The sequence below is a fragment of the Nicotiana tabacum genome, chromosome 5 (genome assembly GCF_000715075.1).
Source record: "Nicotiana tabacum cultivar K326 chromosome 5, ASM71507v2, whole genome shotgun sequence".
NCBI classification, from domain to species: Eukaryota; Viridiplantae; Streptophyta; class Magnoliopsida; order Solanales; family Solanaceae; genus Nicotiana; species Nicotiana tabacum.
The window spans coordinates 17,608,633-17,680,387 of record NC_134084.1 but is presented as its reverse complement, the minus strand read 5'-3'; the positions used below and the strand labels follow the sequence as shown (position 1 = coordinate 17,680,387).

At 37.1% G+C, this 71,755-nt stretch overlaps 1 protein-coding gene, 1 long non-coding RNA gene and 1 pseudogene across 2 annotated transcripts; 2 read left to right on the top strand and 1 right to left on the bottom strand.

Moving 5' to 3' along the window:
* The first annotated feature begins 38,809 nt into the window (after nucleotides 1–38,809).
* On the top strand, nucleotides 38,810–49,012 carry LOC107821551 (TMV resistance protein N-like; annotated as a pseudogene).
* A 504-nt stretch (nucleotides 49,013–49,516) lies between these two features.
* On the bottom strand, nucleotides 49,517–52,108 carry LOC142180705 (B3 domain-containing protein REM10-like). The gene is made up of 6 exons (XM_075252761.1): nucleotides 51,778–52,108; nucleotides 51,283–51,419; nucleotides 50,718–50,994; nucleotides 50,342–50,469; nucleotides 49,997–50,228; nucleotides 49,517–49,754 (listed from the first exon to the last, which is right to left on the bottom strand). The coding sequence occupies exons 1-6, from the start codon at nucleotides 52,106–52,108 to the stop codon at nucleotides 49,714–49,716; spliced, it is 1,146 nt and encodes a 381-aa protein (XP_075108862.1). The 3' UTR covers nucleotides 49,517–49,713.
* An 11,080-nt stretch (nucleotides 52,109–63,188) lies between these two features.
* On the top strand, nucleotides 63,189–64,828 carry LOC107819906 (uncharacterized). The gene is made up of 2 exons (XR_001655811.2): nucleotides 63,189–63,875; nucleotides 64,627–64,828. It is a non-coding gene; the product is annotated as an uncharacterized LOC107819906 (long non-coding RNA).
* Nucleotides 64,829–71,755: the final 6,927 nt, after the last annotated feature.

Sequence of the window (71,755 nt, the reverse complement as noted above, 5' to 3'; positions counted from 1 at the left end):
ACGTTAAATTAATTTCATAAAAACCCGAGATGTGCGGTTCACTATTTAAGAAAAACAAATATTCTTGATTCGACACAATTTCGAAAAAATGATTGTTTAATATATATATTATCAAAAGTTATCGTGTACACGTACGCGTGACACAATTCCGCATTTTTAAATTTATAACACGAATATACGTACGCGTAATTCGATTCAAAGAAGGATCCTTAATCACAATAAGTAAAAGCGGTAGTAAAATCACGTAACAAAAATATATTTAATAAAATCAAGATAATTAAGCCAATAATAAAAACAGTTAAGCGACCGTGCTAGAACCACGGAATTCGGAAATGCCTAACACCTTCTTCCGGATTAACAGAATTCCTTACTCAGGATTTCTGGTTCGTAGAATAATAAACAGAGTCATATTCTCCTCGATTCAGGGATTAAAATTGGTGACTTGGGACGCCTTAAAATTCCCAGGTGGCGACTCTGAAACAAACAAACAAATCCCGTTTCGACTGTCCTTTAATTGGAGAAAACTCCCCACGCGCCCCGCGGGCACGGTAAATAGGAGGTGCGACAGCTCTGGCGACTCTGTTGGGGACTTTGAGTGTTATAACCCAGAACCACTGGTTCAGGGTCTAAAGAATTCGAGCTTAAAATAACTGCGATAATTGGCTTTATTTACTATATGATTTTTCAACTGTTTATATGATTAACATGCTAAATGTTTTTTTTTACCGCTTTAATATTATTTGAATTGTGAATATATACAACTGCTACGAAACCCCCCTCTTTCTGAGTCTTCTAAATTTATGGTGCACATGTGCGCGTGGCCCACCTTTTTGTTAAAGGTCATACCAAATAAGACGAAGTTGGGACAAGTAACTAGGCCGGATAGACTTTCGTTCTCCCGGTACGTTGCCACCGCTTCGGCTCAAACTGTCCGTTTGGGTAAGTCAGGTTTAGAACAATCAACCTCAGGTTTTTACCTAGAATAACTCAGCCATGAACCGGATCCCTAGTAGGAACGTCTATTTGCATCATGTACATTTGGCCTTGGAGACTCAATACAGGGGTTGGGTCTGTCTAGGACAGGTGAACCCGAAACAAAAAGACCATCCTGATGCATCCTACTTGCTACCTGTGCATTCATTTGCCTCGAACATGCTTGTTGACCAGTTTAAATGAAATCATGGTGAGAACCGAGGAATAAAATGGGTTGTTTTTTTTTTAAATAAAGATATTTAATAAATAAAATGATTTTTTAGTGTAAATTTTCAAAAAAAATATAAAATTCTGAAAATAGTTTTTTTTTTTATTTTCAAAATGAGTCTTAACTCTATTAAATTAAACTTCAGATACAAAATGAGCACCACACAAAGCCTCTCATCCACGAGTACAAAAGAATTTCTCTTTCAGCTTCAAATGTGGTGGTATGATTTAGGCGAAGACGGTCAAAAATGGGTCGTCAAGCATTTGGGAAATCTCACGGACATTATGAAAGTTAAACCCCGTGATGATCTGATTGCGGCGTTAATAACTTTTTGGGACCCTGTTCACAATGTCTTTCATTTCTCTGACTTCGAGTTAACTCCTACATTAGAGGAGATAGCTGGATATGCTGGTTTTGACGGAAGTCTAAAAAATCAAAGCCTGATATTCACAAAGGCTCCTTCGGTACTTCGATTCTTCGGTCTTCTGAACATCAGCAGTCAAATCAGGAAAAGCAATGTCATCAATGGATGTTGTTCCTTCAACTTTTTGTATTCAAGGTTCGGAAAGTCAGATGGGTTCGAAATTCATGAGAAAGGCCTTACTAACAAGCAAAACAAAGACACTTGGCAGATTCACCGTCGCTTTGCCTTCATGGTGGCTTTTCTAGGAATCGTGATCTTCCCAAACAAAGAGCGAACAATTGATATTCGCACCGCAAAAATTGTGCAAATCCTCACCACCAAAGAAAATCACACCTTTGTCCCCATCATTCTATCAGACATTTATTGGGCTTTGACTTTATGTAAATCAGGAGCAAAGGTCTTCGAAGGATGCAAAATTTTGTTGCAAATGTGGGTAATGGAACATCTCCAACAACAGCCCAAGATCATACAGTATGGGTCAAACAATGATAATTGCATCGAGAGCTATGAGGAAAGAACAAAAAATTATCAGGCTCCAGAAGGAATAGAAGCATGGGTATCTCATCTAAAGGCTTTAACGGCAAATCAGATTGAATGGACTTTGGGATGGCTCCCGATGAGGGAAGTAATACACATGTCAACCTCAAATAGTTATCTACTACTATTGGGATTGAGAAGCATTCAGCTGTATGCGCCACTAAGAGTCTTAAGGCAACTAGGGAGATATCAAGTAGTTCCTGATGATGAAGATTTGAGTATGCAAGTAATCGAATTACACCCAGAAGCCACTATTCCCGAGGCTCTACTTCAGCAGATGTGGAATGGATGTCGATACTTAAAAAGTTATACTCAAGTCCCAGACACTACAAAGGATGAGATAAATCCTGGATATGCAAGGTGGTTTGAAAAACGGTCTCGCGTGGATGATGTACCAGAGCCTGAGCTAAGAAGGTCAACAAAAAGACCCCATGTTCAAAACTTCAATGATAAAATCCAAGAGCGGTTGATCTGGGGAGAAAAGGAAAAAGGGTACAAAGCAACTATCCATGCCCTAAAAGAAAATCTGAGAAGCCTCAGTTTGGAGAAAGATTTGCAAGCACAAGAAGCCGAAGGCGACAAGAAGAGTCTAGCTTGTGAGAATGAAAATCTTCATGCTCGATTCCAAAAAATGAAAAGAGTTTCTGAAACACCAAAGAGGAGCTGAAAGGATCAAAAAACCATCGCCAATCTTTTTGAAAGAATGCAAGATTATGATTCTATTCTTGCAGAAAACGAAAGGACGTTGAGCAAAGCAAAAGAAAGGATCCAACGATTAAACGAAGAAGCCATGTCTAATAAGGAACGCCAAGATAGGCAATCCGAAAAAGACAGGGCACAATTCAAGAAGGAAAAAGACCATTGGATACGATCAGAAAACCAGCTTCGTGCACAACTAGAAGAGGCAAGAAGATGCAACAGAGAATATCAACAAGCAGACCTCGACAGAGAAAGAGCGCAAGCAAGATTAGAGCAGGCCAGACTCCGAGCTCTGTTAGAATCAGCTCTAGATCGTGAAAACCGTGTCAGAGATATAGCCACCACTCGTCAGCAGCAATTGCAAGACCAAGACCAACGTCTTCAAGGTTTCAGGGCACAAATCCACGACCTGGCAGTCTTCACATCTCAAAGTTATGTAAATTGCCAAGGAATGGATTATGAAAGGTTTACAGAGCATGCGCCCACTTTTGCTCGTCATCTAGCAATGGAGTTGGAAAGGATGTATCGTACGCTGGGAGGCCATCCAGGTCAAGCCCCGCATTGAGCAGATAATCCAATATTTGACAACAAAAATGGAAAGTGGGGCATGTTGTGAGATGTTAAGAATTGTATCTTTTATTTTGATTTAAGTGTGTGTGTTTCAAACCATTTTCTTAAAAGTTTTCAAATGTAATTCCATCTTTGTATAATGAATAAAAGTGATTGCCTTTAGTCCGAACTACGCAAGGTCTGATTCATGTAAGGGCATGATACGTAGGCAATCTCTATAAGATTCGACCACCACGATAAAAGACATATATAATAAATAAAAGTGAATAACAATAAAAATTTCAAGAAAGCTGGGACCACACAAGCAACCGAGAAAATGCATAATAGAAAGGGATTATTTGTCTAGGAGCATTGCATCTTAACGTGTGATTATATATGTGTTAAACTCTCAAAACTAACAAGTTTGTTCATTTTCAGAATTCAAGCAGTTAGTTTCTCTAAAGAGTATACTGGCATATTATCACTATCACACAAGATCAAAAGGACCAATACCCGAAAGTATGTCTATCCCAGATGTTGACACAGGTATGGAGCTAGAGGAGATGGATGTCGGGAAAATGAAAGAAGAGATGTTTAAACTCAAGCAGCAAATGGCTGAGATGTACCAAGCCTGGTCTACAGGACAGTTACCCCCATCTTACCCAAATAACCCTGCTCCATCAATGACCCAAACTCAGGATAATATTACCACTGAATTATCCCCAAACTTCCCCATTTACCAGCACTACCGAGGCACCACCTCTCAGACACCACAGTCTCCACCTCCGAAACTAGTTCCATACTTTCCTCCACCTATGACTCCTGTTTTCGTAGCACCTCCCCCTGCTACATTTCACAAATCTCCTAGTGAGCCTACATTCCAGGCCCAGGACAACCAAAATTACCCCCCGGAGCCCACCCTCAAAGCCTCTGAAATTAATTCAACTGCTCCTCATTTTGATCTCCCAACAGAAATTGACAAGCCAGCCAAAAATGTTGAACAAGAAGAGATGTTCAGGAAGGTCAAAAGTCTAGAACAATCATTCAGAGACATGCGAGGATTAGGTGGACAAGTCAGTGTAGCATACAAAGATTTGTGCTTATTCCCCAATGTATAATTACCAGTTGGCTTCAAGATGCCCAAATTTGACCTATACAATGGGAACGGCGACCCAGTAGCCCACTTAAGGGGTTTCTGTAGCAAGATGCGAGGAGCTGGGGGAAAGGATGAATTATTGATGGCTTACTTCAGTCAAAGTTTAAGCAGATCAGCTTTGGAGTGATATAAACGCCAGGACCATGGGAGATGGTACACTTGGGATGACCTGGCACAGGCATTCGCATACCATTTCCAATACAATCTGGAAATCATCCCAGATCGATTATCTTTGACAAAATTTGAGAAGAAACGCAATGAAAGTTTCAGAGAGTATGGCTTCCGATGGAGAGAACAGGCAGCACGAGTGGATCCTCCTATGAAGGAGAGTGAAATGGTAGACTACTTCCTCCAAGCCTTGGAACCAACTTACTATGCCCATCTAGTTTCAGCGGTTGGGAAATAATTCAACGAAGTGGTGAAGATGGGAGGTATGGTGGAAGAAGGCCTCAAAACAAATAAAATTATGAGCTATTCAGCAATTAAGGCAACTACTCAAGCTATTCAAGGCGGGGTAGGAGGAATTGGAAGAAAGAAGAGGGAGGAAGCAGCGGTAGTTGATTCAGGAATTTGGCCGGGACCCAGAGGTTCACCGCTTTACTATAATCAACAACGACCTCGCCAATCAGCTTACCACCATGATTCATCCCAACACTACTATCACCCTTTAGAGCCTCATTTTTCCATTAACCATGCTCAAGCATACAATCAGCCACCTGTTCACACCAATGGCGTGCTCCTGCCACACCAAATACTTACCCACGAGCCTATCCCGGACCAGGTTTCAGGCCTAGGCCAACATTCAGGGGAGAAAGAGAACAGAAAAAGAAAACTTACACTCCATTGGGAGAGTCTTACACCAGTCTGTTCCACAGGCTGAGACAGCTAGACATGCTAAGACCAATACAATTCAAGCTACCCAATCCTCCGCCAAAGAATCTTGATTACACCATTAGCTGTGAATATTGCTCCGGTGCACCAGGCCATGATACGGAGAAATGCTGGCATTTGAAAAATGCAATACAAGAGTTGATTGATACTAATAAAATCGAGGTTCAAACCCCCGAAGCCCCAAATATCAATAGAAATCCAATGCCAGCCCATCAAGAGGCCAATATGATAGAAATCATACAAGCTGATGGGGAGACAAAGAAGCCGTCACAAACTGTCATGATGATCAAGTCTCATGAAGCCAAGCCAGATAAGCAGTTAACAGAGGAGAAGCCGGTATCTAAGCAGAACAGAAATGGTGATGGACCATCTATGATAATCGAGGAGGGATCATCGAGCAAAGTTGCCGCAAAACAAGAAAGGCCGAAAGTGATAGTACCAGGGGTTGCTAACAAACCCATTGTATTCGTGGAAGGAGCCCGTACAGATCGGGTTATTATCACACCTGTAACCCAGCTGCCAGTCATCAACAACAAAGCCATCCCATGGAACTATGAACGGGTGACCGTAATGTACAAGGGAAAAGAAGTCAAGGAAGAAGTGTGTGAGGTGCAAGGCTTGACTCGTTCGGGAAGATGTTTTACGCCCGAAGAGTTAAGAAAAACTAAAAATAATCCAACACCAATAAAGAGAGCTGTGACGGAAGAAGAGGCGGAAGAGTTTTTAAGAAAAATGAAACTCCATGATTATTCTGTTGTGGATCAATTGAAGAAGACGCCCGCTCAAATTTCATTGTTGTCATTACTGATCCATTCAGAGGAACACCGTCTGGCTTTGATGAAAATCCTAAATGAGGCTCATGTTCCCGAAAAAATCTCTGTAAATCATTTGGGAAGAATAGCCAACAGAATCTTCGAGACAAACAGAATTACATTTGCTGATGATGAATTGCCTGTGGAAGGTACCGAACACAACAGAGCTCTTTACCTCACCGTTAAATGTGAAAACTCTGTAGTAACCCGGGTATTGGTTGACAATGGGTCAAGTGCAAACATTTGTCCTCTCTCCACCTTAAGCAAATTAAAAATTAAAGAGGAAAGGATCCAGAAGAATAGTATCTGCGTACGGGGGTTTGACGGTGGAAGCAGAGATTCATTTGGCGACATAGTGTTGGAACTAACAATAGGGCCAGTTGAATTCACAATGGAATTTCAAGTGTTGGACATAACTGTCTCTTACAACTTGTTGTTGGGCCGACCATGGATCCATGCTGCTAAAGCAGTCCCGTCAACACTACATCAGGCTGTCAAGTTTGAATGGGATCATCAAGAAATAGTTGTACATGGGGAATAAAGTTTAAATGCTCGCAGCAGTGCCATTGTACCGGTCGAGGGAATAGAAAATGACCAGGGACCATGGGTATACCAAGTGTCCGACACAGTGTCGGTGGAGAAAATTCCAGAGGGGAAATACCTTCCGAATCCAAAGATATCCTCTGCATCAGTCATGGTAGCTTATGAAATGTTAAAGAATGGTTTTATACCCGGCAAAGGTCTGGGCTTATCTTTGCAAGGAATTATACAACCAGTATCTCTCCCCGAGAACTGGGGAACATTCGGTTTGGGGTTCATACCCACCGTAAATGACGTGATAAAGGCCAGAAAGTTGAAACACAAGGCATGGGTTCTTCCAAAACCAGTCCCACATCTGTCAAAGTCTTTTGTCAAGACCGGTGCTAAAAATCGCCCGATAACAACAATTCCTAAATCCCGGGTCAATCCTGAGGAAGAATTAATTGAAAGATTCGAGAAATTGTTTGATGATGTGAATATGTTGGAAAACGGAGAAGGGTGTAGCGACGCAGAAGTTCAATTCATTGGGCCAGAAACAAAGCTTAATAATTGGAAAGCCACTCCTCTCCCCATTCGAAAGGAGTCTTGGTAGTTTATTTTGATTTTCTTTCAAGTTTGTTTGGGTTACTTCAGGGTTGTAATCCCAAAGCTTATCTTACAGTTTGTTTGAAGTGTGCAAACCTTGTTATCTTTCATCATCCAATAAAAAGCAGTTTCCTTTTTATTATCATTCCTGATAATTTTCTTTTCTTTTTCTTTTTTCTGTACAGTTCTTTTTACGATGGCTCTAGTGATATGGCATGCATGAGGAATCCTCAGCCCAGTCTTAAAAATCAATCTAGTTCCGAAGTAATAATTCAAGAAATATATTGTGATTATGAATCAGAATATGATGAAGATGAGGTTTTTGAAGAGATTAGTAAAGAGTTAATTCACTTTGAGGAAAAAATCAAACCTAACTTGAGTGATACCGAGGACATCAATATAGGGGACACGAGTAATATTCAGGAAACTAAAATAAGTGTCCATCTCGAACCAAAGATCCGAGAAGAGTTAATTAAAGCACTCATAGAATTCAAAGATGTTTTTGCATGGTCGTATGACGACATGCCGGGCCTGAGCACAGATTTAGTGGTTCACAAATTGCCCACCGATCCAACGGTGCCTCCTGTCAAGCAAAGGCTGAGAAAATTCAAGCCCGATATGAGTGTGAGAATTAAGGAAGAAATCACCAAACAATTGGAAGCAAAGGTCATTCGAGTCACTCGATATCCTGTTTGGTTGGCTAATGTCGTTCCTGTGCCAAAGAAAGACGGCAAAATTAGAGTATGCGTCGACTATCGCAATCTCAATAAAGCAAGTCCAAAGTATAATTTCCCATTACCCAATATCCATATTTTGATCGACAATTGTGCCAAGCATGATATAGGGTCTTTTGTGGATTGTTATACCGGGTATCATCAAATTTTAATGGATGAAGAAGATGCAGAAAAGATGACATTCATCACACCATGGGGAACTTATTGCTACCGGGTAATGCCATTCGGTTTAAAGAATGCCGGAGCAACCTATATGAGAGCAATGACCACAGTGTTTCATGATATGATACACAAGGAGATTGAGGTATATGTGGACGATGTGATTATAAAATCAAAGCATCAGGCCGACCACATTGGGGATTTGAGGAAGTTCTTCTTAAGACTTCGCAGGTACAACCTCAAGCTTAACCCTGCCAAGTGCGCATTTGGAGTTCTGTCTGGAAAGTTGTTGGGATTCATAGTCAGTCGACGAGGCATCGAGCTAGACCCATCAAAGATCAAAGCCATCCAAGAACTGCCACCTCCAAGAAACAAAACTGAAGTAATGAGTTTGTTGGGAAGGTTAAATTACATCAGCAGGTTTATTGCTCAGCTCACAACAACCTGTGAGCCAATTTTCAAATTGTTAAAAAAGGATGTTACAGTCAAATGGACCGATGAGTGTCAAGAAGCGTTCGATAAAATAAAAGGGTACTTGTCAAACCCACCCGTGTTGGTCCCGCCAGAGCCAGGAAGACCTTTGATTCTTTACTTGACGGTTTTGGAAAATTCATTTGGTTGTGTATTGGGGCAACATGACCTCACTGGCAGAAAAGAACAGGCCATCTACTACCTTAGCAAGAAGTTCACAGCTTATGAGGTTAAGTATATTCATCTGGAGAAGACATGTTGCGCCCTAACATGGGTAGCTCAAAAATTGAAATACTATTTGTCATCCTACACTACTTACCTCATTTCTCGGTTGGATCCATTGAAATACATTTTTCAAAAGCCTATGCCAACGGGAAGACTTGCAAAGTGGCAGATATTGCTCACAGAATTTGACATCATCTATGTGACTCGAACTGCAATGAAGGCTCAAGCACTGGCCGATCATTTAGCTGAAAACCCGGTCGATGAGGAATATGAGCCGTTGAAAACTTATTTTCCTGATGAAGAAACAATGCATATCGATGAGATGGAGCGAATTGAAAAACGTGGCTGGAAACTTTTCTTTGATGGAGCCGCTAACATGAAAGGAGTCGGTGTCACACCTACTTCTTCCGCGCCCGGGGGGCGCAGGGGGAGTTTTTTCCAATTAAAGGACAATCGAAACGGGATTTGTTTAATTGTTTCAGAGTCGCCACTTGGGAGATTTAGGGTGTCCCAAGTCACCAATTTTAATCCCGAATCGAGGAAAAGAATGACTCTATATTACAGTCTGCGTACCAGAAATCCGGATAAGGAATTCTGTTAACCCGGGAGAAGGTGTTAGGCATTCCCGAGTTCCGTGGTTCTAGCACGGTCGCTCAATTATTATATTCGGCTTATTTATCTGATTTTTAATACAATTATGAACCATGTGCAAAATTTTAACTTTTAACCGCTTTCATCATTTACTGTTTTTATCAAGAATTGCAACGTTGTGAAAATGTATCTCGAACTACGTTACAATCAATGTACCCGTGGTTGTCGACACACTTTGACTCCGTTGAGATTTGGATTTGGGTCACATCAATGTGCACCCGAGTTTAAGAAAATTAAATTATTAAAGGCGTGCCTAACGCAACTAGCGTATTGTCATTTTTGGGGAAGGCCGTAAAATTCGCTAAACGGCCTGTCCCGAATTCTAAGTGTTTTCATATATATACATTCAGAGGGCCCCGCGACTTGTACATTTGTTTGTCGAGGCTCGTCTCATTCTTATTTTTTAAAAGGAATTTGCAACGTCATGGACATGCATCTCGGGCCACGTCACAATCAATGTGCCCGTGACTAGAGACATATTTCGACTCCGTTGAGATTTGGATTTGGGTCACATAAATGCGCACCCGAGTTTAGGGAGATAACATTATTAAAGGCGCGCCTAAAGCAACTAGCGCATTATTATTTTGGGTAGGGCCGTGAAATTTGCTAAACGACCCATCCCGGAATCTAAGTATTTAATACATATATTTTGTGAGGGCCCCGCAATTTGTCCCTTTTATTTGGCGAGGCTCGTCTCATTTTTTTTTATTATTATTATTCTTTTTTTTCTATTAAGTTTTTTATTTTTATTTTTAAAGGGATGCCATTTTTACGCCTTTAACCATACTAAACCCTACAGCCTCTTTACAAATACAATCTCATAACTTGTCAAGCTTTAATAAAAGGAGTTGAGCGAATGAGTATTTCGGGCGTAGTAACAACAAGTACTAATACTAATCTTGTCCAAATAAACTGAGACAATGAAGGGACGAGCGAATCAACGTCAAACTGTGTCTTAGGACTACTAATACAACTAAATCAAATGACATCAAGTAAACAATAATAACATAACACAAAAATGAACTAAAATGCATACGGTAAAACATAAGCAGAAAATTATCATATCAATTGATATATTGCAACTTCAAACATTGAACGTAAAATTTCTTTAAACCAATACATCGAGGCTTACTAACCTGCATAAACAGAAACGCGTAGAGCCATGGACCGAACCCCTACAGCGACTTCAACGAACAAACTCGACGCGCCGGACCTCGACGAACAAAACAACCTCACCGGACTGAAGCAACGGCTGAGCTACTCAGCAACGCAGCGACGCAGCAACAGCTGCTGTATTTTTTCGACGCAGCAACTGTTGCGTGAAGCTGCGACAAAGGGGTCGTTGGAGGTGATGAAAGGAGCAGCTATGGAGGGTCGTTCGTGTAGTGACGACGCAGCAGCAACTGGGCGTCGTCAGTGGTGGCGTTCGGACGTAAGGTCGAAGAGCTGGGGTCCGACGTGAGAGAGGGTGGTATTTGGACTGTGTCGCTGGTGGTTTTGGGTTAGGTTTGAGGGTGGTTTTCGGATATGGTGTTTGGACAGTGACGACGTTGTTGCTGCTCGTCGGGCTGGGTTATGGATGGAGGTTTGACGGACTGGTTTTTGAGACGACGAGGGAGATGGTGTCGTCGGAGCCGGTGGTCGTTTGGACGTAAGGTCGAAGAGCTGGGGTCCGACGTGAGAGAGGGTGGTATTTGGACTGTGTCGCTGGTGGTTTTGGGTTAGGTTTGAGGGTGGTTTTCGTTGCTGGGGGAGTAGGGAAAATGGAGGGGAAGGTGACGGGGTCTCCTCTCTCTTTGTAGGGTTTTTCTTCTTCTTCTTTATGAAGAAGAAGATGATGAACAGTACCCTTTCAAAATTCCAAAAGTCCCCCTTAAAAATGTGTTTGTCCGTGTTTTTGTAATACAATGCCCATGAAAATGAGCCCCACGCGTGGTGGGGTTCGAGGCATATGTCCCCCACGCGTGGTGGGGTTCCCCACGTGTCCTGGACACGGTTTATTATGGGCTAGGTCCGAAAATTAGGCCTAAAACCGGGTAGTTTAAACCCGAATATTATTCTTTTGCCCGGACCCGAGAAATAGGAACACGTTGCTTAACTAGTCCTATGTAAGCAAAATAACTACCAAAAATAAGACTAGTATTTAAACAAAACTATATCTTTTTTAAATATTTTTCAAGGTTTAAAATAGCTACAAAATATTAATGAAACTATTTTTTTTGTAATTTTCGTTTTAAATATTAAGATAAAATATGAGGTAATATTTTTTGTATTTTTCAAAGTTAAAATGACTATAGGATATTAATAAAACTGCTTTTTTTTTTTGTAAATTTCGTTCTTTAATAAAGGTAAAAATATGAAGTAATATATTTGTATTTTTTCAAAATTATAATGACTGCAAACATTAATAGAACTATATTTTTTTTTTGTAATTTTCGAATTTATATAAAGTACCAAAATAAAGTACAAATTTTGTATTTTTCAAGTTTATGAGAGATACATAAACTAAAATTTATATATATATTTTTGAAATTTTCTCTTGCAACGAAATAAAGTAAAAATAGTTAAAATAGCTATATTGGACCCAATTTCACATATTCATGCTAAAAATGTGAAAATTCTCGGGGAGGGTCAAAAATCATGTGCTTACAGCTGCCCCTCTTTGACTGGAAACACGAAGAGTTTTCCGACAAAGAACGACTAGACGTATTTTTGACCCGACCATTACTTGGACGGACTACACTTAAGGAAAGGGAAGGAATGTGACCGAGCCCTGGTATCTGAGCTGCCTACATATCCTTGGTTATACAGGAATCAGGCCACGTGTAGTTCGGGAATGAGAGAGATAGTGAAATGTACCGAGGTGGAGAGCCGATCGAGGTGCCGTTCCGTCGAGGTTCCGGTCCGCGGTCCTGTCATTACAACAAAAATGAAAACTGAAAAAGACTAACTAAGCCTATCAGCTACTAGTTACAAGGATTCCTATCTCTTAAGTCTCCTGAAACTTGGTCTTGAGTCTTGAATGGTGCTTCATGCAGACTTTGGATCTGAACCTTGATACTTGCTAGTTGTAGGTGCTAGTTCTTGAGCAGACCACATTTGTTCTCCACTTCCGTAATTTGGGTTCTTTTTTTTTCTCTTTTTCTTCTTGTTTTTTTTTTGTTTTTTGGTGACCAGCTTTTGTTGATCATCCCAGACTGTTGACTTGCATTCTTGGGGCGAGCTTCTTGTTGCTTCTGTCTTGGATTGAGTGCTGGGGATTTTTGTTGTAACCTTCTGTTTTCCAGTGGGTCACTGCTTGATCTTGAAAAATGTTTTCCCGTTCTACAAGCGGACTCCTGACTTCTTCTATCTTTGACACGCAACAACCTCCGTTCTACAGGCGGGTTCCTGACAATCAAAACAAACAAAACAAACAAAATTTCCTAACCCAGTTTGTACTGGGAAGATTTGTGAGTCGTTAGCAAAATCGTAACTCACTTGCACTACTGATGCAATGATGAGAGTAAACTAAAGACTAGGCTAGGATGTGCATCTCCTATGAGTAAAACCAAAACTCTTGCTAGCAAATGTGTCTGCTAAAATAAAAACCTCAATGACTCAAACTAGAAAGTGTGTCTTCTATGGTTGAATCGGAATGAGCTAAACTAGGAAGTGCGTCTCCTAAGGGTGAAAACTTCAGTGACTAGAACTAGGAAGTGTGTCTCCTATGAATAAAATCTCGATTAGGAAGTGCGTCTCCTACGGGTAAACTTCAAAAAACTGGACTAGGAATTGTGTCTCCTATGGTCGAACTTAAAATGAATCAAACTAGGAAGTGCATCTCCTAGGGGTGAAATATTTCTAGGAAGTGCGTCTCCTATTGGTGAAACTGAACTTAGGAAGTGCGTCTCCTATGGTAAAACTGGACTTAGGAAGTGCGTCTCCTATCGGTGAAATATTTTTAGGAAGTGCGTCTCCTATTGGTGAAACTGAACTTAGGAAGTGCGTCTCCTACTGGTGAAACTTATCTTAGGAAGTGCGTTTCCTATCGGTGAAATATTTTTAGGAAGTGCGTCTCCTATTGGTGAAATCAACTTAGGAAGTGCGTCTCCTACTGGTAAAACTTGTCTTAGGAAGTGCGTCTCCTACTGGTGAACTATTCTTCGGAAGTGCGTCTCCTACTGGTAAAACTTGCCTGGGAAGTGCGTCTCCTATTGGGTGCAATAAACTTAGGAAGTGCGTCTCCTACTGGTGAAACTTTTTAGGAAGTGCGTCTCCTACTGGTACAATGGATTTAGGAAGTGCGTCTCCTACTGGTGAAACTTGCTTAGGAAGTGCGTCTCCTACTGGTGAAATATTTTTAGGAAATGCGTCTCCTATTGGTGAAACTGAACTTAGGAAGTGCGTCTCCTATGGTAAAACTGAACTTAGGAAGTGCGTCTCCTATGGTGAAACTGACTTAGGAAGTGCGTCTCCTATTGATGAAACTTGCTTAGGAAGTGCGTCTCCTATTGGTGAAACTTGCTTTAGGAAGTGCGTCTCCTATGGTGAAACTGAACTTTAGGAAGTGCGTCTCCTATGGTGAAACATATCTTAGGAAGTGCGTCTCCTATGGGTGAAATGAACTTAGGAAGTGCGTCTCCTATGGTGAAACTGAACTTTAGGAAGTGCGTCTCCTATGGTGAAACTGACTTAGGAAGTGCGTCTCCTATGGGTGAAATGAACTTAGGAAGTGCGTCTCCTATGGTGAAACTGAACTTTAGGAAGTGCGTCTCCTATGGTGAAACTGACTTAGGAAGTGCGTCTCCTATTGATGAAACTTGCTTAGGAAGTGCGTCTCCTATTGGTGAAACTTGCTTTAGGAAGTGCGTCTCCTATGGTGAAACTGACTTAGGAAGTGCGCCTCCTATTGATGAAACTTGCTTAGGAAGTGCGTCTCCTATTGGTGAAACTTGCTTTAGGAAGTGCGTCTCCTATGGTGAAACTTGAACTTTAGGAAGTGCGTCTCCTATGGTGAAACTGACTTAGGAAGTGCGTCTCCTATTGATGAAACTTGCTTAGGAAGTGCGTCTCCTATTGGGTGAAATAAACTTAGGAAGTGCGTCTCCTACTGGTGAAACTTTTTAGGAAGTGCGTCTCCTACTGGTACAATGGATTTAGGAAGTGCGTCTCCTACTGGCGAAACTTGCTTAGGAAGTGCGTCTCCTACTGGTGAAACTTGCTTAGGAAGTGCGTCTCCTACTGGTGAAATATTTTTAGGAAGTGCGTCTCCTATTGGTGAAACTTATCTTAGGAAGTGCGTCTCCTACTGATAAAACTTGCTTAGGAAGTGCGTCTCCTATTGGGTGCAATAAACTTAGGAAATGTGTCTCCTATGGGTACAATAAACTTAGGAAGTGCGTCTCCCATGGTAAAACTGAACTTAGGAGGAAATGCATCTCCTATGGGTGAAACTGAAACAAACCTAGGAGGAAATGCGTCTCCTATGGGTGAAACTAAACAAACCTAGGAGGAAATGCATCTCCTATGGGTAAAACTAAAACTTAGGAGGAAATGCATCTCCTATGGGTAAAGACGTGGAATGTATGCCTCTATTATCTGGGCGGGCTCCCAACTTCAACACTTAAAATAAAAAGACTGAATGTATGCCTCTATTACCTGGGCGGGCTCCCGATTTCAACACTTGAAATAAAAGACTGAAATGTATTCCTCTCGTTATTCAGGTGGGCGCCTGGTTGTAAAGATATGAAAAATGATATGCCCGCGTTATACTGGTGGGTGACCTAGAACAAAAAAAATAAAAAGACAGAAAAGTATTCCCGCATTATACTGGTGGGTGACCTAGAACAAAAAATAAAAAGACAGAAATGTATTCCTCTCGTTATTCAGGTGGGCGCCTGTTGGTAAAGATATGAAAAATGATATGCCCGCGTTATACTGGTGGGTGACCTAGAACAAAAATGAAAAGACAGAAAAGTATTCCCGCATTATACTGGTGGGTGACCTAGAACAAAAAATAAAAAGACAGAAATGTATTCCTCTCGTTATTCAGGTGGGCGCCTGTCTTCAAAACTTAAAATAGACAGAAATGTATTCATCTCGTTATTCAGGTGGGCGCCTGTCTTTAACAATAACTTTGAAAATAAGATCCTATTTGAGGGCGGATGAACCCGACATGTCCTATTTGAGGGCGGACGAACCCAACATATCCTATTTGAGGGCGGATGAACCCAACATATCCTATTTGAGGGCGGATGAACCCGACATATCCTATTTGAGGGCGGATGAACCCAACATATCCTATTTGAGGGCGGATGAACCCATCATATCCTATTTGAGGGCGGATGAACCCAACAGATCCTATTTGAGGGCGGATGAACCCGAAATATCCTATTCGAGGGCGGATGAACCCAACAGATTCCTATTTGAGGGCGGATTAACCCAACATATCCTATTTGAGGGCGGATGAACCCAACATATCCTATTTGAGGGCGGATGAACCCAACAGATCCTATTTGAGGGCGGATGAACCCGACATATCCTATTTGAGGGCGGATGAACCCAACAGATCCTATTTGAGGGCGGATGAACCCGACATATCCTATTTGAGGGCGGATGAACCCAACAGATCCTATTTGAGGGCGGATGAACCCAACATATCCTATTTGAGGGCGGATGGACCCAAAATATCCTTAAGACTTGAAAATGTCTTGCCTCGAATACTTGATGGGGATTGGGATGAATTTTCCTTTTCTACCTTCCCCATTTTTATTATTATTCTTTTTTTTATTACCTTTTTTGTTTTTGTTTTGTTTTTGCATAGCTTCTTCCTTCAAAGACTACCTCCCTTGATTTACTTACCCGTTGAGGGGTAAAATGTTATCAGCTGGGGGTACCTGACTTCCAGAAAATTTTCTAAATGGAAGGAAAATTTTCTGCCCCAGTTTGATAATATCCCTTGTGGCACGCAGTTCTGGCATCAATGCCATTTCCTTTACCTGTTTCAAATCAAACAAAATTGTTAGCTTAAAACATGGTGGTTGGTTGTGATACTCCTACTGGGATGACTTTCCCTTTCTCCTTCCTTGCTCTGCGTTCAACAACTTGTTGGGGATGATCTTATGTGCTGGGGATAATCCCTTCCTGCTGGGGGATATCCCTCTTCTTTTGTGGCATAGCTCGGAAACTGGCATTTCCCCGACCTTTTAGTCTAGTATGGATTTCGCCAAATCATGCTCATTGCTTTCCTTGCTTTGTCCATGGGCCTTGGCCTTGAGGTTTATAACTTTTGATAAAGGCAACGGTATCCCTCTTCACTGCTTTACTAGTCAGATCTCATTTTGGAAAGCTGATAGCCTATTTGAAGTCATTTCGTACTTGTTCTGACCAGACAGACTCTATTGGGGATTTTTCTATGAAAAGAGAAAGATAACAGAAACAAAATAGAAGACAAAGGAAACGATGACTCTTTTACAAAAGAAACTATAAATAAAAACCTATCAAACGCAGATACCGACTCTAATGGCCATGACATGCGAATGTGGCCTATCCTCTGCCGTCAATCATCTTTTAAGATCTTCCATTGGCGATTCCCCCTATTATTCTCAATCTTATTCGACTTGTAGTGCCCGAAGGGTTTTCACTATCAAGTCTCTCTCATTTTGGTTTTCTCTCAGCTTTCATCGCCTTATGGTGCCTGTGAAGGTTTTCACCGATAAGACTCTCTCATTTGTATCACTTTCCAGCTGGGGATTTGGAGTGTCGCCGGTATGACTCTTTCTGCTGGAGATTAGAGTCCTTTCTGCTGTGGAACAGAATGTTATGTTCGCCAGTAAGACTCTTCATTTGTCTGACTTGGCATCTTTTGAAGACTGGTCAGAAGGTCTTTCTTTGGACCGTAATGTGGGTTTTGGATAGGGCTAGAAAGAAAGGGTATAACAGGCTCAAAAATGCATTAATTTTGGGTTATTAATTACAACCTTCGGAATTAGATTTATTTACATCAAACGCAACATTTGCCCCAGTTTCTTGCTTGGGGATATTTTAATTGTTTTTTTTTTTCATTTTTCAAAACTATGACCGAGCCGTGAAGCGCCTACGTATCCTCTTTGAGGAATCAGGTCAAACGTAGTTCCCAATTCCTCTTTTCATTTGATTTTCTTTTTTTTTCTTTGTTATCAATTTTCTTTTCTTTTCTTTTTTTTCTCTTTTTTTTCGTTGTTGTTTTCTTTCTTTCTCTCTTTTTTTCTTCGTTGCTACTGATTCCGAACGAGGGGTATGAAAGAAAAATAAATAAGGCTCAAAAGGGGTAACGAAGGATAGAGTGTTTGGGTAGCAGAACAAAATGCCTTCGTCATTCCAGTCTTCAAGACATGCCAAGTGCAAACAACACAATTAAACAATAGATTTATAGCCTCTTCCGATGGTGCTGGACTTGACAATTATATTCAACATTTGCTTTTTCATTGGTCCTTTCTAAAGCACCGTTGGGCGACACTCTCATTATCATGAACGACCCTCATGCCAATTTGGCGAATCTTGCTTTTAACGGTTTTTCTTCATATTTTACTTGCCCCAGTTCCATATGACTCGAGCTCCGAATAATTTCAACCGTCCTTATTTCCTTTAAATGGTTTGATCACCTTCCCAGGGTTTTATGATTAACTTTTAAGATTAGGCCCAAACTGGGTGCATGTCATGTCCCTAGAATCGGCATTGAACGAAATGATAAAAGGACTAAACAAAAAGATGACTGAAAATAATAAAAGACCGGATTTTGTATTAGACTACCGGTGAAATGGTTTAAATAACAAAACAAACAAAACAATCCAGAACAAAATCCTAAAACAAACTGGACAAAATTTAAAACAAACTGCTATGACAAAATGGAAAGATAAGAAGGTTTGACACAGGACAAAAATCAAATTACAACCTTAATAATCCGGACAACAGAAATGACAACAAAATAAGCCACCAGTTGCTTCTTTCTTGTTAACCAAGGAAGGGAGCGTCCTCCCATTTTATCAAACTTGGCATCGTAGCCACTGAGCTTTGCATTAGTACTGCAATGACCATTGCCAACTTCAATATCATTACCCCTAGTCAACAAGCTCCCAATAGGACTCGAATGCTTCTGTCATCAGGCCTGATCCTCGCAGAGTGTGCATCATGAGGTACAAGTAAAGGATTCCGGGTGTCATTGTCCGGCTTACCACAAACCAACTACCTTAACTTATTTGCAAAACAAACAGGTTAGAATGGACTCAGTCGGTCCTCGTTATTAACAACATCTTTTTTTCTTTTTCTTTTTCCGATGTTTTTCTTTTTTTTTCTTTTTTTCGCTTTTTCTTTTTCATTCTTTTTTTCATTTCTTTTTTTTCATTTCTTTTTTTTTTCATCTCTTTTTTGTTGTGGTCGAATCTTATGGAGATTGCATACGTATCATGACCCCGCATGAATCAGACCTTGCGTAGTTCGGCCAATAAAAGATAAACAATACTCAACATTTTTCATTTTTCATATTAAAACAAACTGGGTTTCAAAGGTTTAAAGATGACCTACAAACTTGAAAATCAAACAACTCGCCTATTTTAATCAAAAGGTTTACAAACTTCAAAACAAATGGCCAACTTCCTTCTTCCATTTGCTAATTTTAACCAAATGGTTGTTTTTTTGCAAACGTGGCCCTTTCCAACTCTCACATGAATTTTGAGGCCGGGGAGGATTATTTTGACACTTTACAAACTTGTCCATTCTTTTACGAAAATAACCTTTCGACAACTGAAAGATACTCTAAGGCTATTTCGGCAAGAGCGGTTTAAGACGCGGCCGAAGCTGGCTCGGCTTATTATGACAAAATTCAAACGGTATTCACCTGACCGTCGACTCTTTTTTCAAATTATAATAAAAACTTGGTGTTGCAAAACACGGCCCTTCAGCGTCTCGGGGACGAAGCTTTCTTAAGGCTGTGCGGGTCCATATCTCAAAAATGACCCAAAGGTGGATGTTTATGCCAAGTCAGCCTTCTGGCGTCCCTTTCGGGAACATTCGGCTATTTATGACAAAACAACATCACCTGACTTATTTATGACAAAAAATTAAAATTTGACATAATTTTTTATTTTATTATTATTATTTGTTTTTGGCTTTTTAGCAAAAGGTGGGGTTGGACCCGATGAGGGTTGCCTACGTATCTCACATCCGGTGAGAATCAAACCCGCGTAGTTCGGGCATCGTGAATAAGTAAATGAACAACATTTTTTTTTAATTGGAATTTGTGAAAGAACTGCTTCAAAAGAAGAAAGGAAGTATATATATATTTTTTGATTGCTTTCTTTTTGAAAGAAAGACTTGTAAAAATTCCTTTTCTATTGATTTTCACTTTGAGAATTTCAAAAGTAAAAGGAGGATATGTTTTCCTGAATTTTCATTTGTTTTTTTTTATTCTAAAGAAAAAGAAAATATATTGGGAATTTTACTTTTAATAAAAGAAATGCTTCTAAAAAAAATATTTTTTTGAATTTTGAATTTTCTTTTCAATTTTGAAAGAAGAATCAAAATATTTTCGGATTTTCTTTTGAACCTTTTTTTTTGGATTATATATATATTTATTTTGGAACAAATAATAAAATCACGTTCAACGCCCGACTCTTTTTATATTTTTTTATTTTTTTGTATTTTTATCAGTTTCATAGACAAGCAAACTAAAATAAAAAGAAATATTTTAAAAAAAACCAGACTTTTCATTTTCATTTAATGGCAACACAAACCGTTTTTTTTTTATTTTATTTTTTTATTTTTAAAAACAAGACAGAACAATGATGATTTTTTTCTTCTATTTTTCTTTGCTTTTAATATAACAAACTAATAAGACCTTTTTTTTCATTTTCTCAAAATTTCGGCATAGTTTCGATACTACTCGGACATTGATTTTTCTCTAAAAATAAGTAGTTATATCTCTACACTGTCATTTTTTTTCTCTCCTCTTTTTCACGACTCTTTTTTTTTTAACCTGTGGAAAATAATGAAAACATACAAATCTTTTGAATTTTCATGCTTTGTTTTTATTTGTATTTTTATTTTTTATATTTATTATTTCTTTCAAAAAATGTGGCATGGGAGACATAATGATTTCCAAGGCTTCTGGATTCCGCAAATGCTCCCCATGCGCTTTTCCCAACATATGAAGCGTGGGGGACATATGGGAATTCCAAGACTTCTTGGATTCCACAAATGTTCCCCATGTGCTTTCCCAAAAAGCAAGCGTGGGGGACATAGGGAATTCCAAGGCTTCTTGGATTCCACAAATGTTCCCCATGCTTTGATTAAAATAACATCATGCTGAAAATGACCAAATGACCCATACGCCCTTGACTAAATACAACATGTAACACATAGGATGCCGAAAGATTGTCTATTATTTTCAGGTTGCTTGTCCTAGACGGACCCAACCCCTATGTTGAGTCCCCTAAGTCAAATGCACATGATGCAAATAAACGTTCCTACTAGGGATCCAGCATGTGGCTTTGTTATACTAAGTTCAAAAACCTGGGTCGGTGTTCTAGACAGTGTACCCGAGCGGACAACTCGAGCTGAGGAAGGAGCTCCTTTCCGGGAACCAAAAGGCCAGCCGGCTTAGAAACTTTCCGAGCCTCTTTTATTTAGGGTATGACACTAACAGAATAGGGAGTCTCAACCAGTAAGCACATCCCCGGAGGTAAGAATAGAAGGGTTTCGGCACAGTTTATATACAATTCAGATAATATCAAAGCGATAAAAGACAACATTTAGTATGTTATGTCAAAACATGTAATATATATCAGATAATAAAGCCAAATATAACAATTATTCTAAGCTTGAATCCTTGAGCCCTGAACCAGCGGTTCTGGGTTTAATTTCCAGCAGCGGTTTTGTCATACTGGGTTTATAACCTGGGTATACGTTCTAGACTGTGTACCCGAGCGGACAACTCGAGCCGAGGAGGGGGCTACGTACCGGGGACCCGCGAGATCATCCGGCTTTGTAACTTGTCCGACCTCTTTCTTATTTCAGGTATTGACACTAACAGAATAGGGAGTCTCGTCCAGCGAGCTTCCCCCCGGAGGTAAGGAGAGAAAGGTTTCAGCACAATTTATATGTACAGTTCAAGTAATATCAAAGCGGTAAAAGCAGCATTTAGCACATTAGGCTCAAAACATGTGAAAATCAGATAAAGCCAAATATAACAATTTATCTAAGCTCGAATTCTTAACCCTGAACCAGTGGTTCTGGGTTCCATCCCCAGCAGAGTCGCCAGAGCTGTCACACCTCCTTCTTCCGCGCCCGGGGGGCGCAGGGGGAGTTTTTTCCAATTAAAGGACAATCGAAACGGGATTTGTTTAATTATTTCAGAGTCGCCACTTGGGAGATTTAGGGTGTCCCAAGTCACCAATTTTAATCCCGAATCGAGGAAAAGAATGACTCTATATTACAGTTTGCGTACTAGAAATCCGGATAAGGAATTCTGTTAACCCGGGAGAAGGTGTTAGGCATTCCCGAGTTCCGTGGTTCTAGCACGGTCGCTCAATTATTATATTCGGCTTATTTATCTGATTTTTAATACAATTATGAACCATGTGCAAAATTTTAACTTTTAACCGCTTTCATCATTTACTGTTTTTATCAAGAATTGCAACGTTGTGAAAATGTATCTCGAACCACGTTAAAATCAATGTACCCGTGGTTGTCGACACACTTTGACTCCGTTGAGATTTGGATTTGGGTCACATCAATGTGCACCCGAGTTTAAGGAAATTAAATTATTAAAGGCGTGCCTAACGCAACTAGCGTATTGTCATTTTTGGGGAAGGCCGTAAAATTCGCTAAACGGCCTGTCCCGAATTCTAAGTGTTTTAATATATATACATTCAGAGGGCCCCGCGACTTGTACATTTGTTTGTCGAGGCTCGTCTCATTCTTATTTTTTAAAAGGAATTTGCAACGTCATGGACATGCATCTCGGGCCACGTCACAATCAATGTGCCCGTGACTAGAGACATATTTCGACTCCGTTGAGATTTGGATTTGGGTCACATAAATGCGCACCCGAGTTTAGGGAGATAACATTATTAAAGGCGCGCCTAAAGCAACTAGCGCATTATTATTTTGGGTAGGGCCGTGAAATTTGCTAAACGACCCATCCCGGAATCTAAGTATTTAATACATATATTTTGTGAGGGCCCCGCAATTTGTCCCTTTTATTTGGCGAGGCTCGTCTCATTTTTTTTTATTATTATTATTCTTTTTTTATTTTTTATATTATTTTTTATTTTTATTTTTAAAGGGATGCCATTTTTACGCCTTTAACCATACTAAACCCTACAGCCTCTTTACAAATACAATCTCATAACTTGTCAAGCTTTAATAAAAGGAGTTGAGCGAATGAGTATTTCGGGCGTAGTAACAACAGGTACTAATACTAATCTTGTCCAAATAAACTGAGACAATGAAGGGACGAGCGAATCAACGTCAAACTGTGTCTTAGGACTACTAATACAACTAAATCAAATGACATCAAGTAAACAATAATAACATAACACAAAAATGAACTAAAATGCATACGGTAAAACATAAGCAGAAAATTATCATATCAATTGATATATTGCAACTTCAAACATTGAACGTAAAATTTCTTTAAACCAATACATCGAGGCTTACTAACCTGCATAAACAGAAACACGTAGAGCCATGGACCGAACCCCTACATCGACTTCAACGAACAAACTCGACGCGCCGGACCTCGACGAACAAAACAACCTCACCGGACTGAAGCAACGACTGAGCTACTCAGCAACGCAGCGACGCAGCAACAGCTGCTGTATTTTTCGACGCAGCAACTGTTGCGTGAAGCCGCGACAAAAGGGGTCGTTGGAGGTGATGAAAGGAGCAGCTATGGAGGGTCGTTCGTGTAGTGACGACGCAGCAGCAACTGGGCGTCGTCAGTGGTGGCGTTCGGACGTAAGGTCGAAGAGCTGGGGTCCGACGTGAGAGAGGGTGGTATTTGGACTGTGTCGCTGGTGGTTTTGGGTTAGGTTTGAGGGTGGTTTTCGGATATGGTGTTTGGACAGTGACGACGTTGTTGCTGCTCGTCGGGCTGGGTTATGGATGGAGGTTTGACGGACTGGTTTTTGAGACGACAAGGGAGATGGTGTCGTCGGAGCCGGTGGTCGTTTGGACGTAAGGTCGAAGAGCTGGGGTCCGACGTGAGAGAGGGTGGTATTTGGACTGTGTCGCTGGTGGTTTTGGGTTAGGTTTGAGGGTGGTTTTCGTTGCTGGGGGAGTAGGGAAAATGGAGGGGAAGGTGACGGGGTCTCCTCTCTCTTTGTAGGGTTTTTCTTCTTCTTCTTTATGAAGAAGAAGATGATGAACAGTACCCTTTCAAAATTCCAAAAGTCCCCCTTAAAAATGTGTTTGTCCGTGTTTTTGTAATACAATGCCCATGAAAATGAGCCCCACGCGTGGTGGGGTTCGAGGCATATGTCCCCCACGCGTGGTGGGGTTCCCCATGTGTCCTGGACACGGTTTATTATGGACTAGGTCCGAAAATTAGGCCTAAAACCGGGTAGTTTAAACCCGAATATTATTCTTTTGCCCGGACCCGAGAAATAGGAACACGTTGCTTAACTAGTCCTATGTAAGCAAAATAACTACCAAAAATAAGACTAGTATTTAAACAAAACTATATCTTTTTTAAATATTTTTCAAGGTTTAAAATAGCTACAAAATATTAATGAAACTATTTTTTTTTGTAATTTTCGTTTTAAATATTAAGATAAAATATGAGGTAATATTTTTTGTATTTTTCAAAGTTAAAATGACTATAGGATATTAATAAAACTACTTTTTTTTGTAATTTTCGTTCTTTAATAAAGGTAAAAATATGAAGTAATATTTTTGTATTTTTTCAAAATTATAATGACTGCAAACATTAATAGAACTATATTTTTTTTTTGTAATTTTTGAATTTATATAAAGTACCAAAATAAAGTACAATTTTTGTATTTTTCAAGTTTATGAGAGATACATAAACTAAAATTTATATATATATTTTTGAAATTTTCTCTTGCAACGAAATAAAGTAAAAATAGTTAAAATAGCTATATTGGACCCAATTTCACATATTCATGCTAAAAATGTGAAAATTCTCGGGAGGGTCAAAAATCACGTGCTTACAGTCGGGATAGGAGCTGTAATCATTTCTGAAACAGGGCATCACTATCCTGTTACGGCTCAATTGCGATTTTATTGCACCAATAATATGGGTGAATATGAAGCTTGCATTTTGGGGTTAAGGCTAGCCGCCGACATGGGTATTCGAGAAATCTTAGTTATGGGATATTCAGATCTTTTGGTACATCAAATTCAAGGAGAATGGGAAACTCGAGACTTGAAGCTCATACCATACCGACAATGTCTACATGATCTTTGTCAGCGGTTTCAATCAGTGGAATTCCAACATATTCCAAGAATCCATAATGAGGTTGCCGATGCATTGGCTACCCTGGCATCAATGTTGCACCATCCGGACAAAGCTTATGTAGATCCGATACATATTCAAGTCCACGATCAGCACGCTTATTGCAATATGGTTGAAGAAGAATTTGATGGTGAACCATGGTTCCACGACATCAAGGAGTATATCAGGATGGGGATATATCCCACACAAGCCACAGGAGATCAAAAGAGGACCATTAGACGATTGGCAAATGGATTCTTCTTAAGCGGAGGAGTTTTGTATAAAAGAACACCAGATCTTGGATTATTAAGATGCATAGATGCCAGACAAGCTACAGCTGTCATGTCTGAAGTACATTCAGGAGTTTGCGGACCCCACATGAGTGGATATGTGTTGGCAAAGAAAATCCTCCGAGCTGGTTACTATTGGCTTACCATGGAGCGAGATTGTATCAGTTTTGTGCGCAAGTGTCATCAATGCCAGATACACGGAGATTTGATTCATTCTCCACCATCCGAGTTGCACACAATGTCGGCACTATGGCCCTTCGTTGCCTGGGGCATGGATGTGATTGGACCGATTGAGCCGGCAGCATCCAATGGGCACAGGTTCATTCTGGTAGCTATTGATTATTTTACCAAATGGGTTGAGGCCAAGACATTCAAATCAGTGACCAAGAAAGCTGTGGTCGATTTTGTCCACTCAAATATCATATGTCGATTCGGAATCCCGAAGGTGATCATCACAGATAACGGTGCTAATCTTAACAGCAACTTAATGAAGGAAGTATGTCAACAATTTAAGATTACACATCGCAACTCTACCCCATATCGGCCCAAGGCGAATGGAGCAGTAGAGGCAGCCAACAAAAACATAAAGAAGATACTTCGGAAAATGGTAGAAGGTTCAAAACAATGGCATGAAAAATTACCATTTGCATTATTGGGATACCGCACTACTGTTCGCACTTCAGTAGGAGCAACTCCTTATTTGTTGGTATATGGCACTGAAGCAGTAATTCCTGCAGAAGTTGAGATTCCTTCCCTTCGGATCATCGCCGAAGCAAAGATTGATGATGATGAATGGGTCAAAACCCATCTGGAACAGTTAAACTTGATTGATGAAAAACGATTGGCCGCAGTATGTCATGGTCAATTATATCAAAGAAGAATAGCAAGAGCATACAACAAAAAGGTGCGTCCACGGAAGTTTGAAGTGGGTCAACATGTGCTGAAACGTATTCTTCCACATCAGGTTGAGGCAAAAGGCAAATTTGCCCCGAATTGGCAAGGACCATTCATTGTGACCAGAGTATTATCGAATGGTGCACTATGCTTAACAGATATTGAAGGCAAATGCATAGACATGGCGATCAATTCTGACGCGGTAAAAAGATATTATGCATAACTTTTGAATGTTTGTATTTAGCATTATTTCGAAGATTGGAATGACAAAGGCAATTTATTCTGCTATCCAAACACTATACCCTTTGCTTCCCCTTTTGAGCCATATTTGTTTCTTTCTTACCCTCCCTTGGAGTCAATGAAAATCAAATATGAAGTAATAACAAATAAATAAATAAATAAAAAAATAAAAAATAAAAAATTTGACCTGATTCCTCAAAAGAAGGATACGTAGGCGCCTCACGGCTCGGTCATAGGGTGCACAATATACATAATGTGCACAAAAAGTTATGTCAAGCGACCCCAATCAAAAACTGGGGCAAAGAAACTGTATTGCAAATAAGAAAAAGATCTCAAGAGTTGTAATTTTTAACCCATACCAAGAACTGTTTAGCTTTTAATACCTTTTCCCTTTTCTAACCCCATACCAAAAAGACCTTTCGATCAATCTTAGAAAAATGTTGAGACAAGCAAATGAAGATGGTTCATAACACTCTGGTACAAACAAGAAAAGAAAGTAAAAATGAGAGAGTCTTATAGGTGAAAACCCACACGGGCACCATAAGGCGACAAAAGTTGAGAGAAAAGTAAAAATGAGAGAGTCTTATTGGTGAAAACCTTCGTAGGCACCATAAGGCGAAAAGGAAGTGAGAAATGAACAAATGAGGAAGGTTTATCGGTGAAAACTCTTTGAGATATTGCAAGTCCAACATGTCTGTGAAATGAAAAATGAAGTTGGATTATGGAAATTTTGGGGAAAACGAAAATAAGACAATTGAGAAGAGATTGATTAAAAGACTGGGTTGATTAATCCGAAATGCATACCCTGATCATTGGCGTCAGTAACTCCAATCAGATAAGTTTTATTCTTTCTCCGACAGTCATCCAAATTTGGATTTTTCTTTTCATTCTATAATTGTCATAATCAGCGCGTTTCGTCACTAATAATCTTACTTTTCTAAAGCTTTGAGATAAGTTTTATTCCAAACAAATAAGAAGGAATGTCAAGGTATACTACCAAGATTCAAGGTTATATGATGCAAAATACGGCCATGAAAGGCGGGAGTTAAAAAGATATTGGTGTAAGAAAAGTGAAATCAAAAGTGGATCAGCAAAGTCAGAAGGGACATATGATTACAGTTAAAAGGATTTGAAGGAAAACATACAGAGGTAAATCCTATAGTCAAGGATCAATTACAAGGACAAAAAGGTCCTTTTCAACCATTCCAAGGCAATAAAAAAGAGACGAAGAGAAGCCTCACCATCGGCAAGAATACCCCAGTTAACCACCCTGCTTTAAACTAACGAAGTTTTCTTTGATTTAAAACAGGGGCAAAGACAATATTTGTGTCAGGAAATACCTGGTAAAGAAGAAGAAGTCAGGCGTCCACCTGGAGAATGAGGATGAGAAAACAAGAATCAGGCGTCCACCTGGAGAACGAGGATGAGAATTAAAGAAGTCAGGCGTCCACCTGGAGAATGAGGATGAGAATTAAAGAAGTCAGGCGTCCACCTGGAGAATGAGGATGAGAATTAAAGAAGTCAGGCGTCCACCTGGAGAATGAGGATGAGAAAAGAAGAAGTCAGGCGTCCACCTGGAGAATGAGGATGAGAATTAAAGAAGTCAGGCGTCCACCTGGAGAATGAGGATGAGAATTAAAGAAGTCAGGCGTCCACCTGGAGAATGAGGATGAGAATTAAAGAAGTCAGGCGTCCACCTGGAGAATGAGGATGAGAATTAAAGAAGTCAGGCGTCCACCTGGAGAATGAGGATGAGAAAAGAAGAAGTCAGGCGTCCACCTGGAGAATGAGGATGAGAATTAAAGAAGTCAGGCGTCCACCTGGAGAATGAGGATGAGAAAAGAAGAAGTCAGGCGTCCACCTGGAGAATGAGGATGAGAATTAAAGAAGTCAGGCGTCCACCTGGAGAATGAGGATGAGAAAAGAAGAAGTCAGGCGTCCACCTGGAGAATGAGGATGAGAATTAAAGAAGTCAGGCGTCCACCTGGAGAATGAGGATGAGAATTAAAGAAGTCAGGCGTCCACCTGGAGAATGAGGATGAGAAAAGAAGAAGTCAGGCGTCCACCTGGAGAATGAGGATGAGAATTAAAGAAGTCAGGCATCCACCTGGAGAATGAGGATGAGAATTAAAGAAGTCAGGCGTCCACCTGGAGAATGAGGATGAGAAAAGAAGAAGTCAGGCGTCCACCTCGAGAATGAGGATGAAGAATTGAAGAAATCAGGCGTCCACCTGGAGAATGAGGATGGAGAATTGAAGAAGTCAGGCGTCCACCTGGAGAACGAGGATAAGAATTAAAGAAGTCAGGCGTCCACCTGGAGAATGAGGATGAAGAAGTTAAAAAAAAGTCAGGCGTCCACCTGGAGAATGAGGATGAAGAAAGAAAAGAAGCAGTCAAGGCACCCACCTGGATAACGAGGGAATGCAATTGAAGTGTTGAAATCAAAAGCCCGCTCATATGAAAAAGGAGCACACTTAGAATCAATAAAGCAGAGGAATCCAACAAAATCCCCAGCAAGAAACAACAAGAGTCCCAAACAGATGAAAGAAATACGGGACATAATGAAAAGGAATACAGAATATGCTAAATGCCCAAGAGTCACCAAGATATCAAGACAACAAGAAACGCAAGGGCATGATCTAGATAAGATTTTTATAATTCATGTATCATAGTCTAGTTTAGCTTTTTGTATTACCTTGGAAGTAAGGTGTAATAAGGAGGTCAGCAAGCAGTAAAAACAGCACGAAGCAGCAGTAACATCACAGTCTCATGGTAGTCCCAGCTACCCCAAAACTTCCCGAACTACATTGACCTGATTCCTTTATAGCCAAGGATATGTAGGAAACCTTTGAAGCAGAGGTTCGGTCAAATCTTTCCAAAAAAAATGCTTCCCACGGAGTATTTGAACGGGCAAAAATCGTTCGTATCCGCTCACTTTATCTTTGCACGAAAACTCTTCGAGTTTCCGCACAAAGAGGGGCAACTGTGAGCACGTGATTTTTGCCTTACGAAAACTACTCCAAAAATAAATCAAAAATAAAATAAATTTCTGTTAGTATGCAATTTGTGAATTTGCGTGGTGTTTGTTAAATATTTGTTTTATGTCCGTAAATATTTACGTTGTCATAATAAAATGAAAAATAAAATAAAATACATGTTGCATGCATATCTAGGATTTAATTATGCATTAATTCAAAATAAAAACACAAAAATATGCATTTTTGTTATATTTTAAATATTCCACTATGTGATTAATGTTTTGTCTGTATGTTGAACAGTTGTTATAAAGTGATTAATATTGTCTAGAAGTTAAAATTGTTTTATAATTAAATTTAGGAATTTAAATTAGAAAATTGAAATAAAAAATAAAATAAAATAAAATAGAATGTGAAAATCGGACCTGGATTAAAATCCAGGCCCAAAACCAAATTACCCCCCCCCCCTAGCCCAATCCAGGCAACCCCAAGTCCGATTCAATCCAGACGAGCCAAAACGACAGCGTTTGGTCGTAGCTTCTCAGGGACCGTTGGATCAAATCCAACCAACGGTTAAGATCTCACACCAGTAACCCGTAACCCGACCCATTGACCCGACTCAACCGACCCTGGCATTAAACCAAACGACATCGTTTGGTTTAATGAACTGATCCTGGCCCTTCATTCTACTTGATCTAACGGTTAGTATCAATTCACCTTCCCCCTATATAAATCCCAAATCCCTACCCCGACCCCTAGCCAAACACCCCCCCTCCTTCCCTATTCATCATCCCTTCCGAAACTCACCCCTAACCCTAGCCGCCCTAGGATCCCACCGCCTGAAACCCGGCGGCATCAACGCCACCGGTCACCAAAATAACACCCTAGAACCCCTGAACATCTTCTACACAGATCTGACCTTAGTTTTCTTCGAATCAGACCCCAACTCTTCGAATACTAAATCGAAGGTGGGTCTGAAAACTCCAACCTTTCCAATGGCTTCCAAAATAACACCATAGCTTCCCCTAACCACCCTAGGTATGGATCTGTTGCTTGTTTGGCTCGAATCACTTCCGAGCTTCTCGAATCTTCTTTTGAAGATTCGGACCAAACAAGAACAAACTCAGATCTGTTCTAAATTGACACCAAATGACCCCTAGGTTACCCTCACCCTTGTGTCGTATTTGGTCCCCCTCGAATCTGACCAGAAATGGTTAAGTCCCAAATCGAATCTTCAAAAAAAAACTAGAAATACCAGACTTTTGGATTCTGCCCAAATTAAATAAAGATTGATGTTTAATCGACCTTAGTCGAAGTATTTTCAGTGGAAAATACTTCGACTAAGGTCTGTTTGATTTCAAACAAAGTCCGAATCCAAGTTGAGTTTGAGTCTGTATGAAGTTTGAAGATTCAGAGGTATTTTTCTATTTCTTTTGTGTATTCTACGTGTATTGTTGTTTGTCTTAATAGCCTGTTAATTTTTCATGATTTTATTTGATTAATTCTGTCATCTTTGTCTCATGCCCGTCTATATGATCAAATATGAAACTATTTCTGTTGGTTGTGATTATTTACAATGTAAGTAATCGACTCGATTAAGTTCGTCGATTAGTTATAATATGAATTCTCATTTATGATAATGCTGATTGAAATAGTCTGCTTCTATTATTTTAGACTGATTATGGACAAATGTTGTAAATAGTCAACTGATTAATACTCGTCAATTAAATCATGTTTGTTTACAAATCAGTAAATTAAAATGTATGATGTGTATATATTGTTTTTTGAACAGGGCATTGTCAGTATATTGACAATGCTCCTGTGTTTGTTTAATTTTTCGTCCAATGTTGAAATTCAGTTGAACTATTAGGCTGAATTCAGTATAATATTGTTGTGATGTTAGTTTTGAATTCGAATTTACAAAGGTTGGTTAAATACAATTGTATTAGGAGGTTAATCCTAGGAATGGTTATAACTGTTAAAACAGACTTTAAAATCTGTTTTGTAACAGATTCTGACTTTAGTTTAAAGGCTGTAAATATAGTAGTATTTCAGGTTTATTTTGGATTGAAACAGTAGGGTAATGTGATAGTGTGCTTATAATGGAATGATAGTCGCTATAATTTAAGTAATAATGGGGAACAAGGGATAATGGGGCTGCTGAAAAATCAGGATAAGAGCACTTAGATTTAAAGTATTCAAAAGCAGTTTTAATGGAAAACTTTCTGATTTTAAAAGGAGAAAAAGGTCCAAGAAGCACTTAAAAAAGATAGGACCAACCCTGTATAAATACAGGAAGCTGGATAGACTTTTAGGGGCAGACTTTAGGAGATTGAAGAAAGAAAAAAGATCAGAGAAAAAGAAAGAAAAGATAGGAAAGAAAAAGAAAGAAAAGAGAGGCTGATTTCTAAAGCATAGAAAATACACACAGAAATACATATACATTTGAGAGAAACAGAAATCCGAGAAGGAAAAAATCAGATTGGAAGAAAGAAGAAACAGAAAAAAATAAATAAATCAAAAACAGGAATTTGAAACAGAAAAGAAACTGAAATCTGAAATATTATCCCTTTGTTGAATCTGTTCGGATTTATTTGAATCCATAGTTCAGTTAAAATATGAAGTTTTCTTTAAAATACTATTACTGTGCATCTGGGTTTCTCGGGTCTCATTATTGTTTAAGTCTGTGGAAAGACTGCTATTCTGCTGATTTTGTTACTGCCGCAACTGCTGAAAACTTACTTCTTCTACCTTCGTTTCCAGGTACTTATCTCTTAAATTCTATGTTGGAAAAAAGATTCAGCATGACAAATCAATGAAGCTTGAATTGCAAAAATTCTATTTTTCATTTGTTCAAGTTCATTAGTTTAAACTTCATTTTTTGTTTCATGTTAGTTAACTAGTAGTGAATTCAATTTGATAGTTATGAGTTAATTGTCTTTATTTGAAATTCATGTAAAACTTTGTAATAATGTTTTCCATTCTAAATTTTCATTAAAGTATAGTTATGATTGAATTGTTAAGATAGGGAACATGGCATGAAGTTGGCTATTAGTTAAGTCCTATGACATTGTTAGTCAGGTATAGAGTATTCTGAAATATCAAGAAATTGCATGGTTAGTGTATTTCGATTGTTTGGTTGTGGATTAAGGTTAGATGTTGATAGTTGAATAAAGAGTAATATAAAAATGTCAAAAACTATATTGCTAGTTTTACCTGATTTAGTTATGGATTGAATGATGTGAGTTATACGTTCATATATGGCGTGATAATAGGTATATATATAACCATTAAGGGATTATGAGTTGATGTATCTCATTATGATGTTAAAATGCTATGAATGTTTTAGACATACAACTATGTTGCATGTAAGGCAATATTATTAATCGATTTATAATTCCCTTTCTTATCAAATTGATGTCTATTTACCATCTTAAATAAATAATTAGGCCTATTAGATTAAAAGCAAGTATATGAGAATAAGATGAGATATACAAATTGCAACACTTTATATCAATGACAATTAGAAATAGGATTTGCACTAATTAAATAATGAAAAAATTATTCAAAAATACTTCTTCCCTTCATAAATCATGTTTGTTAATTTCATATACAATTCATCCTTTGGCATATATATGTTGTAGTTGCTAGAATCATATTTTTATTTTTTTCTTTGAACTTGAATAGTTGGGCTGAATATAATTTATATCCGGAAATTATAATCGACGGGCAACATTTAATAAATTGTGAATTTCTTTTAAAAGAATTCAAAGACATCCCTTGAATATGAATTTCTCAGTATTTTCATATAAAATGTGTAGATATAACAAATAATTTTGTGAAAAATTCATAATATCATTAAGAATATTTGGTGTAATTAGGGATACGTTCGCGTAATCTGATTATACCAATAAAAGCAATTCGAATTATGCGTACGCGCAATTTCGAGTGAATATGTAATATAAGGGATTTCTTCGAGGACGTTAAATTAATTTCATAAAAACCCGAGATGTGCGGTTCACTATTTAAGAAAAACAAATATTCTTGATTCGACACAATTTTGAAAAAATGATTGTTTAATAAATATATTATCAAAAGTTATCGTGTACACGTACGCGTGACACAATTCCGTATTTTTAAATTTATAACACGAATATACGTACGCGTAATTCGATTCAAAGAAGGATCCTTAATCACAATAAGTAAAAGCGGTAGTAAAATCACGTAACAAAAATATATTTAATAAAATCAAGATAATTAAGCCAATAATAAAAACAGTTAAGCGACCGTGCTAGAACCACGAAATTCGGAAATGCCTAACACCTTCTTCCGGATTAACAGAATTCCTTACTCAGGATTTCTGGTTCGTAGAATAATAAACAGAGTCATATTCTCCTCGATTCAGGGATTAAAATTGGTGACTTGGGACGCCTTAAAATTCCCAGGTGGCGACTCTGAAACAAACAAATAAATCCCGTTTCGACTGTCCTTTAATTGGAGAAAACTCCCCACGCGCCCCGCGGGCGCGGTAAATAGGAGGTGCGACAATAGTTGGATTGATCAAAATTTGAACTAAATACATCTTCGCCGCCGTTGACGGTTTCCGACAAGGAAACTCCTCTATTCTCTACTTCTCCATTTCTTATTTTTACTTCTGTTTTACGTTTTCTATTTCTAATCTGAGTTTCTTGATTTCGCACACTTTATACACACATTTGATACAACAAAAATATGAAGTAGTTACAGTTGGATTGATCAGAATTTGAAATAAATAAAAGAGATTTTTATATTCCTATGCCACATATATTTCAAATTCTATGAAAATCTGATTTTACGGTAATATCTATAAAATTCTTACATTTATCTACAAATAAACTACACATCAGTTTTAGGATGTATAACGCAATATTATTTTCAGAATTATCTACAAAATTACTACATTTATACTACAATTAAACTACAATCTATGTTGAAAAAATGTTGACTACAAATTTTTTCTCTTCATCTACAAATTTTCTACAAAAATTCTACAAATATACTACAAATCAGTTTAAGTATGTATAAAGCAGTATTATTTGTAAGGGTATCTGTATAATTACTACATTTATACTACAATTAAACTACAATCTATGTTGAAAATCTATAAATTATCTATAAAATATCTACGAACTGGGTACATTGAATTTTAATATCCCAATTCTCATTCAATTGTAGCATAATTGAGATTTTTGACATAATTGCGTTTCTTCAGAAGATTTGTAGAAGTTTTAGTCGTTTTCTTATTTGTGAAAACAAAAAATAAAGCATCTATAATCAAAATACAAATAATCTACAATTTATCTACAAAATATCTATAATTTGTCTACAATTTCTGTAATATGTCTTCTTCTTCTTCGAGTTTCAATCTGAAATTCAGTCAAAATCAAGTCTAATCTTCACCAAAACCTCTCTAAAAATTGAGATATAAACTCCAAACCATATTCTCAAATATTTTCAACAACACCCAATCCAAACAAATAATGATTTTTGAAAACCCAAATTTGAATTTAAAGCTTTCAAGCTTTTTAATGGCTGTTAATGATGGATTTGTAGCGATTTTGATTTGTAGTGATTTTGATTTAATGACGAAATGAGATTTTGATTTGTAGTGATTGTGAGAATATCGAAGAACATAATTTGATTATAAATTGAAGATAAAGGATTTCCGTGATATGATTTGATCTGATTTACACCAAATCTTTTTAGTAGATTTTTTTCCTGAATTTTAGCTCGACAAATTAGGAAGATTCAGCTACTATTAATTAGTATTTAATGATTGGTATAATAATTGTAGAAAAAATGTGGACATGACGGGTAAATTAGAAATTATGCACATTTTTGGTAATAATGTTTCATATATGGTATAGGAAAGAAAAAATCTCTTTTTCTAATTCGAAAACTGAATTATAAAACTAAAATTTCGAACCCGTTTAGACATACAAAATTTTTTCTTTTTTTTTTCGAATTTTTTTTGTAAACAATATTTGGTTATTCTATTCTTACCAATTTTTCCTTTTTTACTTGAAAATTCATTTTCAAATTTAAAAAATTGATTCCCACCCGTTTCTCAATTGAAAGTGAGAATTTGCTAATTTTTAGTTTTACAAATTTACCCTATATTTTAAAATTTATAAAATGATCACATCAGTTTTTCATCTTTAGCAGATACATCTTTGGCGACTAATGGTGGAACAGCAGTCCTAGTTGATACTTGAACTCTGCCTACTGGAAGTTTGATTATTAGGTTATGAGAAATATGTGGTTATGCCTGCTTTTGCACCTTCTGTGTGTGTTAATAGAATTAGAAAATGTGATATTGATTTTGCATCTTCTATATATTTCAGTAAAACAAAATATGATAACAGTTAAATAATAGCATTTTGATTGTTTATTTCAAGTAGGATAATCAATTGGGGTGGTTTTGATTTTTTTTCAAGTTATAGGGTATAAATTATGTTTCATGATTTGAAAAAAAAGACATCCATATATGTTGCAAAAATTATAACCAAACACAACTTCAATCCAAATTTTAGTGAAATTCTAAATTTGAAAAAAAAAAATGGAATTCATGTCCCAACGCCTACTTCATGAATTTGTTTTAAAATTTGTTTAATATGTTTGGTGTAAATTATGACTTGAAAATTGAAGCATACCAAGCAAAATACAAGCAGTGGTGAAATGGATCTCTTTTGCATGCATGAATGCGTTATATACGTGTATATATATATATATATATATATATATATATATATATATATATATATATATACTAGTTTTAGTGTACGTGCGTTGCACGTGTGCATATTGCGTCAATTAATAAAAAGAACAAATATATATACATAACGATCAAATATTTGAAAAATAACAATTTTGGTTAAAATAAATACAAACATATGTAATAGCTAAACTTAATATCTTTTGAACATGATGATGAATTAAATTAAATTAGTTGTATTAGAAGTACATGACATATATTTTTTTTTAAGTATTGTATAATAAATCAATAGACAGCTTTCAACTTAATTCTAATTTATGAATATAAGGTTTGCATTTTTTTAGAATAAATAATAGATCAGTTATTATTATGTCATGATTCTGAAATAAATGTTTTATGTAGAAAAATAAAGTTAAGATATTTTTCACAAACTATTTTACTTTTTCTAGTATTACAAGAGAGATTGATAAAAATTAGAAAAGTGTTCTTAGTTTTTTCTCTAATCTGGTATATATAGATTTGTTTTCAATATTATGATGAATTATTTTTGGTAACTTAAGTACATAAAAATCTTATATTTCCTCCGCAGTTTATCAAAATTATAGGTAAGCTAATTGGACCTATTCTTATGGTAAAAAAATTTAATAGATTTCATATTATTGTAGTCACGAGTTTAATATGCTTGAGCTTAATTTATTTTTTAAAATAATACAAATCAAACATAATATCAGCAATCAAGCCTTGTATTTATGTAAACTAAGGCTTTGTATTTTCGTAAGCTAATTACCTTACATTGTTAACAAACAATATAGTTGAATAGAAATTTAGATGTTTATATGTCATCATTATTACCTTCATGGTTTCTGATAAATGTTAAATTCTCAATATTAGAGAGTTTAAAAAGATAAAAGCTTCATTAAAAAGAGTTTAATTAACTAATTAAGTGCTAATTCTAAATTAGCAAATGTTGATTATATAAATCATGTGTATTAACAATATTTTAATTAGATTATTTTTCTTATTGATAGAGTTTTCCACAAGAGATTAACTTTTAAAATATCCTAAAGTAAATAGTCGTGAAAATTTTGGAAACAAATGTTAGATCAAATTAAACTAACATTTGTATCTCTTATTGAAGTTAGACAAGGAACCATGAAGCTAAACACAAGATTTTGTGTCTATGTAAGCAGAGGCGAAAATATTGCTTAATTGTTACTTGGTTTAAATTATTCAAAATGAGAAAAATTATTGATTCCTAAATATTAGAGCTTCTTACCTAGTTCAATAAGGAACGATTTAATAACCAAAATTCTAGTTAATTTCTAAGTACAAATAGAAAAATAATTTAATTATAATTACAATTTTGTCGAATAAAAAAATTTATTTTTAAAGGCAAAAAAGGCGAACGATATTTCGCTAAGGACTTCGTGCTTTTAATATAAATAATATAATATATATAAATTCTAATATCTGGTTACGCGCGTTCCGCGTGTACTTAGTTTCAATAAGTATATAATTTAAAAAATTCGCATAAATATTTTGTTAACAAATGCGTTTAAATTATAAAATAAAGGTTAAAGGAAAGTGTGAGTTCCTGAAAATGATAATTCAGTTTTTAATTATTATTTTTTTATATTTTTTTCTTATTTCCTTATTTCTCATTTCGTAATATTTATTTTACGTGTTTCTCCATAATTTCTCATATTTTGTTTCTATATTTTTTTAATTACGCTTAGCTATGTTATTATTCTAATTTTTCTATAAAATTATACCTTGTAATTTTAGAAAGAATAAGTCATCTACAAATTTGACTTATAATAAGTTATGTCATTAAAATTGAACTTTGTTATTAGATGAGGTTATATGCAAACTTAACTTTGTTAAAATGATAGATTATTTTTTAATATTTAAATAATATTCATTTGCAACTTTTTTTTGGTGATCCCATGTAGTTGCTCATTCTTTATGTTTTTTGTTTTGTTTTCTCATTTTGCATAAATATGTTATTATTTTAGTTTTGAAACTACTCATCCTATTATTAGAAACGACGAATTATTAATAAACTTAGCATACAATGAGTGATGTCATTAAAGTAGAATTTAAATAAAATTATAGATTTATGTTTTTTTCTTTTGAATTATATTTATTTAAATTATGTTGAAACTTATTTTAAGTTATGTTATAATTTTACATAAGAGTATTATGTTAATTTGTTTTTTTGGATTTTAAATTGTTGTTGTTGTTGTTTTTTTTTTTCCATTTTATTTGCTTTAGCAGTATTCACTTATTAATTCAGATTGCATGCCATTCATTTTTCAGTTAAAATTGATAAATTATTTTTTCCGCAAAATATTTGAATGATGTTATGGCATAATATTTATAAATATTAATCATTTTATGAAGGTACTTTTAGTTTTTATAATTGATTAAAGTGAAATATTATTAATTTGAAAAATACATCTATTAAAGTTTGTAATTGGTCAATTGGACCCAAGTATTAGTTCAATTAATTCCTTTTAGGTCCTATTTGGATAGAATTAGCTATTGAGCTACTACACATCGGTACTCTCACCCTCTCTTTTTTTCTCCCCTTCATTTCTGCAAATCCACACTGGCTGAACTCAGCATATTGCTACACTGATGAATGATGAAACCCTGTGTTTCCTTTGTTTGACTGTCCTAAAGATAAGTATTGTTCTATTTCTTCTTCAGTCGGTCCCTTGCAATATTAATGGTTTTCAAGGTCAGAATAATTAAAGATGTGTTGAGGCCGTGGAATTTTGGTGATGGCTTGGCGGCTACGGAATCAAGGGGTCTCTATTGGATTTAACAGATGGTGGTTCTGTGGCTGACCAATGGAGGAAGGCAGCAGAGTCGAAGGTCATTAGGGTTGTTCTATTTGTAGTGAAGTGGTGGTCGTTCGGCCGCTGTTTGACGGACTGGAGGTTATAGACGGTGAAATGGAGAAGATGGTGATTAAACAAAAATGTGAGTTTTTTAACCCAAAAAACAAAAAAAGAATGAAGATTATTATTGGGAAAGGGAAAACACTCTTTTTGCAATATGAGCATTTTGTGTTAAATAGATGCATTTCTTGATATTATTATGGTTCAATAGTTATTAGTCCGAATTGAGGTGTCAAAATGGAAGAATTCAACAAGTTTAAGGGACCACTAATAATAATTCTAATCAACTGGCTTCACAGAAATTTCCTACCAACAGCTTGTTTGGATGGTTGTTTTATATCGTTTCATAATGTATCGTATCATATTGTATTGTATTGTATTGTATCGTTTGATGAATATAATGTTTGGATGGATTGTGTCGTTTTGCCGTCGTTTCATGTTATCATGCACCAGTAATATGATGAATAAGCTTGCAATATTATAAAGAAAAATTATGATACGGTATATAAAAAAGTAGGGTAAATGATAAAATAAAATTATTTAATAATAATGAAGGGTGAAATTGAGAGAAAAGGACAAGGTAACGACGCGACCACACCAAATCGGTCGTTACATAAAGTGGCACATTTCATCGTTACGTAACGACGGATTTAACGATACGATATGATGAAATTTAAGTAACAATCAAAATAAACATTGTATTTAAAGTAACAATACGATACAATACAATAGGTAACAACCATCCAAACAAGCTGTAATTGTTCGAAATATCATCAAATGATCTCTTACCACAACCACAATTTATCCACACAACTCTATTTTTTTCTTTTCAACCAATTAACTAAATCCATGACATCATCATCTTCTTCTGATAAAGCTTCACAGTTTCCTCAATGGAAGTACGATGTCTTTCTAAGTTTTAGAGGTGAAGACACCCGCAAAACATTTACAAGTCACTTGTATGAAGGTTTGAAAAACAGGGGAATATTCACCTTTCAAGATGGCAAAAGGTTAGAGCATGGCGCATCGATCTCAGAAGAACTATGTAAAGCCATTGAAGAGTCTCAAGTTGCCGTCATCATTTTTTCGAAGAACTATGCTTCATCCAGGTGGTGCTTGGATGAACTAGTGAAGATCATGGAATGGAACGCTAATCAATTTGGACGACAAACCTTGGTAATACCAATCTTCTATGATGTGGATCCATCAGCAGTTCGATACCAAAAGGAGAGTTTTGCTGAAGCCTTTGACAAACATGAGTCAAGGTGGAAAGTCGATGATGTTGAAGGAATGCGGAAGTTGCAAAGATGGAGGACTGCGCTAACTGCCGCAACAAATCTAAAAGGATATGACATCCGCCAAGGGTGAGTAAGAAGAACATTCCAGTTGGTTCTTCAAGAGTTTGATTTATGTGCTTAATATCTTTATCATGTTTATGCACGCTAACAATATGAAATACTTACTAATACTTGACTTTCTTACATTTATCTACAATTATCTTCTTATTATGTTGGATTGAATCAGAGAATATTCTGCAAATTGTCGACCAAAGTTATTCCATATTATGCAAGAATACTTTTTGTATCTTCTTTGCGAGATGAATAATTTCCATTCAAATTTTGATGCTGCTGTGAAGACTAGACATATTCTACCATAGAACAAAGAATCTGTACCTTAAAAATGAGTTAAACTGAATCTACACTAAATAAACTTATCATTTTTACCAAAATGTAGAAAGGGGTGAATCAAATCAATTTACTTATGAGCTAAGAATAGTGCATGCACAATCTAATATCCTTGGTTGCCATTTAGACATTAACAATGTTTTATTTTATATTTTTCTATAAAAAAGAATGATGGTTGATTATATATGTTTCTATCAGTAAGAAGGCATAGTTCCTATCAGTTTAATTAGTCAATGCCATTGGTACACAGGCAATATTTTTATTGGTTCTTCAAGAGTTTGATTTATGTGCATACTCCTTTTATCATAATTATGCACTCTACAGTGTGAAGTACTTCTTATTCTTGACTTTCTTACTTGTGTATATCAACAATCTTCTTATTTCTTGTAGGATTGAATCAGACTGTATTCATGAGATTGTTGACCAAATTTCGTCCAAATTATGCAAGATTTCTTTATCTTATTTGCAAGATGTTGTGGAAATAAATACCCATCTCGAGAAAGTAAAGTCCCTACTCGAGTTAGAAATCAATGATGTTCGGATTGTGGGAATCTGGGGCATGGGGGGAGTCGGTAAAACGACAATAGCAAGAGCCATTTTTGATACACTCTCCTATCAATTTGAAGTTGCTTGTTTTCTTACGGATGTTAAAGAAAATAAATGTGGGATGCATTCTTTGCAGAATATCCTTCTTTCTGAATTGTTAAGGGAAAAAGATAATTACGTGAATAACAAGGAGGACGGAAATCACCTGATGGCTCGTAGACTTCGTTTTAAGAAGGTTTTAGTAGCTTGAGGACATAGATCACAAAGATCATTTGGATTACCTAGCAGGGGATCTTGGTTGGTTTGGCAATGGCAGTAGAATTATTGCGACAACTAGAGACAAACATTTGATAGGGAAGAATGATCTAATATATGAAGTAACTACACTAGCTGATGATGAAGCTATTCAGTTGTTCAATCAATATGCTTTCAAGAAAGAAGTTTCAGATGAGCATTTTGAGAAGCTAACGTTGGAGGTAGTAAGTCATGCTAAAGGCCTTCCTTTAGCCCTGAAATTGTGGGGTTCTTTCTTACATAAGAGGGATATGACTGAGTGGAGAAGTGCTATAGAGCAAATGAAAAATAACTCTAATTCAGAAATTGTTGACAAACTCAAAATTAGCTATGATGGATTGAAGCCCATACAACAAGAGATATTTCTAGATATAGCATGCTTCTTACGAGGGGTAAGAAAAGATGAGATCATGCAAATTCTTGAGAGCTGTGATTTTGGAGCTGATATTGGATTGCGTGTCCTAATTGAAAAATCTCTTGTGTTCATCTCTGAAAAAGATACAATTGAAATGCATGACTTATTACAAGATATGGGTAAATATGTAGTGAACACACAAAAGGATCCAGGAGAGCGTAGCAGGTTATGGCTTGCTGAAGATTTTGAAGAAGTGATGATCAACAGTACGGTAAGTAGGCTAAGCAATGCAATAATATTCAACTTCTAGTTTTCATATTCCAAAGACATATAGGGAGAATGCCAAGTTCCTCTTGCTTCATATTCTCACACGTAAGTCGTGTTAGTTGTTTACTTTAGTAGGCGAAGCAAAAGTAAGTTTAATTGGCTAACTGACTAATTCGTCTAATAAGCACTTTCTTAATGCTGCCTAATTCGTTTTTCTTATGTTATTAAGCCAATTTGTCTAGCAGCCACTGAATCTATCCAATTTCATCATTTGGATTAACTTGAAATTTGTAATAAATGTTGTACATAATAACTCAATCAGGAATTCACTTTAGCATTGATAATTTTTATATTTAAACATGAAACAATTTATTGGTGTTGTTTCAATTGCAATTTTCTTCTATCACAACATGAAAACTTTTAGACTTGACTCCAAAGAACTTCTCAAAAAATGTGTTATTAGAAAGTAGAATTATAGAATTAATTGCACAAAATGCTTTTCTTAAGCAATATATTTCTTAAAAACTAATATTGTACCTTAGATTTTTTTAATTGTGGTAGGTGCGCGTAAGCTGACCCGAACACCATGGTTATTCAAAAAAAAAAAAGTTGTACCTTAGATTTTTTGAGTGACGGTAGTTCTTCAAGAAATTCAAGTGCAATAATAAATACTACTAACATGACAAAGTTTGGCACTACAAGGATTGAGAAAGTAGTCATATTGGCAACCGGATTTTACATAACATTTGAAGTTATACTTTGTAGACTAATGATCTTTTTACCAGGGGACCAAGGCAATAGAAGCAATCTGGATTCTTTATTTTAAAAAACTATGCTTTAACAAAGAGGCCATGAAAAATATGAAACGACTTCGGATATTGTACATATGTTCTGTCAATTGCCATGATGGCTCCGTCGAGCACCTGCCCAATAGCTTGCGTTGGTTTGTCTGGAAGCACTATCCTTGGGAGTCATTGCCAGAAAATTTTGAACCCAAAAGGCTTGTTCATCTTGATTTCTGGTCCAGTTCACTGCGTCATTTATGGATGGGAAGAAAGGTACATGCTGAATTCTATTTTTTTTCCCTTTTCCCTCTAACTGTTTTCTTTAATATAGTGATATTGAGAAAATATTATCGCTTTTTTTTATTAATTTGAGATACTTTCCGTTTAGCTTGTCCAAGGATTATGATGCAACAACAACAACATACCCGTGATCCCACAAGTGAGGTCTGGAGAGGGTGGTGTGTGCACATCACATGCCCCGCTTCCCACATCTTGTCCACCACAGAGGCCACTCTCACCTTGCTCCGTATATCTTTACTCCTAATCTTATCTCTCTTAGTATTACTCACACGTCTATCTAAGCATCCTCATTTCGGCTACTTTCTTCTTTTGAACGTGTGAGTTTTTGACTGGCCAACCCTCTGCCCCATAAGCATAGTTGGTCTAACCACTACTCCATAGAACTCACCTTTAAGTGTTAGTGTCACATTCTTATCATGATGCATGTCCTTAAATGAAAAAGTTACTCCATCTGTGCCATTTCATATGGCATACTTTTAATTTTAATTTATCTAAAAAAGAATGACACACTTTTTTATGTAGAAACAATTTTACTTTAATTTTTTATTTTACCGTTAATGAGATGATTTGTACCCACACATTAATGGTTTGTTTAGATTACAAGTTTCAAAAGTATTTATTTCTTTCTTAAAATTTGTGCCTAATCAAACACGTCGCATAAATTGGGATGAAGAGAGTAATTAGAAAAACTCAAATTGATGTGTAATTTTGGGGTTGTTCTCGGAGTATTATAATATCTTTTTCTCAGATCTTTCTTGAGAAGGTTTTTTAATTTTCTTTTTTGAGAAGGATTTTTTCCAAATCTTCTCATCATCATTTTAACTAAAAAGCTCAATTTTAAAACTCATTCAAACATTTTCCTAGTAAGATATATATATATTGCCTTAGGTGTTCAATAGGAAACCAGGTTCGTGGAACAAAAGTTAGGCTAATTTTAGGAGATTGCGAAAATTTTGGTACGTCCCAATTCACTCCCCTCTCGAGTCGTAGAGGTGCACCCAAACTAACAAAAGGTGTCTAAATGAAAAGTACTTGTGACTTTAAGGCTGTATATGCATTTGGCCAAATAATTGCTAGATTCACAGATAGCCCGCTAGGCATGACTTTTACTATTGAAATCCTGAGCTGCACCATATTTTATGATGATTCTTTTACCTGGTTGTTCTTGTTTGTCTATCTCATTCTTTCTATGTTCTGAACAGCATTTGAAGTATCTACGAAAGCTACATCTCAGCGTCTCTACAAGCCTGATATGCACACCAGATTTCACGGGGATGCCAAATTTGGAGTATTTGGATCTGGAGAAATGTAGTAATCTTGAAGAGGTTCACCATTCCTTGGGATGTTCCAGAAAACTCATTCAGTTGAATTTGAATTATTGTAGACGTCTTAAGAAGTTTCCATGTGTCAACGTGGAATCTCTCAAATATCTCTATCTACATGATTGCTGTAGTTTAGAAAAGTTTCCGGAAATCATAGGAAGAATGAAGCTGGAGTTAGAGATTGACATGGGATACTCTGAGATAAGGGAACTACCATCATATATTCAGTTACAAACTCATATTACCAAACTAGATTTGAGCTGTTTAGAAGACCTTGTAGCTCTTCCAAGCTGCATAGGTATGTTGAAAAGCTTGGTGAAGCTAGATGTATCGGATTGCGCAAAACTTGAAATGTTGCCTGAAGAGATAGGGGATTTAGAAAACTTGGAGAAGCTTGATGCCAGACATACTCTAATTTCATGACCTCCATCTTCTATTGTGCGCTTGGACAAACTTAAATTCCTGAGTTTTGGACAGTTAGAATCAGAAGAAGGCCAAGTTGCAGGTTACTTTGTGTTCCCTCCGGTGAACAGAGGTTTACGCTCATTGGAAGATCTGGATCTCAGTTTTTGCAATGTAATAGATGGAGGACTTCCAGAAGACATTGGATGCTTATCCTCTTTGAAAGCGTTGTATCTCAGGGGAAATAATTTTGAGCATTTGCCTCCAAGTATAGCCCAACTTGGTGCTCTTCGATCCTTGGACTTAACAAATTGCAAGAGCCTAAAAGAGTTGCCGGATTTCGTAGGGATGCCAAATTTGGACACTTTGAATCTGTCAAATTGTCTAAATCTTGAAGAGGTTCATCATTCCCTAGGATTTTTTAGAAAGCTCTGTACATTAGATTTGACTAATTGTAAATGCCTTAAGAGGTTTCCAGCTCTGTGCATCGATTCCCTTAAATATTTGTATCTACACGAGTGCTCCAATTTAGAAAGTTTTCCAGAAATCCTGGGAAGCATGAAATTTGAGTTAGAAATTCACATGCTCGACAGTGTGACAAGGGATCTAGATTTGAGAGGTTTAGAAAACCTTGTAAGACTTCCCAGCAGCATTTGTAAGTTGAAAAGTTTAGTCAATCTAGATGTATCAGGTTGCTCAAAGCTTGTAAGCTTTCCAGAAGCTATAGGGGATTTACAAAACTTGGAGCGGCTTGATGCCAGAGATACTCTAATCTCACAACCTCCATCTTCTATTGTCTGGCTGAACAAGCTTAGATTCTTGAGCTTCGCAAAGCAAAAATCAGAAGTAGGCCTCGAAGATGAAGTGAACTTTGTGTTCCCTCCGGTGGCTGAAGGATTACATTCATCGGAAATTTTGAATCTCAGTTACTGTAATCTAGTGGATGGTGGACTTCCAGAAGACATTGGATGCTTATCCTCTTTGGAAGTATTGTATCTCAGGGGAAATAATTTTGAGCATTTGCCTAGAAGCATAGCACAACTTGGTGCGCTTCGATCCTTGCATTTAACAGAGTGCAGGAGTCTTACACAGCTGCCAGAACTTCCACCAGATTTAGATGAATTGCATGCAGATAGTCATATGGTTCTGAAAAGTATTCATAATTTAGCAACCAAGAAGAAGAAATTACAGTGGCTGATATTCACACCACTGTACGATAAGTATGATGCATACAACGATTCGATCTATAATTTGTTTGCACATAGCCTGTTTCAGAATATCGCTTCCTTGCAGCATGACATCTCTTCTTCAGATTCCTTGTCACAGAGAGTTTTTACCATTGAGTATCCTGGGAAGAAGATCCCAAGTTGGTTTCGCTATCAGGGAATTGATACTAGTGTATCAGTCAATTTGCCTGAAAATTGGTATGTACGTGATAACTTCTTGGGATTTGCTGTATGTTACTCTGGCAGCCTAATTGAAACCACAGCTCAATTGATTCCCTTATGTAATGATGAGATGTCGTGGATGACCCAGAAACTTGCCTTATGCAACCATTCAAAGTACGATACAGAATCAACTATTCATTTTTTCGTTGTAACTCTTGCTGGCTTATGGGATACATCTAAGGCAAATGGAAAAACACCAAATGACTATGGACTTATTAGGCTACTTTTTTGTGGAGAAATGAAGGAGTTTGGACTTCGTTTGTTGTATAAAGATGAAACTGAGCTTCAGGCCTTGTTACAAATGAGGGAAAATAATGATGAACCAACAGAACAATGCATTGGGATAAGGACGGGCAGATATGACAATAGTGAACACCATGATTCCATGACCAATGAATCCAGTTGCTCCTCTTGTAAGAAACAAAGGTCACATTCTACTTTCTGTGGGAGAGTGGCCAGTGTCTTCAGAAACTTTACAGCTCTTTCCTGTAAACCCAGGGATTTAGCTTAAAATATAGTAGGTATCTACCTTATGACTTGGTTTCTTATATAATTCTCTCCTTCTATTAGCTATTAAATCTTCTTCCAAAACTAATAAATTATTTTCCTCACATTCTTTCTTTTTTCCTTTTTGTTTTGTTTCTTCTTCCCCCCTTGACAGGAGCTCATCAATGGGTGATGTACATATCAACACTGAGTTCTGTCAATTGATTCTCCATCTTGTCTCCGCTTGTGCTGACCCATGATTTACCATGGTGAGTTAAGGATATGAACAAGTTTAAATTTTCGATACTCCAATCAGATCCTGGAATCATGCGATCATAATTCAGTTCTTACCTTAAAGTACTCACAAAATCAGGATTTTGAACTTGAAAATTAGTAAACTCTAACATGAAAAGTTAATACTATAAACTAAGGGAAATTATGATGGAGTAATAGCCACTATTTAAGTTATGGAGGCCAAAGAGTTAATCTGCCATTTTGAAAAGATTTCAGAAGTGCAGGCAAGACTAATATAGTGACAGAAAAATGATAATCCATGACGTTCCACAGGCTTTTCCTATCAAAGTGAGTGATCATAACAACTTAGATTTGATGCCCTAAAAAGTTATGTTTAACCATGCTCAAGGTTTCTTTTGGTCAATAGACAACTGCTTTACCCGCATGAGCAACTGTATCTTACCCGTTTTCCAAAAGCCTATCTTCAAATCTTGCATTGGATACAAATGTTAGCCTTTGAAGTTCTATGCTATACTCAAAATTTGTTCTTTGACTTGTTCATTTACGGTGGTTCCTTTTACAGTTTGATTGGCTTTGCTGTGTGATGTTTAAACATCAATCCCTATAGTTGGAAAAAATTCTCATAGTTCTCAACTGAATTTGTACCAAGATTCATCAAGTAAGGGAAACATTCTCCTCTATCTGGTTATCTCCATTCCCCCAAGTAGAGCATCAACCCAAGATTGAGAGTCTTGGGGCGGGGGGGTTGGAAAGGAACTTTCTACTTTTCCATACCATCATTCCTTCAAATACTCGGCATTCTACACTCCCTATGTTAAATATAAAATGATAAATAAATAAGGGATCTTATTGTATCTTCAAGAAAAGCAACCTTCTGGAAATGTCTCTTGTTTTCTTACATCACGGTGAGAATTGTATCTCCATGTTTTCAGGCCAGTGCATTTGCTGAGAAGTTTATGCGGCAGTTGCCCAGTTTGATCAACAGTTGGCTAAGCAGAGGCAAGAGACTGCAGATGTTGAGGAAGGAGCACTCTGGATTTAATTTATGGAACTGAACTTGAATGTCACAGATAGATACTATCGTGATGGCCATCTTATACGAAAGAAGTTACTCTCGTGTACCCTCCATCCGAAACTGATATTCACCTTTTCATTTGCAAAATAATTCAGTTTCGAAGAACCAGAAGTGTCTTGCACATCACATTAACTTTAAAAGACTTTATGTGATATGTTGGAAGCCATGGATTTTGTCAACGGCAACGGCACACAACTCTTAGGATCTGATATATTCACAACCAAAAGATATGCAAAGCAAGGTCGAGTAGTGTGCGGTCGTGGTGCCAGTGCTAAAGTGACAGCCGATGGAGATTCTATGACATTACTTGCAGCATATCTTGGTGCTCCATCATAAATGAGTCATTTATGCCGGGTATCAAAACACTGTGGATTACTTATATTGAGATTAATTATGTTAGAATTAGTTATCCTAATTTTTTTTATTGTGTTTGGTATGTTGTATTAACCCTGAGATTGTCAATTTTACTGGTTTATCTTGGGATTACTATTCAAGCCTCTGGCACGTATAACTCCCGGTAATCCGTAATCCTGGGATAACTTATCCTAGGATTAGTAACCAAACAATACATAGCCGATGTATACTAAATTTTATCCCATGATTATTTTTACTTATTCATCATACCAAACAACTCCTATATTGTTATTGTTAAATTTTATGCTTGTATTATCATGCCTAATTTATGAAATCAAACGGCCCCTAAGTATAGCATTGATCATTGATTCAAAAGGTTGTGACCCAAATTGAAATGAAAATAAAAAATAATAAAAGAATGAAAAAGAAGACGACTTCATACGACAGTCGGCAAATACGAGAGTGCAAAAACAAAAACAAAAATAAAAATGAAGGACATGGTACTGAATCAGAAAAACTGATAATATTTGATTCAGATTAGCAGTTAAAAGAACATAGAACTAAAACAACCTAATTTTATGATGCTTATTCAAAAAAACCTCAAAACCGTAGCTTAGAGTCCTAATTAAGTGGAGTTAGTATGCTAAATAACTATCATGCATCAAGAACATGTCATTAATTCAATCCATCTATTACTCAGTGGTTTAAATTTTTATGAAAAAAGAAAAACTCAACCAACTACTTTAAAAGATGAAATTTAGCACACTGAACTAATGAGAACATAATTTAACAAATGACCTTAGGAAAGGCCATATGGTACAAAATACCCTAGTAGTTTATACAACCACAATTAAGCCATATATATACCGAGTAATTGGAGCCTGGACAAAAGCTGGCTAGGCCAGTCATTACTTTCAAGTCTTTCATATATTGCATTAACAAAATTTTGCCCCAAATCTCAGGTTGCTTCACTACTGTCCCTCCCTCTTTGAAACCTTTTCAGAATATTTGCCTGCAAAATACATTATTATGAAAGTTGTAACAGCATCTGCTAGGGAGCCCATTATAATGTGTTCACTATGACATCGTTAGTAATTTCATATAATTTCAAAGTATAACAAAACATGTAAATAACTTTTAAATTAACTCTTTGCAAGAATAATAAGTGACATATTTATGTAAATATGCTTTCATACCCCTAGAGCATAAAACTTAAACTCCATAAAAATATATTAGAACTGGAAGGATACTTACAATGGAAGTGCGCTATAGGTTTTTCTCCATTTTTGATGAGTTCAAATTTGTAAGTATCTCCTACTTGGAGACCATTTGCTGTTCTGAATTTTGACCATCCCCTTACAATTCCAAAATGACGTCCTTCTCTCCCTAGCCACACTGACCAAGATCTATCTTCTTCATTTTTCAGAATCAACTCACACTTTCTATCCATCAATCCATTTGACTTTACAAAATCCAGCGGAAGATACTACCACACAATTTATTCCATTATTTAGAACAAGTTTGATCAGTTGTCATTACAAAAACAAAAAAGGCAAAGAAAAGGAATATAACTAAAATAAGTTCAAAGCATGCACTTACCAAAACTGACTTCTTGGTGCAATAAGGTTTAATGGTTGAAATAAAATAAGGAAGATCATTATCATCACCATAAGTTGTAGATACTTGTGCATTGAGAGGACTCATGTTTGAGGGCTTTTTCCTAATGTCTGTTGTTCCAAATCATGTTGAAAGGAAATGATTAATTAGAACAAAATATGATATGAAAATAAAGTTCAATAGTTTGAATTTGAACTTGACTAGATTCTATTAAGTGAAAAATGTATAACACACAATTTAGACAGCCAAAAAAAAAAACAAGAGATTCTACACACACAGAATATGGAAGTGCATATGACAATAAAAGAGATTAACAAAGAAATAAGAGGGGCAGCTGGTTATAAGATGAGAAACTTGCCTTGAAACTCCCTGATTGGAGTCCCTCCATTAGTAACAACTTGAAATTTCCATATTGGTGTTTCTCCATTAGTAACGACCTCAAACATTATACGATCTCCCTCCTTTAAGCAATTATCAACGATGAATTTACGCAATCCATCTCCAATTATGTAGACTCGAGGTCTACGACTAGAACTTAGCTTTAAATTCCACGACCTTTGTCTTCCATCTCTTATAATCAAATTGCATTTCTTGTTTGTGAGACCATTCGCTTTTGCAAATTGTTGAGGAAGGAACTGACATGGTGTATAGCCATTTGCAAACATCATTAAATAGTCTCTTTTTCTTCGAATATTATAACCAAAAAAACTAAAGAGAAAAAAATGGTGCACATATGTTTCTTTTAGCTTGTAAAGATATGACGCTTGGGCCTAACTCAACTCCAAAAGCTAGCTCGCGAGGAGAGGACTGCCCAAGTCCATATGAGGAGACCACTAGCACATTTCCTAACCAATGTGGGACTCTACCCAATCTAACATAGCCCATTGGCAGAGAGTTTGCATGAATTGAGTTTTAAGACTTACCAAGAAACTTTTGGAAAGGCAATAGGGTCTAATAGTGCATACAAAATGAGATTGACCAAAAGACAACTTGTCAAGAGAAGTTGCTTCTGCATGGGAAGAAGCCTTGTTTGACAACTTGATGCTGGGGCTTGGCTTTTCTGTTACATTGTCAAGAAATTAAATATGGAAAATCACTCATAGAAAGCAGATTTTTTTTTTTGTTAACATCAACAGAGGGCCGAAGCTCATATTTGCCCAGATGATCATTTGTGCGTACTCGCACCGGGTTCATCTGAACTGGGTACCGTCGGCACAGAGCATAAATTTTTATATAAATACTATATAGTAAGTCAAGTGCTTAAAGTAAAAAGGTGGGACAAAAAGCTTTAATAATTTCACGATCCCTCACCTTAATATATACTCCTGTTGCTATTATTATTTATCGGACTAATCAATGAAAACATGTATTTTAGTTATAGTTTAATTTCCATAACAAGCAGGCCTTAAAGACTTCACCTTCAAATTCAAAATTCTTTGAAGTCTCTTCAACAGTAGTATGGACTTTTTCTTGCAAATATTCTCTGACACTTCCACTTGAATCAAATATGGTAACCTCAAACTCCATGTTTCCGTCATGTCTAAAAATCAACACATCTCCTAACTGCAAACCATGCTTTTGTGCAAATTCAGCCCAACCCGCTTCGAATCGACGGCCATTCACCTTCACCCGCCACTGCTTGCTACCCCTTCTAAGTATTGCATGTTCATTCTTATGTCCCTTCAGATACTTCAAGAAACCTACAGGAATTTTCTGCACTACAAAAATATGTGTGATTAAAATAGCCATGTCATAAAGTATGATTCATATCTTTTTTCAGGACGTGACATTATACTATTACAAGGTCTCTCACATTCCCCCTCCTTCACCTTTATATAATATACATATAACAGAATAATATATAGAAAGATGAAACAATTAAAAGTATAATAACTTACTAGACCATTCTTGAAACCAGGCAGAATAGGTTTGAAAAAATGAGGTTTCTTTGGAGGAACTTTTTTCATGGCTGCCAATTAAGGAGATATAGTTTCTGTAGAATAACACTACAGAGTTGCACAGGAAATTAACTTGAAAGTTACTACCGGAATAAATAAAGAAGGCAGCTTTCTGATATAGGAAATAGGAACCAATTAATACCATTGAATAACTCTGCACTTCAATCAGGATATTGATATGACAACACTAAGTCTTAGGGGTCGTTTGGTTTGAATATAAGTTATGTTGAAATTAATTATATTGTGATTAGTTATATTTGAGTTAGTTATCATAACGATATTATTTATTGACTGTTTGATATGTTGTATTAATTTTGGGATTGTCAATTTTTCTTGTTTAACTCTGGAATAATTTATTCTGGGATTACTATTCCACCCTCTAACATATATAAGTTTTTCCGATACTATTTTTAATTCTGGAATAATTTATTCCAGGATTAATAACTAAATAAGGAATAAGACGGTAATTTTTATTGCAAAATTATTTTGCTTATCCGTCATGCTAAACGACCCCTTAAGGTCACTTCAGAAATGTAGAAATATATAAAAGTGTTCAATACGTATATAGTTCAAAACATATATATGAGCCATTTCAAATTACATGATGGTATTTGATCGGCATGAAATTTTGAAACAATATTTTTTTAAAAAAAATTGTGATATAAAACTGGACATAAATATTTATGAGCTTATAGATTATCGCATTAAAAATAAAATGAGAAACTTAAATCAAATATTTTCTGAACATAAAAGTAATATTCCTTTTGGATCAATCATATAAATTAATTAGGACGGAAGAAATATGCATTAGCCGTCTAAATCACTCAAACAGTCAAACCTACGGTGATAATGTTTACCATATAGGATATCTTTAGTTCATTTAAAAATCAGTATATGTATAAATGGAATTTTTACTAGGGAATTACCCTCAATGTTTAAGGTTTAATATAATTACATTTAGTATACCTAATTACCAATTATATACTATTAGTGGGTTTTAAGGGTACTAATTACACTCCTAATTTAATGGTGCCGTATATTCCTTCTAATACCACTCTCCCCACGTTTCTCTCTCCAATTCCCACACCTTCACCCACGTTTCCCTCCCACACCCACGATTTCTGTATCAAAATCCCATTATTTCTTCCATAGCCAAGGCACTGTCGGCAGCTCTGCAATCTTGTCCCAATGTTTTTGTGCCCGGGGAAGATGAGCACAAGCCTGGTCGATTTGATGGTTATGATTTCGGGTTCCTTCACACTAAGGTTTATCTCCCAGAGTTTGATTCTCAATATGTTCTGAACTCGAACAGATCTTTTTATCTTTTTCTTTTGATGCTTCAATTGTTGGCAAAAGTCAATTTTCTTGTAACAGTTCATGGGAGGATTTTGCTTAGGAAGATCTATCCCTTCATCATATTTTTTTGGATTCCACATTTAGCATAACAGTTTCGTAAGGAGTAACAAGAGCATACAAGAGAATCACAGAATTGTAGCATAATTGGAATTTTTGACAAAATTGCGTTTTTTGCAGAAGATTTGTAGAAGTTTTAGTCGTTTTTGATTTGTGAAAACAGTAAACAAAGTATCTACAATCAGAATACAAATAATCTACAATTTATCTACAAAAACTACAAACTGGGTACATTGAATTTTAATATCCCAATTCCCATTCAATTGTATTATAATTGGGATTTTTGACATAATTGCGTTTTTTTCAGAAGATTTGTAGAAGTTTTAGGCGTTTTTTATTTGTGAAAATAGAAAATAAAGCATCTACAATCAGAATACAAATAATCTACAATTTATCTACAAAATATCTACAAACTGGGTACATATTTGGACTTTACATGCTTCCCCTGAAATGTATGTTTCACATTTTAGATACATATTTTTGTCCAAAACAGTACTAAATCATCCACCTTTTTCTTACTAATACGCATCTGCAATATTGTTACGTTAGACGTAAGTGTTGACAACCTAGAATAGCTTGTATATTTTTAATTCTTTCAGTTGAGTTCTAAGTAATTAAATATTTTAAAAAGATGAGATCGAATCCATTAAAATCAGACAATTAACCCAATATTAGCGCGCCTAAATAAGGACGTCTACAACTACAATGATTCCTTATTTAATGAAATATCTAGAAGAATATTTACTTCCCCAATTTTAGCGCGCCTAAATAAGGAAGCCTACAGATACAATGTTCCTTATTTAATGAATTATCTATTTTTTTTGTAGAAAAACTATTAATATGGCGTGAAATTTTCATACTATGAATATATTTGATAATATAATTTCCTATATGGTACAGAAACGAAAATTTCCCTAAAATTTACATTATACTTTGATTAACACTTTTTGCAAGGGGGTAAACTCTCTACTTCTGGAAAGTAAGTAATCCTTGGAAAGTGAAAAACAGCGTTGCTGACAGTTTCCCCCTCCATGCAAAATTAATCATTACCCGTAACACTATTACTCCCTCCGGTTCACAATAAGTAACCAATTTATTTTTTTATTTTGGTTCAAAATAATTGTCCAGTTATGTAATCAAGAAAGAATTCAATTTGTTTTTACAAAATAACCCATATGTACATATCCCTAAAAAGTTTTCTTACTCCTCAAATCATGTTGAAAGGAATAATTAATTAGAACAGAATATGATTTGAAAATAAAGTTCAATAGTTTGAATTTGAACTTGACTAGATTCTAATTAAACTAAACAGTTTAATAATTTAAAATAACAAACCTCCTGCTCTAGAGCTTTGGTCTAGTGGTAAGAACACCATTATGTGTTCGAATTCTGCTTCAGACAAAAGTCACTGTATCGAAATTTCTCGTTCTCAATTATGAAATAACTCGCCTCCTAATCAGTGAATTTGAATGTTATTTTTTCAAGTGGAAATGGCCTTTAAAGTTTAGTTATCTACGCAGTTGAGTGAATACATACAACAAATTGCACTTTAGTCTTTGATTTGAAGCCAATGAAGATGTATTTAGTACTCTGAGAAGTAATAAAAAGGTACCCCAATAGAAAAAAGAAAAAAAATGATAATCATATAACTCTCTTAACTACATTATTTATATAGAGAAGAAACAGAAAGTGAAATTTTAGAGTAATATTTATAAATACCACACAAAATAGTAACTTCTTATGACAATGAAAAAGATCATATTGCTGATTATAAGATGAGAAAACTTACCTTGAGACTTCTCAATTGGAGTTTCTGCATCACTAACAACTTGAAATTTTCATATTGATGTACTTCCATCAGTAACAACCTCATGATATGGTGTCCATCTCATTCAAATGAGTTGGTAGCCAATTTTGTTGACTTGGTTTGGTTTGGTAGCCAACCTTGTTGAATTTGTATAATTTGGTAGCCAATTTTATTGACTTGGTTTGGTAGCCAACCTTGTTGAAATTATGAAAAGGGTGTGTAAATTGTCAAATATTGTAGGCTTTAGAGAGTGAGGTTTTGGCTATAAAAGGAGAGCTTTGACTCTCATTTCTACACACCAACAAAGAGAGAAAAGAGAGGGCAAGGTATTCCATAAACTATAAAAAAATAGTTTGTGAAGAAAAATAGAGTGTGAGAGATATTGTAGTGAGGTGGAAAAAGCAAAAGAGTGTTTATTTCTTTTGAGGGTGTAGTGGTCTTAGGAGTATTTTTTACTCGTTACTACACAGTGTAAAATTCCTCGCTATAGTGATATCAGTTGCTCTTCTTGGCCGTGGTTTTTTCCCTTATTCAGAAGGGTTTCCACGTAAAATCTTGGTGTCATTATTGCTGCATTTCTATTCTTGCTGATTTAACCATAACTTAGTGTTCTGCGTTTATCACTAATACCGTGAATACTATTTTTACGGGGTTTATTCCCAACAAGTGGTATCAGAGCCAAGGTTCTATCTGAGTATGCTCTGTGGTTGCAGCACAGTCTGAACTTCCACATCAGAAAAGAATTACTTTGGTCTCCTAATAAATAGTATTTGTATTTGTGATAAACGATGGAAGCCAACACTAGTAGAATGGTTACCTTGAATGACACAAATTATGCCATTTGGAAGGGCAAAATGGAAGATTTGCTCTATGTCAAGAATTTTCATCAACCTGTCTTCGCCATTGTAAAGCCTGATAATAAATCAGATGAAGAGTGGAATCTGTTACACAGGCAGGTTTGCGGCTTTATTAGACAGTGGGTTGACGATAATGTTTTGAACCATATTTCTGGGGAGACACATGCTCGGACCCTATGGGAGCACCTTGAAAGTTTGTATGCTCGGAAAACTGGAAACAACAAGATGTTTCTGATAAAGCAGATGTTGGGTTTAAAATACCACGATGGTTCCGCGATGACAGATCATCTGAATAATTTTCAGGGGATCATGAACCAGTTATCTGCTATGGGCATTAAATTTGATGAAGAAATTCAAGGCTTGTTTCTACTTGGTTCCCTACCAGATTCTTGGGAAATTCTTAGAACTTCATTATCAAATTCTGCTCCGGATGGTGTGATCTCTATGGATCTTGCCAAGAGCAGCCTTCTAAATGAAGAGATGAGAAGAAAATCTCAGGGTTCCTCCTTATCAGATGTCTTGGTGACTGACTCTAGGGGGAGAAACAAGAATCGGGGTTCTCAAAATAGAAGCAAATCCAGAAGCAGACTTAAAGATATTGAGTGCTATCATTGCGGGAAGAAAGGGCACACAAAGAAGTTCTGCCGAATTTTGAAAAAGGAGAATAGAGACAAGGAAGAACAGAAAGAAGATGGAAATCGTGTGGCCACCGTCACTACAGAAGATCTTGTTACAGTCCTTGATGCGGATCTGATAAATATTGCTTGTGATGAGTCAAACTGGGTTGTGGACAGTGGTGCCGCATCTCATGTGACATCAAGGAAGGAATTTTTCTTGTCCTATACTCAGGGTGACTTTGGAACTCGGAGTATGGGTAATGAGACTGTATCTAGGGTGGCTGGTGTTGGAACGATTTGTTTGGAAACTAGTATTGGAGATAAACTAGTTTTAAACAATGTAAAACATGCACCTGATGTTCGTTTGCACTTGATCTCTGTTAGTGTTTTAGATGATGAAGGATATGTCAGTACCAATGGTGCTGGAAAGTGGAAGCTCACTAAGGGCTCCATGATTGTGGCTCGTGGGGAAATCGTCGTGGTCTATACTGGACTACGACCTCTACCTGTGTTGATATGGTGAATGCCGTTGAGAGCCATAACTCTTCAACATTATGGCATAAGAGGCTTAGCCACATTAGCGAGAAAGGACTAAATGTTCTGGCCAAGAAGAAATTGTTGTCAAATTTTGAAAGTGCAAAATTAGAAAAATGTGAGCACTGCTTGGCTGGAAAACAAAAAAGAGTTTCTTTCTAGTCTCATCCTCCTTCAAGAAAGACAGAGTTGCTTGAGTTGGTGCATTCAGATTTATGTGGTCCAATGAAGACAAGAACTTTGGGTGGTGCACTTTATTTTGCTACCTTTATTGATGATTGTTCAAGGAAACTTTGGGTCTACATCTTGAAGACTAAAGACCAAGTGTTAGGTGTCTTTAAGCAGTTTCAGGCTTCAGTTGAAAGAAAAACTGGAAAGAAGCTGAAGTGTATTCGTACTGATAACGGTGGTGAATATTGTGGACCGTTTGACAAATACTGCAAATAACAGGGTATCAGACACCAGAAGACTCCTCCTAAGACTCCCCAGCTTAATGGTTTAGCAGAAAGGATGAACAAGACATTGATGGAAAGAGTCAGATGTTTGCTTTTTGAAGCAAAGTTGCCGAATTCCTTTTGGGGTGAGGCTTTGTTGACCGCCGCACATGTTATTAATCTACCCCTGCGGTTGCTTTGCAAAGTGATGTTCCAAACAAAGTTTGGTATGGCAAGGATGTTTCCTATGACCACTTGAAAGTGTTTGGTTGCAAAGCTTTTGTACATGTGCCTAAAGATGAGAGGTCAAAATTAACTGCCAAGACAAGGCAGTGCATCTTCATTGGTTATGGCTTTGATGAGTTTGGTTACAAGCTATATGATCCAATTGAGAAGAAGGTTGTGAGAAGCCGTGATGTTATCTTCGTGGAGGATCAAACCATTGAAGATATTAACAAAGCGGAGAAGTTAAAATCTTCAAGTTCTGAAGGTTTAGTTAATCTTGATCAAGTTCCTCATACAAATGGGGATGACGTTGGTGGGCTCAATAATGATGGTGATGCCCAGAACCATATTCCAGATCAACATATTGATGGTTATGGTAATAACAATGCTAATGTTGATGAGGTAGATGCTCATACTCACGAAGCTGTTGACGAGTTAGATATTCCACTCAGGAGGTCTTCTAGACCTCGTACTCCTTCCTCCCGTTATTCACCCAATGAGTATGTATTACTCACTGATGGGGGAGAACCTGAATGTTATGCGGAGGCTATAGAAGATGAGCACAAGGATCAATGGATTGAAGCCATGCAAGATGAGATGAAATCTCTGCATGAGAACCATACTTATGAGTTGGTGAAATTGCCTAAGGGCATGAGAGCTTTGAATAACAAGTGAGTATTCAAAGTTAAAGCTGGAGAACATAGTTTGAAGCCCAGATACAAAGCTAGATTGGTTGTCAAGGGATTTGGTCAAAGGAAAGGTATTGACTTTGACGAAATATTTTCTCCTGTCGTAAAAATGTCCTCCATTCGGACAGTTCTTGGTTTGACTGCCAGTCTTGATTTGGAGATTGAGCAGATGGATGTGAAGACTGCTTTTCTTCACGGTGACTTAGAAGAGGAGATTTATATGGAACAACCTGAAGGCTTCAAGGCAAAAGGTAAAGAAAATCTTGTATGCAAACTTAAGAAGAGTCTTTATGGATTGAAGCAAGCTCCCAGACAGTGGTACAAGAAGTTTGAGTCTGTTATGGGGGAGCAAGGCTACAAGAAGACTTCTTCAGATCACTGTGTATTTGTACAAAGATTTTCTGATGACGATTTTATCATCCTCTTGCTATATGTGGATGATATGTTGATTGTGGGCAGGAATTCTTCTAAGATTGACGAGTTGAAGAAACAGTTGAATAAGTTTTTTGCAATGAAAGACTTGGGTCATGCTAAGCAGATTTTGGGCATGAGAATTACTCGTTCGAGAAACGAAAGGAAGCTTTACTTGTCACATGAGAAGTACATAGAACGTGTACTGGAGCGCTTCAATATGAAAAGTGCTAAGTTGGTTCGCACACCTCTTCCTGGTCATCTGAAGTTGAGCAAGAAGATGTGTCCAGCAACAACGGAGGAAAAAGAGAGAATGGCCAAGATTCCTTATTCCTTTGCCGTTGGAAGTTTGATGTATGCAATGGTATGCACTCGACCAGATATTGCTCATGCAGTCGGTGTTGTTAGCAGATTTCTCGAAAATCTAGGAAAAGAGCATTGAGAAGCTGTAAAGTGGATACTCAGGTATTTAAGAGGAAGCTCACATGAATGCTTATGTTTTGGAGGATCAAATCCAATTTTGAAGGTCTATACAGATTCTGATATGGTAGGTGACCTTGATAATAGAAAATCCACTACTGGATATTTGTTTACTTTTTCAGGGGGAGCTATATCATGGCAGTCGAAGTTGCAGAAGTGTGTTGCACTATCTACAACTGAAGAGGAGTATATTGCGGTTACTGAAGCTAGCAAAGAGATGATATGGCTCAAGAGATTTCTTCAAGAACTTGGATTGCGACAGATGGAGTATGTTGTCTATTGCGACAGTCAGAGTGCAATAGACCTGAGCAAAAACTCCATGTACCATGCGAGAACAAAACACATTGACGTCAGATATCATTGGATTCGTGAGCAAGTGGAGAACGAATCACTTCAAGTCAAAAAGATTCACACGAGTGAAAATCCTGCAGATATGTTGACCAAGGTGGTACCAAGAGACAAGTTCGAGCCATGCAAAGAACTTGTCGGCATGCACTCAAACTAGAAGATAGTGCTACCTCCTCTAGATGAATGAGGCTGGAGAGGGAGATTGATATGGTGTCCATCTCATTCAAATGAGTTGGTAGCTAATTTTGTTGACTTGGTTTGGTTTTGTAGCCAACCTTGTTGAATTTGTATAATTTGGTAGCCAATTTTATTGACTTGGTTTGGTTTGGTAGCCAACCTTGTTGAAATTGTGAAAAGGGTGTGTAAATTATCAAATATTGTAGGCTTTAGAGAGTGAGGTTTTGGCTATAAAAGGAGAGCTTTAACTCTCATTTCTACACACCAACAAAGAGAGAAAAGAGAGAGCAAGGTATTCCATAAACTATAAGAAAATAGTTTGTGAAGAAAAATAGAGTGTGAGAGATACTGTAGTGAGGTGGAAAAAGCAAAAGAGTGTTTATTTCTTTTGAGGGTGTAGTGGTCTTAGGAGTATTTTTTACTTGTTACTACACAGTGTAAAATTCCTCGCTATAGTGATATCAGTTGCTCTTCTTGGCCGTGGTTTTTTTCCCTTATTCAGAAGGGTTTCCACGTAAAATCTTGGTGTCATTATTGCTGCATTTCTATTCTTGCTGATTTAACCATAACTTAGTGTTCTGCGTTTATCACTAATACCGTGAATACTATTTTTACGGGGTTTATTCCCAACACATCATTGTTGCAATTGCTTAAAGTGGTTTATTTCGAATTTACGCCAGCCACCTCCAATATATACTTGATTTTTGCAATTAGAACTTAGCTTTAAATTCCACGACCTTTGTCTTTCAACTCTTATAATCAAATAGCACATCTTGTTGGTGAGACTATTTGCAAATAGTTGAGGAAGAATCTGCCGTGGTGTATAACAATTTGCATACATCATTAAACAATTCATATTCTTCACATATTCACTTAACAAAGATAAAGAATAACAAAAATAGTGCACATGCTTTATTTTATCCGAGTAGTTGCACTATCATCTGTCACCTGGAAAATTTTAATTAAATTTAAAGAACACACTTGAAAAATAATACAAAAGTAAACAAATTTGGGTGAGGAAGAACAACATTAGAACCCTATCGCTCTAGAGCTAAACCAGTAGAACATACAAAGCCGAATTTAAATTTCACGATAAGTCGACACTGCTAATTATGTAAAATCATGCTATTGCTTTAGCCAAAGATTCTTGAAGAATTTGCGCGAAATAAATTTTTGAGACATACCAAGAAACTTCTTGAAAGGCAATATGATCTAATAGTGCATTCAAAGTGAGTAGCTGCTTCTGCATGGGAAGAAGCCTTATTTGACGACTTGATGCTGGGGCTCGGCTTTTCTGTCACATTGTCAAGAAATAAAATATGGAATTAAATTACACTAAAAAATTATGGCATTTAAAATATAGACACCACCTTTTGGTTTTGCGATACACGATTAAAAGGTGGTGTCTATATTTTAAATTATACCGTACATATAGCAGATAATATATATATTTTGTTGTGAATGTGGCCGAACAAAATGAGGCACTTGGGCCTGAGAATGGTTTTAGCTGGGGTCAAATGATTAAACAACCCAAAACAAGGTTATTGGACTGCCGTTGGGACCCAGGTTGAAGTACACGTGTCAAAGAGTTATTGCGCTAGAGGAAAGTGTTGCTGTATAATTATCAGATTGTGCAAGGAAGAGGGGTATGCGAATTGTGATTATGCTTAGGCCAAGTCTATGCTCCTCATCTCTATCCTTCTACTATCTGAAGCTTCTCATATCTTTCTATTTGTCCTTTTCTAGTTCCTTCAATTCCCAACTAATTGTTGTTGTTCATTCTAATAGTATTTCCTACTTGAGTGTAATTCCGTTCAGCGATTAGAATATATAAGTCTGTGTTTGTGTTGTGAATTGATTTGTTACATTGGTGCTTTCATCTAGAGTACTCCAATGGAGGTACTAGATCGATTCAATGGCAGCGACAACATCGAGAGTTGGATTTGCCGGGCTGAGCAGTACTTCGTCTACTTTGGCTTCTCCGAGAAGGATTGATTACCTCTTCCTTACTTCTACCTTGATGGTGAAGCTCTTACTTGGTTCACTTGGTTGTATTGGACCGAACAATTCTTGGACTGGAAGCATTTTACGACAAAATTGCGATTGCGATTTCCACAACGGAGCTTGGCAGGTCTGGTGGTGAGTTTGTCCGATCCGTCATTGGTTTGTTTTGCTACTGGGCGATCAGATACTAACGTCGTTGCTGATGCTATGGAATATGATTCAAAAGATGCATCTTCAAATGAGGTCCAAGTGTTCAATAAATGTTCTCACCAAAATGAGGTTCGTGCTTCCATTACACAATCTACTCATATCTCTGAAGATCTCGTTTTGGAGAGTGACGCTTCAATTAAGGGCAAGGTGTTTGATGAATTCTCCAAAGTAATGAACCCGATATGACTTTTCAATTTGCAAGCGATAACGCACTACTCGTTTCTCTTGCTGGACATGATCAGCTTGTACCCAGTGAAATTGAGCCATTTACTTTTTCTAAGAGTTTGTTTGGTGAATCTAAGTAGCTGTTGGATGAAATGACACTTATCTCTATGATGAAATCTGATTTGGAAACTGAAAATTTTGGGAAAGCCCAGGTGTTTGTTCGAAGTCCTCAACGAGAACATATCAGTCATTCTTCAACTATGTTTATAAATTATTTTGCTATCTTGGTCCCAGATGATAAGTTTCATATCAGTCGAATACTTGTAAATGCATATATATATATATATATATATATATATATATATATATGTATATATAATTTTTGCCTTGTATATATATATATATATATGTGTGTGTGTGTGTGTGTGTGTGTATTTGTTCTTATTTGTGTATGTATAGGTTTTAAGAGTTGAGTAATTGTTTGATAAATGGGGTAGGGATTGAGATAGTGTAATTTAATTAAAATTGTGCCAAAATTGGCCCAAAATTTGAGCCCAAAGAGCCCAAATCCGGTCCAAAATGGGGCTGTCAAGAAGAGCTTAAAACGACGTAGTTTGGTCTTGAAACTACGTCGTTTTGGTTAAGTAACAAGATTCAATCTCATCCACCCATCTTGATTTAATCCAAAGGTCCTAGTTTGATCTTCATCCTAGGTATTTAAAGCCCAAAATCCCCAAAAATTTGCCCCATTTCCCCCTTATTTCCTCTCTCTTTTTTCCCTCTCCTTCTTTTCTCTTCTCTCTCTCTTCACTCTCTCTACGCCTCCCCATCTCCGCCCACCGCCGCCGCCGGCGGACCACCTCCAAACACCTCCAAATTCACACCATGTAATCTCCACAACTTCCTCTTTCCATATCTCCAAACCAAATCCTTCAAAAATCCCTCAAACTCTTTGAATCTTAGATCTTGGAAACTTTCCCGTCACTTTTTTACCCAAATCCTTGAAGCTCCAACCACTACCACCCCACAATACCTACATCAATGGATAGAGATCCTCAAGACCTAGCTATTGATGCCAATTTCACCCTGAAAATCCGGCGATCAAAATCCGGCCAAATTCCGGCGACCTCCCCGAACACCCTCTTTTGGCATACCACCATTTTTTCGGCCACTTGAATTGTAAAATGGTAAAAATTATATTCTTTTTCATGGCTGATTTTTAATTTTTATTTTTAATTTTCAGATTTTATTTTGGTCTATTATTAATTATTTTAGCATTAGTTTTTGAAGTTTGAAATGTTCAATTTTCTGTTTTGCACTTGTTGAAGTAGTAAAATAGTTTTGTATTAATAAAAGTGAGGTAGTGCAGAATACTTAAGAGTATATGGTACTTGTTTGGTTGTTTATTTACTGGTTCAAGACTCTTTTAGTACAATACTCAAAAGTCAAATTGTTTGGTAAGAAAATGTAGACTTTTGGACAGTGTTTGAATAAAAGTCTGTCTTTGAATAGTGGAGAACAGATTTTGTTTGAAATACTTGACAAGATTTGAACCAGAAAGTCTGACCTTTTGAATTTAAGAGCAGATTTTGTAGAAAATCTGTCAAAATTTTGAAATAGCTGGTTGTTTTGATATATAAGGAGGACTCAATCACACTTCCAGGGGGAGGGAATAATTGCTTTGAACACATAAAAACATAAAAAAAAAATCAGCAGTTGAACACATGAAAAGTGAGCTGAAATGGTGAGCTTTGGGAGTGAATCTTAGAGTGCAAACTTTTAGAAAAGTATAAGTCTTCTTTAGAGTTCGTTTCTGGGTTTCCTCTCTAAGTTTTCGGGTTGTTTTAACACGGATTTGCTACTGGTTTTGCTGCTGTTTTGCTGCTATTTTTATGCTGCTTTAGTTGCTGAACTACTGTTTATTCTTTTGCTATCCAGGTAATCCTTTAAGACTCGTAACGTACGTATTTTCAGCAATGGGAACAACTTGAACATACTGCACCATGTAAATGTGTTTGATATGATGAGTAATTTGACAACAAAAGAGCTTGTATGTTATTGTTATGTATCAAGCATGTGATGATGTGAATATAGTCCTTCATAATACTTGAATATTGAGTTGCAAGTTTTTTGAATGTGATATCTAAGTATGCCATGAATGACTCTAAATGTATAACACATAGCATGGGTTCGTTTTAGTTGTTGAAATTTCACTGCCAACATATGATTCTAGGAATGTTATGATAAGTTTTTTTTAATCTGGCCATTTTTCCAGATTTGCAAAAGTGGCTATTTTTTGTAAAGTGTGCATTTATACAATTGTGACTATGTAGTTAATGGTCATAAATGCAAACTAAGTAAAGAACCAAGATTGTATCAACTTTGGGCCTTTTTGAACCAAAAAATAAAAGCTGGCCCATTTACCTTTAAACAACAAAATTACCCCTTTTTCTTCTATATAGCATTGGGCCAATTAAAATCCATTTCTTGGCCCATTTTAATAACAAATTCCAGCAGCCCAAGAGCTCTTTACAAGCTGGCCCATTTTTTTTAACAAGAAGTTGGCTTATTTCTTTTAAAATAGATTAAGTTGGTCCAACTTTTATTTGCTTAATTTTTCCCAACTATAAAGCTAGAAAAATAGTAATAATATCAGATTTTCCTACTATTTTTAATTAACTCATTTCCTTTTTAAACGCTAGGCAATTAGTAGGCGCGCTTTAACTCACAAAATCACTTGTGTAGCGTGATGTTTGAATATTCGATAAATTAATTTAATAATCTCATACCATGCCCATTAATTTTAGTTAATTCTTAATTTAGTATTTTTTTTGTTAAGATCGCGAATTCGCTTGCGTAGCGCGATAGTTGATTTTTTATTTTATTTTCAAAACAAATCTCTTCGAATGTAGTAATTTTTCCAGACGTAAATAACATGCTAACAATCGTTTGTCATGACTGCGGATTCGCTTGCGTAGCACCGTTATGACTAAATAATAAATTTCGTCGATCATGCACTCGCTTGCGTAGTGTGGTTATGACATCTTCTTATTAAAAAATATTCTTTAATTTTTCTAACAATCAAGAGATAAAAGCGGATAGGTAAAAATATGAACAATAATATAAATCACAGTTTATCCAAAATTAATTTAAGCCAAATGTAGTCAATAAAGAGACCGTGCTAGAACCACGGGACTCGGGGAATGCCTTACACCTTCTCCTCGGTCAACATAATTCCTTATCCGGACTTTGTTTTTGCAGACCAATAATAAAAGAGTCAAACCTTCCTTTGACTAGGGATTCAAATAAAAGGTGACTTGGAACACCAACAAATCAATTCCAAGTGGCCACTCTGAATAACAAAAATAATCCCTATTTCAAAATTGTCACTTTAATTGGAAAAACTCTTTAACCCACAAATTCATAGCATAACACGTTACATTTTGTACATATCTTTTGGAGGGGAAAAAAAGGGGTGTGACAGCTCTGGCGACTCTGCTGGGGACATCCAGCGTGAATTCGAGCTTGTACATTGACTTTATTTGGCTTTATTAATTTTTTGTTTATAACTGTGATCTATTTAGGCATAATGTGCTACTTGCTTGCTCTATACCGCTTTGATATTGTTGAACTGTTTTATAAATTGTTTTCTTGCGCACCCCCCTCTGAGTCTTTTGAATACAACCTTGGGAATCGTGTATACGCGCCCCATTCTTTGTTGAGATAAAGCCGGTGGGCCTGGGCTCCCGGTGAAGGATTATTAGTCACCTATATTTAAGAACGAGGAGGGTCCAGTAGTTAAGCCGTAGAAGTATTGCTCCCAGTACGCTACCCTTTCCCAACTCGAGTTGTTCGCTCGTTTTATGGCCAGTCTAGGTACGCCTCATCCCCTAAGACTTTTGAAACATAGAAGAACAAGCCATATGACTGGTTATCCCTAGTAGGATCGTTTTGTTGCATCATATGCACTTGACTTAGCGAAGCTCGGCATAGGGGCCGAGTCCGTATAAGACAGGTATCCTTTTTGAGACCATCATGTTCACTTATGTGCTACTTGTTGCATCATTTGGAAGACTTGATTGCATTTGTTGACCGGCTTTAGAAAATTAGTTGAGCGAAAAAAGAAAAAAAAAAAGAAAAGTCATTCCCCAGTTTTGTACAGGTAATTCATTTTTACCAAATAAAAAAATAATATAAAAATGGCCTAGTCTTGGTTTGAACTACGCAGGTCCGATTCTCACAATTTTAGTGGGGTACGTAGGAAACCTTCATCAGGGTTGACCCCCATTTTTGTAAGAGTTTTTGAAATCGGTGTGTCCATAATATTTTTCTTTTAATAAATAAAAAAAAATCGATTTTTTTTTCTTTTCTTTCTCTTTTACTTTTTCATTGTTTTGTCTTTACGTCTGATCATGTTTTTCAATACAACCTCGAAACCTTCTTCGGAGCCATCGAAGGGTTGTTTTCGTAGATATAGCTAATATTTTATCATTTTTTCCCAATGTGGAACCATTTTTGCGGAAATTGCCTTAAAACCTTTCTTGGAAGTGCCAAAGGGCTATTTTCATACAAAATGATTACTTTGGTCGTTTTAAACACCTTTTACCATTTCATTTTTATTTTTGACCGTTTTGCCGGGACCGCCTTTCAACCTTCCTCGGAAGTGTCGAAGGGCTATTTTCGTAAAAATAGTCATTTTGTTTTTGTCATGTCGTCCTTTGTTCCCAGCCATTTTTGCCAATGTCAACATTACATTTTTAAGTTTTTATTTATTTTTTATCCATATATTCAGATGTTTTTATCGAGACTGCATTAGTACTTTTCTTGGAGGTGCTGAAGAGCCATTTTCATAAAAATAACCATCTTGTCCTCTTCGTCGCCTTTTATTATTTGCCCTTTGCCCAGTTATTTTTTTTTCCTCGGCGAGATACCTAAGTAATCTTTCCAGAGTTTAGCCCTCTTATCATATAAAGTTTGTCCGTTGTCTTATCCACAAGTCTGTTTGGTGTCATTTCTTCGAGTTAAGATTTGGACCCGACCTCATAATTTTATTTATATAGGTACGATATGGATTCAGTTAGTGGGAGACCTGACAAGAGGCTGAGAGATGAAGAGCACTCGCCGTTTAAGATTGTCGACAAAGTGCCCAGGTTATTGAAGCGATGGTTGAACAACATGGATGGATTTGAGCAAGGAAAGATCAAAGATTATTTGAAAAACTTGGTAAACATTATGGGGATTGACCCCAAACGAGAACTCATTGAGGCTTTGGTTTATTTCTGGGACCCGAAGAATAATGTGTTTCGTATCAATGGGTTTGAAATGACTCCTACCTTGGAGGAATTCGCTGAATATACCGACCTGGGGCATAAGAGTCGAACAAAGAGACTTTTGGCTCCCAGGGACGTTACTGCTACCAAGTTCCTTGAGCAGATGTGGATCAACCACATCGAGATAGCACATGTGGCGCAAGGGAAGATCCACCTAGATTTCTTGTATGATAGGTATGGGCATGAAAGGGGGTTCTCAGAATATGGGAAGAAGCTAATTAACAAACATAACCAACACACATGGCGAGGCCATGGACGGAAAGCATTCATTGTAGCTTTCTTGGGGTGTATTGTCTTCCCGAGAGAGGATCGGAAGATCAACATTCAGTTATCTGGGATAGTCACAGCGATGATGAAAAGAAATGATTCCAATATTCTTCCAATGGTGTTAGCATATACCTTTCGCGCCTTGACCAGGTGCTGGGAAGGAAAAGGTTTCTTTGAAGGTTGCAACCTCCTGCTCTAGATGTGGTTCATGGATCATCTTTTCCGTCGTCCTTATCAGGTAGACCACCGTACTTGTTGGGGTAATCATGTTCGCCAGTATAATGCTAGATTGAAGAGTGAGTCGGAGATCCGCAATTTCCCAGAAAGTGTCAATGATTGGAGAAAGTATCTTCACTCCTTAACAGATGATCAGATCACATGGAATTATCCTTGGTTCACCGCGGAATATGTCATCTATAAGTCATCTTGCCATCCGTTTTTGATCTTAATGGGGCTTCGAGGTTATCAGCCATATGTTCCCATGAGAGTTCTACGTCAGCTGGGTCACAAACAAATAGTTCCCCCGGTAGAGACTATGGAAAATTTTATCTGGGAAGCAACATTAGAGGATCCCATTCGTGAAGCTTATGCCCAACGTGTTTGGAATGACACTAAGATACTCGAGCGTGGCACCATGTTGGCAGATCGAGGAAGTGGTGAGTTGAATCCTTCTTATCTTGAGTGGTTCTATAACCAAGATGCTCTCGCAGATAGACCAGGTATAGTCGTGAAGAGCACCGCGGAGTGGGAGGCTGAAATTCGAAACAGAGTTGGGCTGGTTGCGGAAGAGATAAAAATGGGTTATGAATCTGACTTTGGAGCACTGCAAGAAGAGCTCAGCATTGTTAAAGTAGACAAGGATTTGCTGTATGATAATTTTGAGAAAGAGAAATCTCAGTGGGCACGAGAGAGGCAAGCACTCAAATCCCAAATTCGAAAGAAGAACATGGTCACAACCGCACAACAACAAGAAGAGAGAGAAGGCCAGTTCAGGGTAGTCCGTGATCATGAGCGCATGAGTTACGCTCCACTAATCAAAGGTTTAAGGGATCAGTTAGAGGGAGTTGAATCAAGTAAGGAGAGACAGATCGCGGAGTTTGAAGTAGAAAGACATCACTACCAGAGTATGATAAATCGGTTGGAGGGGGAGTTACTAGAAAATCGACGCAAGAAAGATATGTCCTTGGACCGCGAGCATGATGCGCTAGATCTTGCTGAGACACGTGGTCAGCAAAATCAAGAGTTGCATGTGGCTCAGGAATACATTAAAGGAAAGATCCTCGAGGTAGCCACATATACCTCAAGAGCACGCATGAGTTGCCAGGGAATGATGCCCGAGCGGTTTGCAGAAGTATCGTTAAACATTGCTCGTCATATATCTGCAGACTTGGAGAGGATATACCGCAACGTTGGGGGTCAGGCACAGGAACAAGAGCCTTGATTACAGCGATGTTGGTGGATTCTACTGCAAAGATCAAAGTCTTCTTTTAGTTATCAGTCCTTTTTCATTATGCTTTTGTTGTTTTCGAGTCTGTAAGAGTCTTTTGGCGTTTTGAGTCTTGTTGTTTTGCCTTTTATCCTAAAAAGTCTGTTTTAGTCAGGCTTGGTCTTGTTTATCTTTATGTAACTCTTGCCTTTTGAGTCTTGTATAAAAAAAAGAATTATTTTGAAAATCAATGAAAAGATTTTTTTTTTTTAGAAAAATTCTAAAATGAACCAAAAAGATGTTTGTTTTGTAAAAAAAAAACAACAACTGAACTACGTAATGATCTGATTTATGCGGTGACATGATACGTAGGCAACCCACAAAAGGTTCGATCAAGTTTTTATTTTAAATGGCTCTAAAGTAAGGGATCAAATAAGGCGAGTGAAAAAAAATGAAAAAAAAGAGAAGAAGGAAATAACAATAATCAACAAGCTGATAAGCCGGAATGAAACATTGAAGCCTTCCAAAATCATTTTAGAAATGGTGGCGATGTTAGGAGCATGACATATTACGTGTAATTCATATCTATAAAATGCCTAACCAAAACACATTTGTTGGCTCTTAATCTAGTAAATTTAAGGTGGTTGGTTTGTGGTAAATCTGGCAGCACATCATTACTTCACAAGATCTAAGGGACCAATAGTAATGGATAACAGTGATGAAATCGAGTTGGTCAGTGACAATCCGCAGGGTCAGTCAGTTGAGCAAGAGTCTGAGGAGATAAGAAAATTGAGACAACAACTATCATATGTATATCAAGCTTGGGTTTCCGGTCGACCTCCACCCCAGGGTCCCTCAGAGGGAACTTACATCATACCCCAGGCTACTCAACTACCGCTCCATGCAACGAGCGACCCCATTCTACCACCAGGGTATGTGCCGAATTACAGCCTCCATGCTGCCCCCAGTACCTCTAATATGCGACCTCCAGCCGCACCGGTCAGGAACACCCCTCTCGTCGTGTCTGGCGCACCGGTATGTACAATCCCGCCACCACCTCCTGTGACGAAGCCAAATAATGAGCCACCATCTCATGCTTATGATGGACAATACTATTCTTCGAATATGGCTTTTGGGGTCTCGGCTCCATACAATCAGACTCCTCGATACAAATCACCAGTGGAAAATCAAATGCCTGCCACGATGATTGAGCCCGATGAGATGGCCAGGAAAATGAAAAGTCTTGAACAGAATATAAAGAACATACAGGGACTAGGTGGTCACAAAAGTGTTTCATTCAGTGATCTATGCATGTTCCCTCACATCCATTTGCCACGAGGGTTCAAGACCCCAAAATTTGAGAAATATGATGGACACGGCGACCCTATCGCCTACTTGAAAAGGTACTGCAACCAGCTGAGGGGTGCGAGAGGAAAGGAAGAGCTGCTGATGGCTTACTTTGGGGAAAGCCTTGTGGGGGTAGCTTCCGAATGGTTCATTGACCAAGACATCTCTCACTGGCATGTTTGGGATGACATGGCCCAGGCCTTCGTCAAGCAATTCCAATACAATATTGATATTGCACCAGACCGCAATTCCCTATCCAATATGAAGAAAAAGCCGACGGAAAGCTTTAGGGAGTACGCCATCAAGTGGAGGGAGCAGGCGGCCAGAGTTAAGCCACCCATGGATAATCATGAGTTGATCACTGTCTTTTTGGAGGCTCAAGAGCCTGATTATTTCCAAAACATGATGTCTGCAATGGGTAGGCCTTTTGCTGAAGCAATCAAGGTAGGGGAAATGGTCGAAAATGGCTTAAAGACTGGCAGAATTGTAAGTCAGGCTGCTCTCAAATCCACCACCCAAGCCATCCAAAATGGGTCGGGAAGTTTTGCAAATAGGAAAAAGAGAGATGAAGGTTCTATGATGACCTCGGGATCTAGGGAAGTTCAAAGAGGGGCATCACACCCTTATGTGCAAGTTCAGCAGGGGCGATCCAGCTACCCTCAACATTACTATCCCCCGCCAATTCCTCAATACTCTG

Excerpts from the sequence above, each read along its gene's own strand:
- LOC142180705 (XM_075252761.1), bottom strand. The coding sequence starts at position 52,108 with ATGGCTATTTTAATCACACATATTTTTGTAGTGCAGAAAATTCCTGTA. Across the intron at positions 51,420-51,777 it reads AAAGAATTTTGAATTTGAAG|AAAAGCCAAGCCCCAGCATC; the intron begins GTGAAGTCTTTA and ends ACAATGTAACAG. Across the intron at positions 49,755-49,996 it reads ACCTATAGCGCACTTCCATT|GCAAATATTCTGAAAAGGTT; the intron begins GTAAGTATCCTT and ends TGTATTTTGCAG.